At 44.0% G+C, this 72,089-nt stretch overlaps 2 protein-coding genes, 3 long non-coding RNA genes and 2 pseudogenes across 5 annotated transcripts; all 7 read right to left on the bottom strand.

Moving 5' to 3' along the window:
- Positions 1-547: 547 nt before the first annotated feature.
- LOC141020637 (two-component response regulator ORR29-like) lies at positions 548-8,989 on the bottom strand (annotated as a pseudogene).
- A 2,963-nt stretch (positions 8,990-11,952) lies between these two features.
- On the bottom strand, positions 11,953-13,365 carry LOC141026308 (uncharacterized). Its single transcript, XR_012188211.1, has 2 exons — positions 13,082-13,365; positions 11,953-12,354 (listed from the first exon to the last, which is right to left on the bottom strand). It is a non-coding gene; the product is annotated as an uncharacterized lncRNA (long non-coding RNA).
- A 4,093-nt stretch (positions 13,366-17,458) lies between these two features.
- LOC141026309 (two-component response regulator ORR29-like) lies at positions 17,459-23,313 on the bottom strand. The gene is made up of 8 exons (XM_073502557.1): positions 22,771-23,313; positions 20,437-20,652; positions 20,139-20,294; positions 19,895-20,056; positions 18,779-18,922; positions 18,605-18,681; positions 18,154-18,306; positions 17,459-18,059 (listed from the first exon to the last, which is right to left on the bottom strand). Exons 2-8 carry the CDS (start codon positions 20,618-20,620, stop codon positions 17,715-17,717), a joined length of 1,221 nt encoding a protein of 406 aa, XP_073358658.1. The 5' UTR covers positions 20,621-20,652; positions 22,771-23,313; the 3' UTR covers positions 17,459-17,714.
- Positions 23,314-27,891: 4,578 nt separating this feature from the next.
- LOC141026310 (two-component response regulator ORR29-like) lies at positions 27,892-36,340 on the bottom strand (annotated as a pseudogene).
- A 2,965-nt stretch (positions 36,341-39,305) lies between these two features.
- Positions 39,306-40,715, bottom strand: LOC141026311 (uncharacterized). Its single transcript, XR_012188212.1, has 2 exons — positions 40,435-40,715; positions 39,306-39,707 (listed from the first exon to the last, which is right to left on the bottom strand). It is a non-coding gene; the product is annotated as an uncharacterized lncRNA (long non-coding RNA).
- A 4,093-nt stretch (positions 40,716-44,808) lies between these two features.
- On the bottom strand, positions 44,809-50,675 carry LOC141026312 (two-component response regulator ORR29-like). Its single transcript, XM_073502558.1, has 8 exons — positions 50,132-50,675; positions 47,790-48,005; positions 47,492-47,647; positions 47,247-47,408; positions 46,129-46,272; positions 45,955-46,031; positions 45,504-45,656; positions 44,809-45,409 (listed from the first exon to the last, which is right to left on the bottom strand). The coding sequence occupies exons 2-8, from the start codon at positions 47,971-47,973 to the stop codon at positions 45,065-45,067; spliced, it is 1,221 nt and encodes a 406-aa protein (XP_073358659.1). The 5' UTR covers positions 47,974-48,005; positions 50,132-50,675; the 3' UTR covers positions 44,809-45,064.
- Positions 50,676-55,252: 4,577 nt separating this feature from the next.
- Positions 55,253-62,473, bottom strand: LOC120966663 (uncharacterized). The gene is made up of 5 exons (XR_012188213.1): positions 62,327-62,473; positions 61,323-62,235; positions 60,747-60,917; positions 60,477-60,658; positions 55,253-55,583 (listed from the first exon to the last, which is right to left on the bottom strand). It is a non-coding gene; the product is annotated as an uncharacterized lncRNA (long non-coding RNA).
- Between the last annotated feature and the right edge of the window lie 9,616 nt (positions 62,474-72,089).

The following is a 72,089-nucleotide window of genomic DNA, read 5'->3' on the forward strand; positions in this document are numbered from 1 at the left end:
CATTGTGGCGAGAAAGAGCGGAGTGACTGGGAAGAGCATTAATGAGATGGTAGGTTTTCGATGGGTGTTTGATGGTTGTCTATCCTTGAGCAGTGTGTTTTTTCAACAAAGAGAGTAATGGAAATTATATACAGACTAACAAACAACCTAGAAAGACACATGTATTTTTTTCAAAAAGGAGGCTTGACCCTCGGCCTCTGCATCATTAGGATCCACACATACATGTGCTAGAACATTGCACAAACAACCGAGGAAAATAAAAATACAGAGAAGCCCCTAGAGGTCCCTGAGCGACGGCCATCTCGCCATCAGCCTTCACCGCTGCCAGAGAAGAGAAGCAAACCACGAACTGAAAAGCACATTTGCAGAAGGCTCCTTTCATGGACCTCAAGAATGTGAAGCTAGAGGCGGTGACAATGACGTTGGGGAACATCGGCTGGAAAAGACCCCCGTACTTCTCAAGCCCAAGATCCACCTCGACTGGAAATCGTAACTTGTATTCTCGAGCACGAACACACTCAATGAACATGGCATGTTTAGAAAGAAGCAGACAATCACATGTTGCATATTACTTACCACAATCCAGAACAACACTAGACAGGTGCATGAAACATCTTACCACAATTACATAACCGGTTCAGGCCTGGCACTAAGTTCATGAGATGAGCAAAAGTGCACTAGGACTACCACGGCACTTCAAACCTCGACATGTTATGATTTATGACAACATCCAAGCAACAAGCTACACAGAAATACATAAGAGTTCATATGAATAGGACACTAGTAGACGAAACACCACAACTTCATGGCACTAGATCCGAGGGCCTCAAGTTTGAATAACGGGGATGATCTGATCATATATAGATCGAAATTGAACCCTGCATAAACAACAAAGGACACAATGAGCACATGAAGTCTCGTACCGGAAGGAATGCAGGGAATATTATGAGAAATTTTGTTGGTTGATCTAGCTATCAGAATGTTGGAGTTAAACACGTCTCCGTCTTCTAGCCGGCTCGGACTAGGAGTCAGTCACCTAATAGGTTTATGTATAGGCTAGCTATACTAGTATATATATGGAACCACCCCTTATAATCTTTGTACCGATCAAGATCAAATCAATACAAAGAAAGTTTAGGACCGATACGGTCCTGTGGCCATCCAAATCGATCAAATGTTCGTGTACGTAGCCTGCGCCGAGTCGATCAAAGTACAGATCGATCAAGTGTGCGTACGTGCTCGTATTGTGTCCCGGCTAGAGGTGCTAGTGCTTAGTACTAGTACACGTCAGGAAGGATCGATTGGAGATAAACTAGCAGGAGGATAGCTTTGTGTTGCGGTGCACCTCGACGTAAAAGCACTTCGTCGAGTTCGTCAGTGAGCTTCGTTCGTCATCGTCGTTCGTCGTCAGTCATATTGCCGTCACCGGAAGTACTCGGCGTCGGGACTGGGCCAACAATTGGTATCAGAGCAAGGTTGATCTTCTAGTAACGGAGGATCATGGCGGACGACGAGAAGAACAAGCAGCTGGCGGAGTACTCCGGCGCGGCTAAAGTATTTGCTGCTCCGGCGAGTTCGTCGTACCCATGATTTGATCGCGAGAACTTCGGGGTGTGGAAGGCCCTCATGGAGTGTGGCCTCCGCGCCAACGAGCTATGGGACGCGGTCGACCCAGGAGGCGACACCTTCAAGAAGGAGGGAGCCGAGCACCGGAAGGATCGGCAGGCGGCGTCGGCGATTTACTCGGTGATGCCGATGGATGTCCTCCAGCACCTAATCGCCAAAGCAACGGCGAAGGAGGTGTGGGATACGCTGAAGCTCATGTTTGAGGGACACACCCGCGTCAAGCAAGCCAATCTCCAAACTCTCCTAAGGAACTACGAGACTTTGGTCATGGGCGACGATGAGTCCGTGGATGCGCTTGCTTCACGGGTGGCTACTCTCGTCAATCGGATCCGCGCGCTTGGAGAAAACCTCACGGAGGCCTCGGTTGTCTGGCGGTTCTTGCGTGCAGCCCCTCCCCGGTACCTGCAAATTGTCACGGCGATCGAGCAGTGCGTCGATCTCGCGACTCTCTCCATCGACGATCTTGTCGGACGGTACAAGGCTCACGACGAGCGGATGCGGTACAGTCTTGGGGACGGGAGGAACGACGAGCTTGTGATGCTCACAAGGGCGCAGTGGATCGCTTTGTCAAAGGAAAAGCAAGGCGGATCCACGAGCAGCAGCAAGAAGAAGGGGAAGCAGCGTTCGGTGAGAAAGAACTTCGCCGACTCGGACGCGGACTCGGACGACGACTCGGAGGATGAGGCTGCACCACCACCGAGGAGAAAGTTTGACATCAGAAAAGTGAGGTGTTATAACTGTGGCCTCCTCGGCCACTTCAAGGCTGACTGCGAGAAAGCACCGAAGCAGAAGGCGCTCATAGCCCAGCAAGGAGATGATAGTGACATGATGTTGATGTGTGAACTCGTGGACAAGCAGGATCCAGTTCTTCAAGAGCCGGCTAAAGAAATTGTTGTGCTCGTGAAAGAAAAAGTTCACCTTCATAATCATGGTTCGGAAACTCGTGTCGATGCTACTGATGCGGGAGGTGACTCCGAAACTTACGTCGATGCTACAGACGTAAGTGCTAACTTTGCTGGATCGGATACAGCGAAAGCAGCGTGTGCTCGACCATGGAGAAGCAGTCTTTGTGTTGGTCAACTGGAGGAGAGGCCCGTAGGCGGCCGCAAAAGCGACACAAAAGACAATGACGTAATGGCGTACATGGCGCCAGATGTCCACGAAAACAACTCGGCAAAGAGCGTTGCAGGCGGTCGCCAAGTAGCGAGTCGGGGCGAGCGAGGCACACGCGTTCTGTTGCAAAGCCCAGCCATGTGTGTCGGAGGGCGCAGCCTAGCAAAGGACGGGTACCCAGAAGAAGCCAATCACTCCAGCGAGTTGGGCGGTGGTGGCCACTGCAAGCTAGCAGCTCAAGCATCACCACGTGGAGGCATGGTGCATGGGCCAGAACGTGGGCAACATCCAGAGGAAGGAAAAGACCCACTTGGGGAAGTGTCTCATGGTTCATACGTGGTGGCACCTGAAACTTTACTACGTGTAAATGATGCAGCACCAATCTCATGCGCAGGGGGTGCAGTAGCATCACTTGGTGGTGGCCAGTCAGCAAGTATGTCCAGTACTCTATTTGTCAGCCTAGAAGCGAGCATCGGTGGTGGCTCGCAGTTGCTAGCAGAATTGTACGCAGAAGATGACGTCACTTCGGCACCTATGTCGCCTCCGAAAGTACTGGAGAAAACGACACGTCCATCTACAACCGAACATCTACAGCCGGAGTTACACCCATATCCGGAGAAATTTCTTCGGATGATTAACCCGATAATGGTGAACGGGAGTGGGCGACGGTGTCTAGTAAGCCCCGAGGAACCGGTGGAATTTGTGGACGCAAATACAAAGGAGTGTTGGCGTCATGCTATGATAGAAGAGTTGGGGTCGATCCATGACAATAATTCATGGGAGCTTGTGGATCTTCCCAACAATGAAAAGGCTATGGAGCTCAAGTGGGAATTCAAGGTCAAGAAGGATGTTGAAGGGTGCATGAAGCACAAAGCGAGGCTACTAACCAAAGAGTATGTGCAAGAGGAAGGTGTGGACTTCGAAGAAGTGTTCATTCCCATTGCAAAGACGGAGTCGGTGAGATTACTCATCACTCTCGCGGCTCAGGACTCATGGAAGGTACATCACATGGATGTAAACTCTGCGGTTTTGGATGGCGAGATAAAAGGAGATGCGTATGTGAATCAACCATCAGATTTCATCAAAGAGGGAGAAGAGCACAAGGTACTGAAGTCACACAAAATCTTGTATGGGCTATGGCAAGGACCTCGGGAGTGGAACATCAAACTTGGTCGGACATTGATTTCTCTTGGATTTGAGAAAGCCCCACTAGAGCATGCAATGTACAAGCGAGGTGAAGGAAGGGATCGTCTACTAGTTGGCATCTACATCGACGACCTATTGATTACTGGAGCAGATGAAGAGGTGATTGCAAAGTTCAAGTTACAAATGAAGGAGATTTTCAAGAGGGATGATCTAGGTCTTTTGAGCTTCTACCCCAGGATAGAGGTACATCAAAAGACAGAGGAGATCACACTATGCCAGGAGGCATACACAAGGAAGATACTTGAAAACTGTGGCATGAAAGATTGCAATCTAATTGAAGCTTCAATGAAACCTCGTCTTGAACTGAGCAAGAAGAGTAAAGCACCCGCAGTTGATGCAATAGAGTATATTGCAGCTGCCACTGCGATGTGTCAAGGTGTGTGGCTAGGGAGGCTGCACGGTGATCTCATGGATCGAGATCCGGAACAATTGGTGCTCAATGTTGACAGTGAGTCTTCAACATTTCTACGCGAGGATCCAGTGCATCATGATAGGGGCAAGCACATTGATACGGTGTATCGGTACATAAAGGACAGCGTGAAAGAAGGTAAGATGAAGGTCAACTACATTTGCACCAATGATCAACTGGCGGATATGCTAACCAAGACTTTGGACCAAGAGAAGTTCTTGAAGATGCGAAGAAGGATCGGCGTCGGAGCTGTGACGTGACGACGTCGTGTTTAGGGGGGTGATTGTTGGAGTTAAACACGTCTCCGTCTCCTAGCCGGCTCGGACTAGGAGTCAGTCACCTAATAGGTTTATGTATAGGCTAGCTATACTAGTATATATATGGAACCACCCCTTATAATCTTTGTACCGATCAAGATCAAATCAATACAAAGAAAGTTCAGGACCGATACGGTCCTGTGGCCATCCAAATCGATCAAGTGTTCGTGTACGTAGCCTGCGCCGAGTCGATCAAAGTACAGATCGATCAAGTGTGCGTACGTGCTCGTATTGTGTCCCGGCTAGAGGTGCTAGTGCTTAGTACTAGTACACGTCAGGAAGGATTGATTGGAGATAAACTAGCAGGAGGCTAGCTTTGTGTTGCGGTGCACCTCGACGTAAAAGCACTTCGTCGAGTTCGTCAGTGAGCTTCGTTCGTCATCGTCGTTCGTCGTCAGTCATATTGCCGTCACCGGAAGTACTCGGCGTCGGGACTGGGCCAACACAGAATGCTTGAATTCATACGAACTCTTCAGTTTTAGTCTAGCTAGCCATCAGGGCTTATTCTGAGAACTTCTTGTAATGGGACAGTAATGGAACATGAAACTAAGCAGAAGTTTTAACTTAAATTTGGTAGGAAACATTTTGGGTAGCGCTTACACGAAACAGCTATAGAGCAGGGTGTCAAACTGTCCCATTCGAATAAAATAATGTACACTTCAGATTTCTGCCTTCGGTACTACCTACATTAGTCAAGACCACCTTACATTACCTAATCAAGCATTCAGTTGAGGAAATTAATGCTTTCTGTTGCTGCGCTAACTGATAATTAAGCTCCCTACTCTTGTGCGTTGCTAACATGGGCATTCTGCTGCATGTAGCTACCAAGCACATGTTGCAGCTCTAGTTGTTTAGCCAGTGTTACCGTTGGGTTCCATCCACACCTATGGTGATGACAAGAAGCATCAATGCCACCATTAAACGTGCAACATTGTGGTTCCCAAGTATAGTACGGTGTCATGGTGGGCTATAAGAACGTAAAAAGTGGTGTGGATATATCGTCCTACTCTGCTTGGGGCTAAGATTTTTTTATCCAAGTATGTTAATGTATTGGTTGGCGACTGAAAGATAATAATGATGAAGAATGATGATGGCAACTTACATGCGAACTTCAACCTCAATTTTTTCGTAAGGCACTCCATGGGCACATAGAATCTTTAAAATACGGCGAACTATCACATCTTCCGGCGTGCAACATATAATTTTGACTACCTTGAGATGTGGTGATAGCAATGACTGTTCCTTTAAGTTACAACTTTCATCAGTTTTGCTCAAATGATAATCCTGTAGTAAACAAAATATTTTGCTTAGGTCAACAAATGGTAAATGGTAACTTCAAAGACAAGCTATCTTACTCTGAGAATATATATACCTCAGAACTTTCAAGATCAAGCTGAAGCTTAAGTGTCTCTAGAATTGGTGAGTGCTGGAGAAAGTAAATCAATCCAGTAAAATCATCACCGACACACCATTCATTGAGCAACAATGTTTTTAACTTCCTAAACACAGGGCGCCATTTCAAATCCATTCTGAAAATAGATAACTGGAGATAAAATGGAGAAGGTTAAACCACAATTCAAGATCTGAATTCAGAAGTACAAGCTCCTTTTTTAGATACGGAAGTACATGCTTTGAAAGCTTTCTGATGGCTCTCTTTTTGTATAGCAATTAACAGTTAGCATATACCACGATTTGTAACCCAAGCTGTACTATAATCTCAATCCTACATCTATGAATAGTACACATGACTAAATTATCCAGTAGCGGTATGCATAGCAACAAATGTGTTCAAGAAACATCAAGATTCAAGCATGTGAATTCTGGAAAACATGCAACACATGTAAGGAACAGGCTTGATAAGATTATATTGACAAATATCTTCATGCAGACATACATGGAATCTAGTGGATGTCAAACAACAATAGGAGGTGGCGAAAAGGGAGCATACCCGTGTCGGATCATATATTTTCAACTTCAAATTTGTAGCACCCGACAAACTTTGCAGAGCCACGGGATAGTTGGTTCCACCAGGTTGAGCATCACATCCCTCACATGTTTGACACTTTGGCTTATTTCAGTCAAATTACATGTTTGACTTAGCTCATTTGAAATGACTCCATACATGCTCCAAAGTACAAATAAATGTATATTGGGAACACACCTGTAGATGCGCAGAAATTTGTTTCGTCGTAACAGTGTCCATGTTCATGATTATCTTTATCTTGCTGGGCGATGCATCTGAAATGAATTAACAGATATAATTTCATATTATCGATTTTAAATCCAGAAGGCTAATCCCGAAGTGAAAGTGCTTGGGCCTAAGATGGGTAGTTACTTGCTCCAAGTATTTGAAGAGCATATAAAAACTTGCTCTCTAGGAAAGGTATCCATTTGAGTTGAGTGGTCGTTTTAGTTCCATCCTTTTGCTGTGCTACGGACTCTCCAACTTCTTTTCCATGTTGGGCTTTATCTCCAACACCTGCGTGTGCACAACATAATACTTTAATATTAGCAGTTTCATGTTTTCGTGCAATAACAAAGGAAGACAAGACTTATTTTACTTGACACAATTCATGTTACTACAACATTGAGAAAATTAATATAATGTTCTGGAAAGCATGCACCAAAACCAACGTCTCTAACTTTTACTACTATTACATATAGCTGATTTCCCGTGCATTACAACGGAGGCATACATATTCTAGTGATTAAACACCAATCGTATCCGACATATACCTTATACCCACCATATTCTAATGCATGAAGTGATTTGATCTGATTTGACCGAGTTAATGCAAAATATTTGATTTGATTTGATTGACTTAATGCAAAAGATTTGCTTTGATTTTCTTTTATTGCCCGTGTCCAACATATAGCTAGAACGACCGATTTGATTTGCTTGAGTTAAAGCAAACCTTACACCCACCAAGAGGGGCACTGCAAAATATTTAGTTTGATTTGATTGGATTAATGCATGATGTGAGCGAGGGGAGGCTTTACCAATGAACATACGACCACCTCACCTTAATAGTAGAGATTCATCAAAGCACCTATCTTTTGAACCTCTTAAACTTTTGCCAAAATAATGGCCGTTCTACATTGGGGGGGGGGGGTTCAAACTCATGGCGAAAGTTTGACACAAAATTTGTGCTCTTGTAAACATGGAAGGAGAGAGTAATTATTTTCCTTGGTGAAGAAAAATAGATAGACATGAGAAATAATTCAAGGGAAGCAATGATATTTACTCTTACTCTCACTTTTTGTGCCAATCTATAAAAAGAAATCTACTTTGAAAGATGTATTGTACTCCAAAGATTATTTGGATTGGCCAAGTGAAAAGTTGTACGTCAATAGATTTTCAATGAACCATTAGATTATAGTGTTAAGTTATTTCGTACAAACTATAAGCATAAATACTTGGTCATAAGATGTTAATTTTGACCTTGAAATAGATACTTCATCCTGTTCAGCCTAAGAACTTTTACATCAAGATGTTGCCACATATTGTGAATGGTATTAGCATCAAGAGGCTTCTTCGCCAAAAAAGAGCACCAAGTTGAATAGATCTCTTCATTGTGTAGATTGTTGTTTCTGTTGACATCACTACTTAAAAAAAATAAAAGACTTCTCAATGTCACATAAAAGAAGATGCATGTGCATGCAGTTGGAGACAAATAATTCATGAACATACTAATCACTTGAAGGTTTCTATGCATATCTTTGGCAGCTTCCAAGAACTGAAAGCCATTCAACTCTTCCATGTCCACTGCTGCCATGATGAAATCAACATCATGTGCTTTCTTTTCAAGAATACCGAGTGCTTCTATGGGACTTGTATATACTGCCACTGGAAAGACAAGATCAACTTCACTATCTAAATGTAACGACATCTCGGAACATGAGAATAAATGGTTTCCACGAAACATGAAAAGGTGTATATTTTCATAAAGATGAATATAGTTCCTCTTTCATGGGATGTAGAAAACCTTACCATAATAGTTCAATTCAGAGAGCATGGATTTTGCAGAGTTGGCATGAAACTCATCTTCATCAATGACCATCACGCTAAGTGCATCTGAGGGTCGTCCTTTTGCTCTTTCTGCCATGGGGTTTCTCAAAACTAGAGCTCTATTTGCTTCTATTTTTGTGTATGTGTGAATGTGGCAACTGGGCATTGGTGGCTATTTATAGCTCAACAGGGTTTCTTCCGTTTCGCATAGTCATATGTATAATATATATAAAAATAACATAATACATTACTATCGTTTTGCAAAAGAGCTAATAGCACAAAGTGGGCAGGTGTGGTCCAGGCATCCTACATGGTGACACACATGGTGGGATAGAATCCGACACAACAATAAATGAATCACAGCCCCCCCCCCCCCCCCCGAAAAAGAGTTACCACCAAATGTAGATTGTCCAATAACCACGAAAGTACTAGCTACATAATATGTTTCAAATATATACAAACCAAGCACACATATATGATCTGTTACACTTAAAGTAATAGAGAAAATCTATGTGTGCACTTGTATTTATATTTGTGTATAGTAGACATCGAATTCGAAAACGACAAAGCGTAATGACATAACACATTGTCGCACGGATGCGACGACAACGTAAAAACAAAACCACAATTATAACCACATTTTTCGGAGGAGCATCACTCAGCGGCGATTCTACGTGTAAGTTGTGGGGTCAGCTGACCGCAAAACCTTTTTTTGTATTGCAAGTTTAGTTATGTTTGTATTTGTGTAAAAAAGGACATTTAAAAGTGATTAGTGCACTTGAAACCACAACTTTTTGGTGCTGGCACCGTCACTGGCTGAACTAATCAAAATGACAAAGTGATGTCGCATGGATGTGAACATAATGTAATGGCGAGATCAAAGTTATAACCGCATTCTCCTAAGGAGTTGTAATATTGTTAAACAATGAACTTAGAGTCAGTGTTTACGTGTGACCCTAAAATTTTAGAATTAAATAACATTGCTTTGAGTGGTGATTTCCTCCGTGAGGTCCATAAGTCTGCACGAGAAACAAAGTTTCAAACATAATAGAGTACTCTACTTTAAGTACTGGTTTATCATAGCCAAGCAGTCTAATTAACATGGTCTCCTAAATTGTGAATAGTGAAATTTTGTATGGACCGCTAGAAACTAGAATATTTACAAAATGTGTAGCGCCATTTGGATGGTCTGATGTCATTGGTCCGCGGATATCTGATATGGGTGGTCAGAAGTTAGAATGGATACAAAGTGGGTTGCAACCTTTGGACGATCAGATGTCATCGGTCAACCGATATCTAGTATGGATGGTCAAAAGTTAGAATGATTACAAAGTGGGCTGCATCCTTTGGATGGTCTGATGTCACCGGTCAGCAGATATCCGATATGGATGGTCAAAAGTTAGACTAGATACAAGTGGGCTGCACTCTTTGAATGTTTGTGATATCAGTTACACTACATTAACTATAAGGTTTATGTTCTCGCACCCCTCAACCACTAATGGTCTCAAATAAATGAATCTAGCTCTTGTTTTTAATCAAATCAGGTTGTGTAGATTCATGATTTCACATTTACGCATGAGATTAACTATAATGTTTATGTTCTCGCACCCCTCAACCACTAACGGTCTCAAATAAATGAACCTAGCTCTTGTTTTTAATCAAATCAGGTTGTGTAGATTCATGGTTTCACATTTACACATGGTGGTCTCTTTATGACGTGTGTCCAGTCATATTTCTCCATGCATGCAGCCTAAACAAGTGAATGTTTGTCACACTGGCTTTTGGTGTATATGCATACCACTTCCCAATGTACATTTTTCTTTTGAATTACTGATCAAACACCCTTATACAACTTCAAAGATATCACAGACGGAGACTCTATTATGTTTTCTTCTTTGAGAAACATAGTACAAAGGCAGACATTCACATACATGCATGAACACTCACCCCTATGAACGCACACACTCATAGCCCATCTCATGAGAACCTCCGAGAGACAAGACCGGCAAATCTTGGGACGGAATTTCTCCGACGAGCCAAAAAATAGATAATTATCATAATATTTCTTTCACAGATAAGGTAAGCATCATCACTGTCAGAAAAAAATGAGCTGAAACAATTCATTCGATAAATGCACAGTGACTCGTGTCTGTTGTATATTATAGTGTCGGATAGGAAACTATGGCACATATGTGTACTGCAGCTATGAATATATAAATGATGAGATGCTTTAATAAATATATATTTTTGTAAACACATGACCACCATTATAGTTCGGTACATTTAGAATCATGCAAAAACATCACAATGGCTGGGGCACCTGTCACCGTAATGAGGTAGGGTCATCGTCGGCATCCATGTCTGACGTGTACATGCTCAACCAAAAAAAGCAGTGCGGCTCGCCTCCACCATTGCTGACGGCGAGCTCGTCTACGTCTAGGTCACACCCATTCATGAACTCATAAGAGGCTATTCCTTATTTGGTCATAGTGGGGATGTAACAGGGGGGAAATTGTATTTTCTTGCCTCACTCAACACCATTAGTAACCAAAATTGACGGAATTTCATATAAGGAACAAAACTTCAACCATGTGTCAAATATGGAAGATTTTTTCAAGGACAAATATGAAACCACATTTTTATTCAGGGTCAAATAAGGAATTCTCTAAAGAAGGAAAAGAGTGAAACCTTAATGAATTTATCACTGCAAGTCCACAACCACCGTTTCACCTCCCCAACGAGAGTTGTGGTGAGAAAGAGTGGACTGACTGGGAAGAGCATTAATGAGATGGTAGGTATATTATGGTTGTCTATCCTTGAGAGTGTTCTTTTTCAAGAGGGAAGAGAGTAATGGAGATTGTATATAGACTAAACAATCTAGAAACACACATGTATTTTGTTCAAAAAGGAGGCTTGACCCTCGGCATCTGCATCATTAGGATGCACACAACCTATAGACATACATGTGCTACAACATTGCACAAACAATCAAGGAAAATAAAAATACAAAGAAGCCCCTAGGGGTCCCTGAGCGACAACCATCTCGCCATCAGTCTTCACCGTTGCGAGAGAAGAGAAGCAAACCATGAACTAAAAAGCACCTTCACAGACTCCTTTCATGGACCTCAAGAGTGCGCAGCTACAGGCGTGCCAATGATGTTGTGGAACATCGGCAGGAAAAGACCCCCATACTTCTCGAGCGCAAGATCCACCTCCATTGGAAATTGTAACTTGTATTTTTTAGCATGGACACACTCAATCAACATGGCATGTTTAGAAAGAAGCAGACAATCACATGTTGCATATTACTTAGCACAATCTAGAAACGACACTAGACAGGTGCCTAAAACATCTTACCACAATTACATAATCGGTTCAGGCCTGACACTAAGTTCATGAGATGAGCAAAAGTGCACTAGGACTACCGCGGCACTCCAAACCTCAACATGATATGATTTATGACAACATCCAAGCAACAAGCTACACAACAATACATAAGAGTTCATTTGAATAGGACACTAGTAGACGAAACACAACAAATCACATAAGAGTTCATAACTTCATATGAATAGCACACTAGTAGACTAAACACAACAACTTCATGGCACCAGATCCGAGGGCCTCAAGTTTGAAGAACGAGGATGATCTGATCATATATAGATCGAAATTGAACCCTGCATAAACAACAAAGGATCCATTGAGCACATGAAAGTCTCATACGAACTCTTCGGTTTTAGTCTAACTAGCTATCAGGGCATAATCTGAGAAATTCTTGTAATGGGATAGTAATGGAACATGAAAGTGAGCAGATGTTTTAACTTAAATTTGGTAGGAAGCATTTTGGGTAACGCTTACACGAAACAACCATAGAGGAGGGTGTCAAACTGTCCTAGTCCAATAAAAAAATGTACACTTCAGATTTGTGCCTTCGATACTACCTAAATTAGTCCAAACCACCTTACATTACCTAATCAAGCATTCAGTTGAGGAAATTAATAGTTTCTGTTGCTGCGCTAAGACCCCTACTCTTGTGCGAAGGTGAAGCAACTCGTTCACAAATCTGCTGGGGCCACTAATGGCGTCATAACTATTGGGGTCATCGCTGCGCAGTGCGGGCATAGACTTCCAAAGCATGCTCCATCGCTTAGCAAGAACACACGTCCGCACAGAGTCGTGGGAAGGTAGGAACGACATAAGATAGCAGAGAAGATCATTCGGGAGGGCCCCGCCCCCTGGCCAGAGTCGTTTCCATGGTTTCCTCGCCATTAAGCCTCTCTGACATTATGTCAAAAAGGTTGCCTACGCCGAAGCTATAGAGGTGTTGGATGTGGTGAGTCAGTGAGTGAGACCAGCCAAATGGAGAAGATACACAATAATCATGAGCTGACCAGATTAGCTCACCTGCAGCCGCCGCTAGTCATGCTCCTCCACCACCACCTCCTCCTCCTCCTTGACAGTGCTCAGTTCTCCAAGCAACGCAAGAGGGGACTCTTCTCTCATGCCTTCTCACCTATAACTTGGTGGGGCAGGAAAACAGAGAATGTCGAAGGAAGGGATAAAGAGAAAGTGATGGGTGTTTGATGGATGTTGGTTGTTCTTATAGAAAAGAACTTGTATTTAATACCAGGAGGGTCTCGAAGGACCCAGAAAAGCTGCTTTAGTAATAATGTTGGCACAATATGAGAGCGGGCGAACCGAAAGCAGCGAGAAATGGTCCAAATTATCTTGTCATTCACTATATCATGGGATATGTGTCATCCTCTCTTCCGGAGAGAGCCAAATGAGAAAATACAACACTGAATACACGTCATGGTTTATAATTGACAAGATGGGTGGGACCATCGCATTATGTCATAGGCGTGTTAATGAATGCTGAGGTGAAGGACAAAGGCTCCATGGTTGGATGGTACTTATCAATTTAACCATGTGAGCATAACGACAACACTGCACCAACCTTGTTCTATCTCATGTGACCGGGTGCGTATCGCCTGAGATGGAGGAAGGTGGAGCAACTACTCCATGGAGGGGTTACATATTTACTTATTCTGGGCCGGATGCGATTGGATCCACATTTGTTTGAGGTGTGTGTGTGTGTGCGTGTGCGTGTGATGGACCGAAGGAGTGCTGACACATGATAGGGCAAATGGCGTGGTTTGTGAGTAAAACTTCCATACATGTACACCATCACACAAACCGTAGCCTTCAATGGCGAGCTTGCCCGTGTAGTTGTCCAAATTAGGAAATATGAATATAGAGTAACACATCGTGGAAGATGAACTTACCTACATTGATTAGGTTGAGGGTGGCTAGGAGTTCAGGTTGTGTTGGTGCATGGGTTCAGTGTGGCGTTTGAATATCCGAGTCTTGTGTGCACAGTTCCTTGGTCCTCACAATCTTATATGTTTACTAGCTGACCCGTTGTGCCAATTAGCGCAGAGACCAACAGAAACCTAGAAGTTAAGCAAACTATTTAAAGGATTTTTTTCTCAACTGTGTGCTAACGATTACGCTTGTGAAGTGTTTCTATTTGCCTTAATGGCGATAATTTCCCATAGCTTTCTTTGCAGATTTGTTTTTGATGCTCCGACCTTCCCTTGTATGGTAAATGTGACAGAAAAACAACAATTGGGAAATTAGGTGTACCATTTGAAGGAATTTTCTCGTGAATATCCTATAAGTAATTATATTTGTATTACCTTTGTAGGTGCCTTGTATATTTAGCAAAGACGGACAACGGAGATTGTTGCCTAAGTGTTTCGCTGGCCAGGCAGGGCAACCCAATGACCTGATTGACAGAAAGTCCAACCGCAATCCCCACCCCCCCCCCCACCCCAACCGACCTCAGCCATCAGAACCATGTTCCCCTCCCAACCAACCCTCTAACTGGCAAGGCCGCATCATCCAAAGGCCGGGCAGAGATCATAAAACACGCCTACAATACCATAAAGTTAAGCAATCTATGGGAGGCATGTATAGTAGACATTCTTTTAATGAATACCTTTTGCTCGTGATGAAAACTTGAGCATCTCTGATTGGCGCAGAGACCTAATCCTCTGGCAGTATCAACTCCTATGGCAATATGGCACAATTCTCGAGTTATTTTACCCTCTCCTTCGTTTGCATTCAAACAGTATCAGGAACCATCCTGGTTTAATGATCGTTGCTCATGTCCTTCTTTAGCCGGCCAGGGCAACCCAACCGTCGGGTCAATAGAGGACGATCACACCCTTCCCCCCTATGGTACATGAATTGAACCATCGGAACCAGGACTCCTATTCTCAAAAACCGAGGTGACTCGAAACCATCCGGGCAGATCACAAAGTCCAAATATCGGGTAGTCAACTAAAAACAAGGCATCCGACCAACATGACGTGAGGGAAATAGGCCGTGGCAACCCCTGACATCCACCTAACAATGAACAAAACAGACCGGCAGGATGCGACCGATGCGCACACTGAGCCGGGCGATCGTGCATGCCCAATGTGTTTTTGAATGTGAGCCGGTCTTTCTTTAACACCGCTAACTTGAAAACAAAAATACTGAGCGGACGTGACATTTTGGAACGTATTCCCAGACTCTCAAAACCAACTTTGCGAAGTCATCAATACTAACGGACCAAAGATGAAATCTACTCTCGCTCGTACCAAACGTCGTCTTTTGCTCGGTATCAATTGTTGCGTCTCCTACTTCGTTACTTTCTTCTCCATTTTGCTTGATTCCTTATAACCGATATTTTTTCTTCATGTATGGCCTCTTTTCCTATGGAAATAAAATAAACAAAGGATTTTGCGATCTCTCGCATTCATTAGTCATTAGTGACAATATTGCAGTGATTTTCTCAGAATTTCTAAGGTTATCCTATTCAAACAACGGTGTGATGAGCGTAGAAATATCACTCATCAACCTCCACAAGCTTAAACCTTGATCGTCCTCAAGCAACAAAGACAACAACCCAATCGTAAGAAATTCAGTTGTTTAGAGAGTTGAATAACAATTGGTTGTTTGCATGAATTATATGTTTGTACCGAGAGTAATAGGTATAAACTGGTGGTAAGATATAAGCTTGCATGGCCTTGTAGATCACTGAACTTGATAAATGGATTCTTGCAATTGTCGAGCTAGAGATGTATAAGAGGATCTCGTTCTTTAGTATTTGGACGCACTCTTAACATGTCTCTTACGTATCTATAATTCTTGATTTTTTATACTATTATATTATCAATCTTGTATGTTCTATAAGCCATTTTACATAATTTTTCGGAACTAACCTATTAACTCAGTGCCTAGTGCCAGTTTCTATTTTCTACTTGTTTTTGGTTTTTCAGAAAATCCATACCAAACGAAGTCCAAACACGATGAAATATTTTGATGATTTTTTCTAAACAAAAAGAGACATTGGAAGCTTTCAGTAGGAGGCTAGAAGACATACAAGGGAGCCACAAGGCAAGGGGCACGCCCTGGGGGTAGGGCGCACAATCAACTTTCCCTAGCATGCCCTGGTGTATTAGTAGGCCAGGAATACAACCATAAAGCCACAGAGCATCAAAATCTCACCGATTCGTTATTTCGATGGCGCCAAAGGCCGAAACTCGGCCCTTCGGTCCATGATTCGACCATTTTGTGTTACCCAACCAACAATGTATTTATTTAGTTTCATATAGTTAGCGTCACTTCTTGGCTGCGTTTGGTTTTTTCGCCATGGTCGCAACGAGTCATCTATTTGTATAAAGTAAGATACAGTCAGCCCCATGCCATATATGTATATTGTTTTAGCCACTATTCCATGTTACTAGGTATGTGCCTAGGGGCGTGTGACCTGTGCGATGGCACAAGGGCTTCAATTTTTAGGGGCCCCGAATTTCCTTTTTTTAGCTGTGGGGCTCCAAATTTCTGACCCGTCAATTCACCCACATGCTAGCCCATGCGGTTGCGCATGTCAATTCCTATTCATCGCTTATTTGTGGCAGATTGTTGAAGTTTCGCACATGCAACACACTCATGGGCCGACCCAATTCACGCTAAGTTTCCTGGTTTTAGGAACCTTCTAGAAGGTTCCGGTCCAGTTCAGGTAGGTTTTTTCTCTTCCTTCTGGTTGTTTTACCGATTTTCTTCTGTTTTAATAAATGTTCGGAAAGGAATGTTCGAAATTTCAAAAATTGTTCGCTATTTCATTTTTTTTGGAAATTTCAAAAAGCGTTTGCGTTTTCAATAAATATTGACAAACTTGAAAGAATTTTGTGTTTTCAAAATATGTTCACTGTTTTCAAAACAATTTGAAATGCACTATAGTAAAACCGCGTGCTTCGCTATGTGGGCCGCACCCTCTACGTGCTCCCGTTGGGCACGGTCACGGTCACGATCAGGCAAAGGCCCTGGATTCTCTAAAAATAAAAGGCAAGGGCCCTAGAATCTCGAAGCAGGCCTGCCTCAACTCGACGAGTGACAGGGCCACTCCATGTCAGACCGAGTGAGCAGTGGGACAGAAGGCCGTTGAGCGCACCACAGCCGGTATGATAGCCGGACAACATCGTGAGCTATAGGAACAGGCAGCAGGCGCTTACCATTGCTGGTGGCCGAGGGCGGCTACACGCGAACAGAGCCCTGGCTGGTACTTTCCCCATATAGAGGTAGATCGAGGTGGCGTGCTCGAAGCAGCCAAACGGTAGCGCCCAGCTGACTCTACGGGTGGAGCTGGGTTCGTCGGCGACCTGGATGTTCATGAGGGACGCCTAAGCGTCTTTTTCGTCCAAACTGGTACGATGTCGTTCTCACACATGATTAGTTTACAAGAATAGTGAACTAGTATATCTAGTATAAATCGGAGAGTAAGCTATCTTGCCTCTTAGTTTCTAGCACTCACGATTCAATCTTATTGGAATGTCTTTGTCAATCTTGCAAAGAAAATAACGACACTTTGATTAGGCCCCTAACATCACCGACTCGGCTCTGCATGTTAATCTTCAACTCACCATAGAGTCTAGTGAGATTTTAGGTCCATACTCAATAATATCTAGTTGAATTAAGGCATCTCCTCTTAATCAGAATCCTCGGAATCTGGATAGTCTACAAGGCCCTCAACTGGAACCTTACTTATGTTGGAGACTTGGTCATGATGATAATTGTTCCTGAATGTGATTGCTTGTGCAGCTCTTGAATTGTATGTTTGAGCAGCAACTTGATCATGACTAGATGAATTTGAGCCGTTAGCGTCATCAACGATGCCATCTTCTCCTGTTTTATGTCCTATACCTTCACATGGTTCGTCACTAGAAGGACCATTGGAATACTGGAACTCGTCAAAAACAGCCCCAAGTTGTAAGGCTCTTCGCATTGCTGCAGATACATCAACGCCTTGAGTGTCTCCAAACAAGCTTGGCATCTGAGATGAATTAGAAAGACTAATTAATCACTGAAGTGTTAACTTTATTTTCTGAGTAATATAATATATAAATAACTTTCCATTGTTAGCTCACCATTGTTCTTTGGACATCGTCTTCTGAATGATAGCCCGACATGTAAGGGATTGTATGACGAGTCTTCACGGATTTAGAACTTGAGGCACAATTCCCGTAGCTATCCATAAACATTGCCATGTTTTGTTCCCTTTCCATACGCTTTCGATGTTTCTTGAAAATATAAAATACACAATTATTAGTAGACAATCATTCAAAGATGAAAACTTTAGTTCATAAATTAGGTACTAGAAAACACTATATAATATCAGGCCTTTCGTTTTTTTTCAAGTCAAAAATTTGGGTTCACTGTTCATCTGTATTGTTAACTTATAAACAAAAGCATTTTATAATAATTTTTCTAATACAAGACACTTTGGCTTATTTCAGTCAAATTACATGTTTGACTTAGCTCATTTGAAATGACTCCATACATGCTCCAGAGTTCAATAAATGTGTATTGGGAACACACCTGCAGATGCGCAGAAATTTGTTTCCTCGTAACAGTATCCACGTTCATGATTATCTTTATCTTGCTGGGCGATGCATCTGAAATGAATTAACAGGTAAAATTTCATATTATCGATTTTAAATCGAGAAGGCTAATCCTGAAGTGAAAGTGCTTGGGCCTAAGATGGGTAGTTACTTGCTCCAAGTATTTGAAGAGCATATAAAAACTTGCTCTCCAGGAAAGGTATCCATTTGAAATGAGTGGTCGTTTTAGTTCCATCCTTTTGCTGTGCTACAGACTCTCCAACTTCTTCTCCATCTTGCGCTTTATCTCCAACACCTGTGTGTGCACAACATAATACTTTAATATTTGCAGTTTCATGTTTTCGTGCAATCCAAAGGAAGACAAGACTTATTTTACTTGACACAATTCAGGTTACTACCACATTGAGAAGATTAATATAATGTTCTGGAAAGCATGCACTAAAACAGACGTCTCTAACTTGTACTACTATTACATATAGCTAATTGCGCGTTCATAAACGGAGGCATACATATTCTAGTGACTCAACACTCATATCCGACATATACCTTACACCCAACATATTCTAATGTAGGAAGTGATTTGATTTGATTTGACTGAGTTAATGCAAAATATTTGATTTGATTTGATTGAGTTAATGTAAAAGATTTGCTTTGATTTTCGATTTTCCCATGTCCGACGTATAGCTAGAATGACCGATTTAATTTGATTGAGTTAATGCAATTATCTTACACCCACCAAGAGAGGCATATCAAAATATTTAATTTGATTTGATTGAGTTAATGCATGTCGTGGGCGAGGGGAGGCTTCACCAATGAACATGCGCCACCAACTCACCTTATTGGTAGAGACTCATTCCATTTCAAAGCACCTATCTTTTGAACCTCTTAAACTTTTGCCAAAAAATAATGGCCCTTCTACAGTTGGGGGGGGGGGGTCAAATTGATGGCTAAAGTTTGACACAAAATGTGTGTTCTTGAAAACATGGAAGGAGATAGTAATTATTTGCCTTGGTGAAGAAAAAGAGATAGAGATGAAAATAATTCAAGAGAAGCAATGATATTTTACTCTTACTCTTATGTTTCGTGCCAATCTATAAAAAGAAATCTACTTTGAAATGGATGTATTGTACTCCAAAGAATGATTGGATTGGCCATGTGAAAAATTGTACATTAAAATAGATTTTCAATGAACCATTAGATTATAGTGTTAAGATATTTTCTAGAAACTATAAGCATAAATACTTTGTCATAAGATGTTAATTTCAACCTTGAAACAGATACTTCATCCTGTTCAGCCTAAGAACTTTTACATCAAGATGTTGCCACATATTGTGAATGGTAGTAGCATCAAGAGGCTTCTTCGCCAAAAAACGAGCACCAAGTTCAACAGATCTCTTCATTGTGTACATTGTTGTATCTGCTGACATCACTGCTTAAAAAAAAGACTTATCAATGTCACATAAAAGAAGATGCGTGTGCATGCAGTTGGAGACAATTATTAGTGAACATACTGATCACTTGAAGGTTTCGATGCATATCTTTGGCTGCTTCCAGGAACTGAAAGCCATTCAACTCTTCCATGTCCACCGCTGCTATGACAAAATCAACATCATGTGCTTTCTTTTCAAGAATACCGAGCGCTTCTATGGGACTTGTATAGACTGCCACTGGAAAACAAGATCAACTTCACTATCTGAATGTAATGACATCTCAAAACATGAGAAGAAATGGTTTCCATGAAACGTTGAAAATGTATATTTTCATAAAGATGAAGATAGTTCCTCTTTCATGGGATGTAGAAAACCTTACCATAATAGTTCAATTCAGAGAGCATGGATTTTGCAGAGTTGGCATGGAACTCATCTTCATCAATGACCATCACGATGAGCGCATCTGAGGGCCTTCCTTCTGCTCTTTCTGCCATGGGGTTTCTCAAAGCGAGAGCTCTATTTGCTTCTATTTTTCTGTATGCGTGAATGTGGCAATTGGGCATTTGTGGCTATTTATAGCTCAACAACGTTTCTTCTGTTTCACACAGTCATGTTTATATAATATAAAAATTTAATACATTACTGTTAAAAAATGCAAAAGAGCTAATAGCACAAAGTGGCCAGGTGTGGCCCATGCATCCTATAAGGTGACACACATGGTGGGATAGAATCTGACACAACAATAAATGAATCACCCCCCCTCTCTTCCAAAAAAAGAGTTACCACCAAATGTAGATTGTTCAATAACCACGAAAGTACTAGCTACATAATATATACAAACCAAGCAAACATATATGTACGGAAATGATATGTTTCACCTAAAGTAGTGGAGAAAATCTATGTGTACACTTGTATTTATATTTGTTATAGAAGGCGTCGAATTCCAAAACGACAAAGCGTAATGACATAACACATCACATGGATGCGACGACAACGTAAAAACAAAACCACAATTATAACACCATTTTTCGGAGGAGCTGCACTCAGCGGCGATTCTACATGTAAGCTGTGGGGTCAGCTAACCGCAAAACTTTTTTGTATTGCAAGATTATTCTATTTGTATTTGTGCAAAAAAAAGGATGTTTCAAAGTGATCAGTGCACTTGAAACCACAACTCTTTGGTGATGTCGCAGTCACTGGCGGCACAAATCAAAATGAAAAAGTGATGTCGCATGGATGTGAACACAATGTAGTGGCGAGGTCAAAGTTATAATCACATTCTCCTAAAGAGTTGTAATATTGTTGAAACAATGGACATAGAGTCAGTGTTCTGTGTGACCCTCAAATTTTAGAATTAAAGAACATTACTTTCAGAGGTGATTTCCTACGTGAGGTCCATAAGTCTGCACTAGAAACAAAGTTTCAAACATAATAGAGTACTCTACTTTAAGTACTAGTTGATCATGAGCAAGGAGTCTAACATGGTCTCCTAAATTGTGAATAGTGAAATTTGCTATGGATGGCTGGAGACTAGAATGGGTACACAATGGGCGGTGCCGTTTGGATGGTCTGATGTCATTGGTCACCCGATATCCAATATGGGTGGCCAAAAGTTAGAATGGATCCAAAGTGGGTTGCATCCTTTGGACGATCAGATGTCACCAGTCAGCAGATATCGGCTATGGCTAGTCAAAAGTTAGAATGGCGACAATGTGAGCTGCACCCTTTGGATGGTCTGATGTCACCGGTCAGCAGATATCTGGTATGGGTGGTTAGAAGTTAGAATGGATACAAAATGGGCTGCACTCTTTAAATGTTTGTGACATCATTTGCACTACATTAACTATAGTGTATATGTTCTCACACCCCTCAACCACCAATGGATCTCAAATAAATGAATCTAGCTCTTGTTTTTAACCAAATCAGGTTGTGTAGATTCATGGTTTCACATTTACACATGGTTATCTCTTTATGACATGTGTCCAGTCGTATTTCTCCATGCACGAACAAGTGAATGTTTGTCACACTGGCTTTTGGTGTATATGCATACCACCTTCTTTTTAGAAAAAAGGCCGAGGCCCGGCATTAAATCAATGACGCCCTTACAGACCGATATGCCACGAAAGCAACACAAAACAGAAAAAGAACAGAGCAACACAACAGCTCAAGATACAAGACACACAAGAAACAACTAATCCGCCGCCGCCGCGAACGTGCCGAAGAGGAGGGAAACCATGGAGGATGATCCAACACCGGAGTCCGGAGGAAGCCCGTTTGCCGTCAAGACCCTGAGAACACACACGGCTGGCACACCCTCTAGTTCTGCCTCCGAAGAGGGCACACCCTGCCCTCTCGCCCTAGCTCGTAGGGCGCTGCGCCGTCGGAAGGCGGAGATGCTCTACCCGAGCACGTGTGGACATGGCACATCCGGTGGCCTAAAGGGATGAAGACAGGAATGAAAGACCCACGTTGTCGAACTAGAGGCAAAGAAGAGGCCGGGAAAAAATGGCATCCACCCCTGCCACTAGAGTGTTGCCCCATGAAGAACACCGGCCGCCATGGCGGCCAAACTTCAGCGCAAGAGCCGAGCCTGCCACCCCGCTGTCCAAAGGCGACGCCTTCAAGAAGGTGACGACGCCGGAGCGTCGCCGCCGCCCAAATGGAGGATTTCAGGTTTTCACGAGGGACACATGGGGGAGGGAAAGGGATGTACCTCGGTGTGGCCCAGAAGAGGGAAAACGCGCCCGCTGCGCCGTCGACGTCGTGGCCGTCACCGCGGGCCAAGGGTTTCCCCCAATCCGCTCCCTCGACCCTAAGCACGCCACCCAGCCTGCAGGCCCGACGAACCAGAGGACGCCGGAGTCCTGAGCAGATGGGGCTCGCCGGGCCGCGCGCGGAGATGCCGCCCTCTTTAGATCTGGCGCAGGGAACCGGTGGAGTCGGCTCCCGCACCGAGCCCCCGACCACCGCCTCCTCGTTTCCCGCGCAACCAAGGATGCGTCTCCGTGTGCTAGTGACCGCCGCCTACTGCCATGCACGCGCCGCCCTCGCCGCTAGGGCCGCCGCCCCAGATCCAACGCCCTACACGAACCATGGGGCGGAGAGGAGCCGCGCCGCCACCTTCCTTGGTGGTCGCACGTCCCAGCCGGCGACCCCTCAGGTAGCGGCGAGAAGGGGGAAGGGGAGGGGGAGGTGGTGCACGACGCTAGGGTTTCGCCCCCGGGTCGCCACCGAGGGGCGACACCAGGGAGAGGAGAAGCCGATCACCTCATATGTGTACCACTTCCCAATGTACATTTTGCTTTTAAATTACTGATCAAACACCCTTATACTACTACGAAGATATCACATATGGAGACTCTATTATATTTTCTTCTTTGAGAAACACAGTACAAAGGCAAACGTTCACATACATGCACGAACACTCGCCCCTATGAACACACACACACTCATAGCCCATCCCTATGATCACCTTCAAGAGACAAGACCAGCAAATCTTAAGACTAAATTTCTCGGACGAGCCAAAAAATAGATAATTATCATAATATTTCTTCCGCAGATAAGGTAAGCATCATTACTATCAGGAAAAATGAGGTGCAACATTTCCTTCGATAAATGCACAGTGACTCGTGTTTGTTGTATATAGTGTCGGATAGGAAACTTTATATTGCACATATGTGTACTGTAGCTATGAGCATGTAACTGATGAGATGATTTAATAAATATTTTTTCGTAAATGCATGACCACTATTACAGTTTGGTACATTAGAAACATGCAAAAACGTACACCACAATGGCTGGGGCACTTGTGGCCGTAATGAGGTATCGTCGGTACCCATGTCTGACGTGTATGCCAAACCAAAAAAAAAAAAACAGCGCGGCTCGCCTCCACCATTGCTCACGGCGAGCTCGTGTTCGTTTGGCCACACCCACCGGTGGAGTTGGAGTCCTCAGCTTCCTGTGTAGAGAGCGGAGAGGATAATGGGTTATGTTGGACACCATGGACCACCTGTAGAGGAAGGAGGCTCACCTATGTCACTCCATCGGCACCCTCGTCTAGAGAGTCCTTCAGCCTATTGAGAGACAACAAGCTACTGATCACACCGTTATAGGATCTCAAGTGGCTCGCCGAGGAGGCCACCTCCCTGACCTCAAGAAGCTCGCCCTGAGGAATTGAGAGAGATATAGAGAGAAATGGTGGTGGCGGTGCAGGATCTGGTCAGCGGTGAGGTGTGGGTCATTCTGCGAAATATATACCATCCTTGAAATGGGTCTATTGGGTCGATATATTTGCACAGTGGTCTATCTATCATCAATTTTTATGCGAATGACCACATTGCAAATGGTGAACAAGTACATACTTTGTCTATCATATGCCACACACAAGCGTTTCTAAACAACCGTGTGCAATGTTTCTTGCACACATTTCTGATGCCTTAAGTGTGCGACACGCGGTGCTAATAGGTATATTCTGTAGTAGTAGCCATTGTAGGCATAGACTGATAGACCTAGTCATCCATGTACAACTTCGGTTGTTCATCTTTATGTAAATATGCTAGTTAAAATTTAAGAAATGATGACGTTGATATAAAAAATTATTCATGAAAGTTCAGATACTATTTTCATGTGACTAAATATTTATTTTTTTAAATATGTGAATCAACGATTGATGACTTTGATTGCATGCATATTTTTGGACAACGATTTATAACAAGTATAGGCTGGGAGCTCAATCAATTTTATTGCCAACTTGCCATGTTTTAATTCCAATACTCTGAAATCATGAACCAACAAAAATAATATCCAATTAAAGGCGAGTAAAAGAATTCCTCAACAACAACTAAAACATTGAAAAACTGGAGATTACATATGTTTTCAATTAATAAAAAAATAACCAACATTTTCCTAAAAAAGTGTACATAATAGACATTGCCTGCCCATCTGCGCGGGCAATTCTACTAGTTGCCTGCCCATACATGAACTTTAGATGAACACTCTCAGGAGCCAATGGTGGAAGTTGCTGCCCTGTCACCGTGATGGTTCTAGAATTTGAAAACTGCACAAAACATGGCAAGGTACAATAAATTTGTTCCAAGTTGTCCTTAGTTGATATATATTGGTGAATACCTTTACGCAATTTCTATTATTCGCTTTTGTGGGAAAAAATAATTAGCTTCAGTCGATTCTCCGGCTCTGGCTGGCCGAAATTCTTTGACCCGGAGACACGCAAGATTCTTTTCAGCAATATCCTTGCCAAATCTCTTTGTCAACGAGGAGTTTGGTGGTGCGAGGCCAACGGACATTATACATATGACCGCTGAGACTAAGGAGGGCTACAGATTTCAGACAGTTGTGGAATGCATGGTATTCGGCATCAGTCTCTGATGATCAAACTTACAACAGGCTATGAAGAATAGTGAAAACAATGAAGGGAAATCAACTTAGTCCATGATGGACGGATGGATGCACTCTATCCACTACCTGTTAGAGATTCTTAATAAAATGGAATCTACCAACTGGAAGATGAGAGAAGAAATAAACTGCATTTCCACAACATGATGAACAACCAGATAAGAGAATCAAACCCCAAGTGAGCTTGCATTGACGATACAAACGTCGTGTGGTAACTATTGTATTGTCACCATCAGTTACATGGTTATTAGTTTTGGTGGAACAACAGTCATTCTGAACTACACCGGAGTGCAATCCAATTTAACACAAACTGAATACTTACAGATTAAAAAAGGGTGGCATACTCTGGCAGTCAAACAGGGCACATAGGCTCAATTTCCATTGTACATAGTCATGTCCTCACCCAATTTCTATTTTCCAATAATGGAAAGACGACAATGTTCTGACCAACCATGACGCATTTTAAGACTTCGACCAATTGGAAACTGTTTTCGTGAGTTGCACTGATCAACCAACGCAACCAGAACATGATGAAATGCAAGAAACTAAATCTAGCGATAATGGCCAACACAGGACCACCATTACAGACTAACAAAAGGCTTAACACCTACATGACGACCGAGGACACATCTTTGTAGCCATTAATGGTGGAAGCTCCAGGGCCTCGTGCGTTAGGAGGATCCTTCTGGAAACTGAGATCTGCAGAAAACATGAAAGTGTACGATAAGTTTGGTACCAAGATGTTTTTGTTCAATCGTGCCAAAGATCAGCAGCCAGTATCATAACAACCCCTGCCGTTATGTATCTGCAGATATCAAATTTGAGATGTAAATTCAGTGGCTGTATCTGCGGACACATCTAACTTTTTTTAAATATGTACCTACAGACTGAGACTGACAAGGATCGGAACAAAGACGGGAAGTTTCTGACTTTACAGAAGCAAAGACGTACAGAACCAGTTTCAAGACCAAGAAGAGATCAAATGAACATGTTCAAAGCAAAGAATATGAAGTGAAATTTAGGCATACACCGAACATTCAAGCAGCAACATGACTATTTCTTCAGACCTAAATGACCACAATCCTTACATGGTCAGAATACAATCCAATGCTAAATACAAGAGATCACCATCGTTATATCAAACAAGGCAACCTAGGATGAGGTGAACTAAGTGACTGCCTTGGTGTCCTTGGACACGTGCGTGGTTGGCGACTTCGTCGGGGATGACGAGGCAGATGGGTGTCCGAATCTCGCAGGATTTGAGGGTGGACTCGCGGCGAGTTCATGAATTACAATGTCAGGCCATGCATGGCCAGATTGTAATGGTCCGGTAGAGGCTACTAGACAAATATCCAAGTCCAGTATTATCCATTCATAACTTGCAATCTGAGTGCGACTACGACAGTTGATGCTAATATGCTCACGAAGATCCATTTATGAACTCCTACGAGTTTATTCCTTGTTTGGTCATAGTGGGGATGTAAACCGGGTCCCCACTTATCGGTCTAGTAGTTCAATAAAGCTCTTTTTGTGGGAAAATGAACTATCGAGTTAAGTAAATCTAACTAAACGGGCCTTGCAGCGTCATTTGTCGCGCCATTGACATGCCTAGGTCATAAATATTATACCAGGGGGAAATTGTATTTTTCTTGTCTGAGTTAACACCATTAGTAACCAAAATTGATGGAATTTCATATTAGGAACAAAACTTCGACCATGTGTCAAATAGGGAGGATTTTATTTTTTCAGGGCCAAATAGGAAACCACATTTTTATTCAGGGTCAAATAAAGAATACTCTAAAGAAGGAAAATATAGAATCCTTAATGAATTTATCACCGCAAGTCCACAACCACCATTTCACCTCCTCAAAGACTCATTGTGGCGAGAAAGAGCGGAGTGACTGGGAAGAGCATTAATGAGATGGTAGGTTTTCGATGGGTGTTTGATGGTTGTCTATCCTTGAGCAGTGTGTTTTTTCAACAAAGAGAGTAATGGAAATTATATACAGACTAACAAACAACCTAGAAAGACACATGTATTTTTTTCAAAAAGGAGGCTTGACCCTCGGCCTCTGCATCATTAGGATCCACACATACATGTGCTAGAACATTGCACAAACAACCGAGGAAAATAAAAATACAGAGAAGCCCCTAGAGGTCCCTGAGCGACGGCCATCTCGCCATCAGCCTTCACCGCTGCCAGAGAAGAGAAGCAAACCACGAACTGAAAAGCACATTTGCAGAAGGCTCCTTTCATGGACCTCAAGAATGTGAAGCTAGAGGCGGTGACAATGACGTTGGGGAACATCGGCTGGAAAAGACCCCCGTACTTCTCGAGCCCAAGATCCACCTCGACTGGAAATCGTAACTTGTATTCTCGAGCACGAACACACTCAATGAACATGGCATGTTTAGAAAGAAGCAGACAATCACATGTTGCATATTACTTACCACAATCCAGAACAACACTAGACAGGTGCATGAAACATCTTACCACAATTACATAACCGGTTCAGGCCTGGCACTAAGTTCATGAGATGAGCAAAAGTGCACTAGGACTACCACGGCACTTCAAACCTCGACATGTTATGATTTATGACAACATCCAAGCAACAAGCTACACAGAAATACATAAGAGTTCATATGAATAGGACACTAGTAGACGAAACACCACAACTTCATGGCACTAGATCCGAGGGCCTCAAGTTTGAATAACGGGGATGATCTGATCATATATAGATCGAAATTGAACCCTGCATAAACAACAAAGGACACAATGAGCACATGAAGTCTCGTACCGGAAGGAATGCAGGGAATATTATGAGAAATTTTGTTGGTTGATCTAGCTATCAGAATGTTGGAGTTAAACACGTCTCCGTCTTCTAGCCGGCTCGGACTAGGAGTCAGTCACCTAATAGGTTTATGTATAGGCTAGCTATACTAGTATATATATGGAACCACCCCTTATAATCTTTGTACCGATCAAGATCAAATCAATACAAAGAAAGTTTAGGACCGATACGGTCCTGTGGCCATCCAAATCGATCAAATGTTCGTGTACGTAGCCTGCGCCGAGTCGATCAAAGTACAGATCGATCAAGTGTGCGTACGTGCTCGTATTGTGTCCCGGCTAGAGGTGCTAGTGCTTAGTACTAGTACACGTCAGGAAGGATCGATTGGAGATAAACTAGCAGGAGGATAGCTTTGTGTTGCGGTGCACCTCGACGTAAAAGCACTTCGTCGAGTTCGTCAGTGAGCTTCGTTCGTCATCGTCGTTCGTCGTCAGTCATATTGCCGTCACCGGAAGTACTCGGCGTCGGGACTGGGCCAACAATTGGTATCAGAGCAAGGTTGATCTTCTAGTAACGGAGGATCATGGCGGACGACGAGAAGAACAAGCAGCTGGCGGAGTACTCCGGCGCGGCTAAAGTATTTGCTGCTCCGGCGAGTTCGTCGTACCCATGATTTGATCGCGAGAACTTCGGGGTGTGGAAGGCCCTCATGGAGTGTGGCCTCCGCGCCAACGAGCTATGGGACGCGGTCGACCCAGGAGGCGACACCTTCAAGAAGGAGGGAGCCGAGCACCGGAAGGATCGGCAGGCGGCGTCGGCGATTTACTCGGTGATGCCGATGGATGTCCTCCAGCACCTAATCGCCAAAGCAACGGCGAAGGAGGTGTGGGATACGCTGAAGCTCATGTTTGAGGGACACACCCGCGTCAAGCAAGCCAATCTCCAAACTCTCCTAAGGAACTACGAGACTTTGGTCATGGGCGACGATGAGTCCGTGGATGCGCTTGCTTCACGGGTGGCTACTCTCGTCAATCGGATCCGCGCGCTTGGAGAAAACCTCACGGAGGCCTCGGTTGTCTGGCGGTTCTTGCGTGCAGCCCCTCCCCGGTACCTGCAAATTGTCACGGCGATCGAGCAGTGCGTCGATCTCGCGACTCTCTCCATCGACGATCTTGTCGGACGGTACAAGGCTCACGACGAGCGGATGCGGTACAGTCTTGGGGACGGGAGGAACGACGAGCTTGTGATGCTCACAAGGGCGCAGTGGATCGCTTTGTCAAAGGAAAAGCAAGGCGGATCCACGAGCAGCAGCAAGAAGAAGGGGAAGCAGCGTTCGGTGAGAAAGAACTTCGCCAACTCGGACGCGGACTCGGACGACGACTCGGAGGATGAGGCTGCACCACCACCGAGGAGAAAGTTTGACATCAGAAAAGTGAGGTGTTATAACTGTGGCCTCCTCGGCCACTTCAAGGCTGACTGCGAGAAAGCACCGAAGCAGAAGGCGCTCATAGCCCAGCAAGGAGATGATAGTGACATGATGTTGATGTGTGAACTCGTGGACAAGCAGGATCCAGTTCTTCAAGAGCCGGCTAAAGAAATTGTTGTGCTCGTGAAAGAAAAAGTTCACCTTCATAATCATGGTTCGGAAACTCGTGTCGATGCTACTGATGCGGGAGGTGACTCCGAAACTTACGTCGATGCTACAGACGTAAGTGCTAACTTTGCTGGATCGGATACAGCGAAAGCAGCGTGTGCTCGACCATGGAGAAGCAGTCTTTGTGTTGGTCAACTGGAGGAGAGGCCCGTAGGCGGCCGCAAAAGCGACACAAAAGACAATGACGTAATGGCGTACATGGCGCCAGATGTCCACGAAAACAACTCGGCAAAGAGCGTTGCAGGCGGTCGCCAAGTAGCGAGTCGGGGCGAGCGAGGCACACGCGTTCTGTTGCAAAGCCCAGCCATGTGTGTCGGAGGGCGCAGCCTAGCAAAGGACGGGTACCCAGAAGAAGCCAATCACTCCAGCGAGTTGGGCGGTGGTGGCCACTGCAAGCTAGCAGCTCAAGCATCACCACGTGGAGGCATGGTGCATGGGCCAGAACGTGGGCAACATCCAGAGGAAGGAAAAGACCCACTTGGGGAAGTGTCTCATGGTTCATACGTGGTGGCACCTGAAACTTTACTACGTGTAAATGATGCAGCACCAATCTCATGCGCAGGGGGTGCAGTAGCATCACTTGGTGGTGGCCAGTCAGCAAGTATGTCCAGTACTCTATTTGTCAGCCTAGAAGCGAGCATCGGTGGTGGCTCGCAGTTGCTAGCAGAATTGTACGCAGAAGATGACGTCACTTCGGCACCTATGTCGCCTCCGAAAGTACTGGAGAAAACGACACGTCCATCTACAACCGAACATCTACAGCCGGAGTTACACCCATATCCGGAGAAATTTCTTCGGATGATTAACCCGATAATGGTGAACGGGAGTGGGCGACGGTGTCTAGTAAGCCCCGAGGAACCGGTGGAATTTGTGGACGCAAATACAAAGGAGTGTTGGCGTCATGCTATGATAGAAGAGTTGGGGTCGATCCATGACAATAATTCATGGGAGCTTGTGGATCTTCCCAACAATGAAAAGGCTATGGAGCTCAAGTGGGAATTCAAGGTCAAGAAGGATGTTGAAGGGTGCATGAAGCACAAAGCGAGGCTACTAACCAAAGAGTATGTGCAAGAGGAAGGTGTGGACTTCGAAGAAGTGTTCATTCCCATTGCAAAGACGGAGTCGGTGAGATTACTCATCACTCTCGCGGCTCAGGACTCATGGAAGGTACATCACATGGATGTAAACTCTGCGGTTTTGGATGGCGAGATAAAAGGAGATGCGTATGTGAATCAACCATCAGATTTCATCAAAGAGGGAGAAGAGCACAAGGTACTGAAGTCACACAAAATCTTGTATGGGCTATGGCAAGGACCTCGGGAGTGGAACATCAAACTTGGTCGGACATTGATTTCTCTTGGATTTGAGAAAGCCCCACTAGAGCATGCAATGTACAAGCGAGGTGAAGGAAGGGATCGTCTACTAGTTGGCATCTACATCGACGACCTATTGATTACTGGAGCAGATGAAGAGGTGATTGCAAAGTTCAAGTTACAAATGAAGGAGATTTTCAAGAGGGATGATCTAGGTCTTTTGAGCTTCTACCCCAGGATAGAGGTACATCAAAAGACAGAGGAGATCACACTATGCCAGGAGGCATACACAAGGAAGATACTTGAAAACCGTGGCATGAAAGATTGCAATCTAATTGAAGCTTCAATGAAACCTCGTCTTGAACTGAGCAAGAAGAGTAAAGCACCCGCAGTTGATGCAATAGAGTATATTGCAGCTGCCACTGCGATGTGTCAAGGTGTGTGGCTAGGGAGGCTGCACGGTGATCTCATGGATCGAGATCCGGAACAATTGGTGCTCAATGTTGACAGTGAGTCTTCAACATTTCTACGCGAGGATCCAGTGCATCATGATAGGGGCAAGCACATTGATACGGTGTATCGGTACATAAAGGACAGCGTGAAAGAAGGTAAGATGAAGGTCAACTACATTTGCACCAATGATCAACTGGCGGATATGCTAACCAAGACTTTGGACCAAGAGAAGTTCTTGAAGATGCGAAGAAGGATCGGCGTCGGAGCTGTGACGTGACGACGTCGTGTTTAGGGGGGTGATTGTTGGAGTTAAACACGTCTCCGTCTCCTAGCCGGCTCGGACTAGGAGTCAGTCACCTAATAGGTTTATGTATAGGCTAGCTATACTAGTATATATATGGAACCACCCCTTATAATCTTTGTACCGATCAAGATCAAATCAATACAAAGAAAGTTCAGGACCGATACGGTCCTGTGGCCATCCAAATCGATCAAGTGTTCGTGTACGTAGCCTGCGCCGAGTCGATCAAAGTACAGATCGATCAAGTGTGCGTACGTGCTCGTATTGTGTCCCGGCTAGAGGTGCTAGTGCTTAGTACTAGTACACGTCAGGAAGGATTGATTGGAGATAAACTAGCAGGAGGCTAGCTTTGTGTTGCGGTGCACCTCGACGTAAAAGCACTTCGTCGAGTACGTCAGTGAGCTTCGTTCGTCATCGTCGTTCGTCGTCAGTCATATTGCCGTCACCGGAAGTACTCGGCGTCGGGACTGGGCCAACACAGAATGCTTGAATTCATACGAACTCTTCAGTTTTAGTCTAGCTAGCCATCAGGGCTTATTCTGAGAACTTCTTGTAATGGGACAGTAATGGAACATGAAACTAAGCAGAAGTTTTAACTTAAATTTGGTAGGAAACATTTTGGGTAGCGCTTACACGAAACAGCTATAGAGCAGGGTGTCAAACTGTCCCATTCGAATAAAATAATGTACACTTCAGATTTCTGCCTTCGGTACTACCTACATTAGTCAAGACCACCTTACATTACCTAATCAAGCATTCAGTTGAGGAAATTAATGCTTTCTGTTGCTGCGCTAACTGATAATTAAGCTCCCTACTCTTGTGCGTTGCTAACATGGGCATTCTGCTGCATGTAGCTACCAAGCACATGTTGCAGCTCTAGTTGTTTAGCCAGTGTTACCGTTGGGTTCCATCCACACCTATGGTGATGACAAGAAGCATCAATGCCACCATTAAACGTGCAACATTGTGGTTCCCAAGTATAGTACGGTGTCATGGTGGGCTATAAGGACGTAAAAAGTGGTGTGGATATATCGTCCTACTCTGCTTGGGGCTAAGATTTTTTTATCCAAGTATGTTAATGTATTGGTTGGCGACTGAAAGATAATAATGATGAAGAATGATGATGGCAACTTACATGCGAACTTCAACCTCAATTTTTTCGTAAGGCACTCCATGGGCACATAGAATCTTTAAAATACGGCGAACTATCACATCTTCCGGCGTGCAACATATAATTTTGACTACCTTGAGATGTGGTGATAGCAATGACTGTTCCTTTAAGTTACAACTTTCATCAGTTTTGCTCAAATGATAATCCTGTAGTAAACAAAATATTTTGCTTAGGTCAACAAATGGTAAATGGTAACTTCAAAGACAAGCTATCTTACTCTGAGAATATATATACCTCAGAACTTTCAAGATCAAGCTGAAGCTTAAGTGTCTCTAGAATTGGTGAGTGCTGGAGAAAGTAAATCAATCCAGTAAAATCATCACCGACACACCATTCATTGAGCAACAATGTTTTTAACTTCCTAAACACAGGGCGCCATTTCAAATCCATTCTGAAAATAGATAACTGGAAATAAAATGGAGAAGGTTAAACCACAATTCAAGATCTGAATTCAGAAGTACAAGCTCCTTTTTTAGATACGGAAGTACATGCTTTGAAAGCTTTCTGATGGCTCTCTTTTTGTATAGCAATTAACAGTTAGCATATACCACGATTTGTAACCCAAGCTGTACTATAATCTCAATCCTACATCTATGAATAGTACACATGACTAAATTATCCAGTAGCGGTATGCATAGCAACAAATGTGTTCAAGAAACATCAAGATTCAAGCATGTGAATTCTGGAAAACATGCAACACATGTAAGGAACAGGCTTGATAAGATTATATTGACAAATATCTTCATGCAGACATACATGGAATCTAGTGGATGTCAAACAACAATAGGAGGTGGCGAAAAGGGAGCATACCCGTGTCGGATCATATATTTTCAACTTCAAATTTGTAGCACCCGACAAACTTTGCAGAGCCACGGGATAGTTGGTTCCACCAGGTTGAGCATCACATCCCTCACATGTTTGACACTTTGGCTTATTTCAGTCAAATTACATGTTTGACTTAGCTCATTTGAAATGACTCCATACATGCTCCAAAGTACAAATAAATGTATATTGGGAACACACCTGTAGATGCGCAGAAATTTGTTTCGTCGTAACAGTGTCCATGTTCATGATTATCTTTATCTTGCTGGGCGATGCATCTGAAATGAATTAACAGATATAATTTCATATTATCGATTTTAAATCCAGAAGGCTAATCCCGAAGTGAAAGTGCTTGGGCCTAAGATGGGTAGTTACTTGCTCCAAGTATTTGAAGAGCATATAAAAACTTGCTCTCTAGGAAAGGTATCCATTTGAGTTGAGTGGTCGTTTTAGTTCCATCCTTTTGCTGTGCTACGGACTCTCCAACTTCTTTTCCATGTTGGGCTTTATCTCCAACACCTGCGTGTGCACAACATAATACTTTAATATTAGCAGTTTCATGTTTTCGTGCAATAACAAAGGAAGACAAGACTTATTTTACTTGACACAATTCATGTTACTACAACATTGAGAAAATTAATATAATGTTCTGGAAAGCATGCACCAAAACCAACGTCTCTAACTTTTACTACTATTACATATAGCTGATTTCCCGTGCATTACAACGGAGGCATACATATTCTAGTGATTAAACACCAATCGTATCCGACATATACCTTATACCCACCATATTCTAATGCATGAAGTGATTTGATCTGATTTGACCGAGTTAATGCAAAATATTTGATTTGATTTGATTGACTTAATGCAAAAGATTTGCTTTGATTTTCTTTTATTGCCCGTGTCCAACATATAGCTAGAACGACCGATTTGATTTGCTTGAGTTAAAGCAAACCTTACACCCACCAAGAGGGGCACTGCAAAATATTTAGTTTGATTTGATTGGATTAATGCATGATGTGAGCGAGGGGAGGCTTTACCAATGAACATACGACCACCTCACCTTAATAGTAGAGATTCATCAAAGCACCTATCTTTTGAACCTCTTAAACTTTTGCCAAAATAATGGCCGTTCTACATTGGGGGGGGGGGGGGGGGGTTCAAACTCATGGCGAAAGTTTGACACAAAATTTGTGCTCTTGTAAACATGGAAGGAGAGAGTAATTATTTTCCTTGGTGAAGAAAAATAGATAGACATGAGAAATAATTCAAGGGAAGCAATGATATTTACTCTTACTCTCACTTTTTGTGCCAATCTATAAAAAGAAATCTACTTTGAAAGATGTATTGTACTCCAAAGATTATTTGGATTGGCCAAGTGAAAAGTTGTACGTCAATAGATTTTCAATGAACCATTAGATTATAGTGTTAAGTTATTTCGTACAAACTATAAGCATAAATACTTGGTCATAAGATGTTAATTTTGACCTTGAAATAGATACTTCATCCTGTTCAGCCTAAGAACTTTTACATCAAGATGTTGCCACATATTGTGAATGGTATTAGCATCAAGAGGCTTCTTCGCCAAAAAAGAGCACCAAGTTGAATAGATCTCTTCATTGTGTAGATTGTTGTTTCTGTTGACATCACTACTTAAAAAAAAATAAAAGACTTCTCAATGTCACATAAAAGAAGATGCATGTGCATGCAGTTGGAGACAAATAATTCATGAACATACTAATCACTTGAAGGTTTCTATGCATATCTTTGGCAGCTTCCAAGAACTGAAAGCCATTCAACTCTTCCATGTCCACTGCTGCCATGATGAAATCAACATCATGTGCTTTCTTTTCAAGAATACCGAGTGCTTCTATGGGACTTGTATATACTGCCACTGGAAAGACAAGATCAACTTCACTATCTAAATGTAACGACATCTCGGAACATGAGAATAAATGGTTTCCACGAAACATGAAAAGGTGTATATTTTCATAAAGATGAATATAGTTCCTCTTTCATGGGATGTAGAAAACCTTACCATAATAGTTCAATTCAGAGAGCATGGATTTTGCAGAGTTGGCATGAAACTCATCTTCATCAATGACCATCACGCTAAGTGCATCTGAGGGTCGTCCTTTTGCTCTTTCTGCCATGGGGTTTCTCAAAACTAGAGCTCTATTTGCTTCTATTTTTGTGTATGTGTGAATGTGGCAACTGGGCATTGGTGGCTATTTATAGCTCAACAGGGTTTCTTCCGTTTCGCATAGTCATATGTATAATATATATAAAAATAACATAATACATTACTATCGTTTTGCAAAAGAGCTAATAGCACAAAGTGGGCAGGTGTGGTCCAGGCATCCTACATGGTGACACACATGGTGGGATAGAATCCGACACAACAATAAATGAATCACAGCCCCCCCCCCCCCCCCCCCGAAAAAGAGTTACCACCAAATGTAGATTGGCCAATAACCACGAAAGTACTAGCTACATAATATGTTTCAAATATATACAAACCAAGCACACATATATGATCTGTTACACTTAAAGTAATAGAGAAAATCTATGTGTGCACTTGTATTTATATTTGTGTATAGTAGACATCGAATTCGAAAACGACAAAGCGTAATGACATAACACATTGTCGCACGGATGCGACGACAACGTAAAAACAAAACCACAATTATAACCACATTTTTCGGAGGAGCATCACTCAGCGGCGATTCTACGTGTAAGTTGTGGGGTCAGCTGACCGCAAAACCTTTTTTTGTATTGCAAGTTTAGTTATGTTTGTATTTGTGTAAAAAAGGACATTTAAAAGTGATTAGTGCACTTGAAACCACAACTTTTTGGTGCTGGCACCATCACTGGCTGAACTAATCAAAATGACAAAGTGATGTCGCATGGATGTGAACATAATGTAATGGCGAGATCAAAGTTATAACCGCATTCTCCTAAGGAGTTGTAATATTGTTAAACAATGAACTTAGAGTCAGTGTTTACGTGTGACCCTAAAATTTTAGAATTAAATAACATTGCTTTGAGTGGTGATTTCCTCCGTGAGGTCCATAAGTCTGCACGAGAAACAAAGTTTCAAACATAATAGAGTACTCTACTTTAAGTACTGGTTTATCATAGCCAAGCAGTCTAATTAACATGGTCTCCTAAATTGTGAATAGTGAAATTTTGTATGGACCGCTAGAAACTAGAATATTTACAAAATGTGTAGCGCCATTTGGATGGTCTGATGTCATTGGTCCGCGGATATCTGATATGGGTGGTCAGAAGTTAGAATGGATACAAAGTGGGTTGCAACCTTTGGACGATCAGATGTCATCGGTCAACCGATATCTAGTATGGATGGTCAAAAGTTAGAATGATTACAAAGTGGGCTGCATCCTTTGGATGGTCTGATGTCACCGGTCAGCAGATATCCGATATGGATGGTCAAAAGTTAGACTAGATACAAGTGGGCTGCACTCTTTGAATGTTTGTGATATCAGTTACACTACATTAACTATAAGGTTTATGTTCTCGCACCCCTCAACCACTAATGGTCTCAAATAAATGAATCTAGCTCTTGTTTTTAATCAAATCAGGTTGTGTAGATTCATGATTTCACATTTACGCATGAGATTAACTATAATGTTTATGTTCTCGCACCCCTCAACCACTAACGGTCTCAAATAAATGAACCTAGCTCTTGTTTTTAATCAAATCAGGTTGTGTAGATTCATGGTTTCACATTTACACATGGTGGTCTCTTTATGACGTGTGTCCAGTCATATTTCTCCATGCATGCAGCCTAAACAAGTGAATGTTTGTCACACTGGCTTTTGGTGTATATGCATACCACTTCCCAATGTACATTTTTCTTTTGAATTACTGATCAAACACCCTTATACAACTTCAAAGATATCACAGACGGAGACTCTATTATGTTTTCTTCTTTGAGAAACATAGTACAAAGGCAGACATTCACATACATGCATGAACACTCACCCCTATGAACGCACACACTCATAGCCCATCTCATGAGAACCTCCGAGAGACAAGACCGGAAAATCTTGGGACGGAATTTCTCCGACGAGCCAAAAAATAGATAATTATCATAATATTTCTTTCACAGATAAGGTAAGCATCATCACTGTCAGAAAAAAATGAGCTGAAACAATTCATTCGATAAATGCACAGTGACTCGTGTCTGTTGTATATTATAGTGTCGGATAGGAAACTATGGCACATATGTGTACTGCAGCTATGAATATATAAATGATGAGATGCTTTAATAAATATATATTTTTGTAAACACATGACCACCATTATAGTTCGGTACATTTAGAATCATGCAAAAACATCACAATGGCTGGGGCACCTGTCACCGTAATGAGGTAGGGTCATCGTCGGCATCCATGTCTGACGTGTACATGCTCAACCAAAAAAAGCAGTGCGGCTCGCCTCCACCATTGCTGACGGCGAGCTCGTCTACGTCTAGGTCACACCCATTCATGAACTCATAAGAGGCTATTCCTTATTTGGTCATAGTGGGGATGTAACAGGGGGGAAATTGTATTTTCTTGCCTCACTCAACACCATTAGTAACCAAAATTGACGGAATTTCATATAAGGAACAAAACTTCAACCATGTGTCAAATATGGAAGATTTTTTCAAGGACAAATATGAAACCACATTTTTATTCAGGGTCAAATAAGGAATTCTCTAAAGAAGGAAAAGAGTGAAACCTTAATGAATTTATCACTGCAAGTCCACAACCACCGTTTCACCTCCCCAACGAGAGTTGTGGTGAGAAAGAGTGGACTGACTGGGAAGAGCATTAATGAGATGGTAGGTATATTATGGTTGTCTATCCTTGAGAGTGTTCTTTTTCAAGAGGGAAGAGAGTAATGGAGATTGTATATAGACTAAACAATCTAGAAACACACATGTATTTTGTTCAAAAAGGAGGCTTGACCCTCGGCATCTGCATCATTAGGATGCACACAACCTATAGACATACATGTGCTACAACATTGCACAAACAATCAAGGAAAATAAAAATACAAAGAAGCCCCTAGGGGTCCCTGAGCGACAACCATCTCGCCATCAGTCTTCACCGTTGCGAGAGAAGAGAAGCAAACCATGAACTAAAAAGCACCTTCACAGACTCCTTTCATGGACCTCAAGAGTGCGCAGCTACAGGCGTGCCAATGATGTTGTGGAACATCGGCAGGAAAAGACCCCCATACTTCTCGAGCGCAAGATCCACCTCCATTGGAAATTGTAACTTGTATTTTTTAGCATGGACACACTCAATCAACATGGCATGTTTAGAAAGAAGCAGACAATCACATGTTGCATATTACTTAGCACAATCTAGAAACGACACTAGACAGGTGCCTAAAACATCTTACCACAATTACATAATCGGTTCAGGCCTGACACTAAGTTCATGAGATGAGCAAAAGTGCACTAGGACTACCGCGGCACTCCAAACCTCAACATGATATGATTTATGACAACATCCAAGCAACAAGCTACACAACAATACATAAGAGTTCATTTGAATAGGACACTAGTAGACGAAACACAACAAATCACATAAGAGTTCATAACTTCATATGAATAGCACACTAGTAGACTAAACACAACAACTTCATGGCACCAGATCCGAGGGCCTCAAGTTTGAAGAACGAGGATGATCTGATCATATATAGATCGAAATTGAACCCTGCATAAACAACAAAGGATCCATTGAGCACATGAAAGTCTCATACGAACTCTTCGGTTTTAGTCTAACTAGCTATCAGGGCATAATCTGAGAAATTCTTGTAATGGGATAGTAATGGAACATGAAAGTGAGCAGATGTTTTAACTTAAATTTGGTAGGAAGCATTTTGGGTAACGCTTACACGAAACAACCATAGAGGAGGGTGTCAAACTGTCCTAGTCCAATAAAAAAATGTACACTTCAGATTTGTGCCTTCGATACTACCTAAATTAGTCCAAACCACCTTACATTACCTAATCAAGCATTCAGTTGAGGAAATTAATAGTTTCTGTTGCTGCGCTAAGACCCCTACTCTTGTGCGAAGGTGAAGCAACTCGTTCACAAATCTGCTGGGGCCACTAATGGCGTCATAACTATTGGGGTCATCGCTGCGCAGTGCGGGCATAGACTTCCAAAGCATGCTCCATCGCTTAGCAAGAACACACGTCCGCACAGAGTCGTGGGAAGGTAGGAACGACATAAGATAGCAGAGAAGATCATTCGGGAGGGCCCCGCCCCCTGGCCAGAGTCGTTTCCATGGTTTCCTCGCCATTAAGCCTCTCTGACATTATGTCAAAAAGGTTGCCTACGCCGAAGCTATAGAGGTGTTGGATGTGGTGAGTCAGTGAGTGAGACCAGCCAAATGGAGAAGATACACAATAATCATGAGCTGACCAGATTAGCTCACCTGCAGCCGCTAGTCATGCTCCTCCACCACCACCTCCTCCTCCTCCTTGACAGTGCTCAGTTCTCCAAGCAACGCAAGAGGGGACTCTTCTCTCATGCCTTCTCACCTATAACTTGGTGGGGCAGGAAAACAGAGAATGTCGAAGGAAGGGATAAAGAGAAAGTGATGGGTGTTTGATGGATGTTGGTTGTTCTTATAGAAAAGAACTTGTATTTAATACCAGGAGGGTCTCGAAGGACCCAGAAAAGCTGCTTTAGTAATAATGTTGGCACAATATGAGAGCGGGCGAACCGAAAGCAGCGAGAAATGGTCCAAATTATCTTGTCATTCACTATATCATGGGATATGTGTCATCCTCTCTTCCGGAGAGAGCCAAATGAGAAAATACAACACTGAATACACGTCATGGTTTATAATTGACAAGATGGGTGGGACCATCGCATTATGTCATAGGCGTGTTAATGAATGCTGAGGTGAAGGACAAAGGCTCCATGGTTGGATGGTACTTATCAATTTAACCATGTGAGCATAACGACAACACTGCACCAACCTTGTTCTATCTCATGTGACCGGGTGCGTATCGCCTGAGATGGAGGAAGGTGGAGCAACTACTCCATGGAGGGGTTACATATTTACTTATTCTGGGCCGGATGCGATTGGATCCACATTTGTTTGAGGTGTGTGTGTGTGCGTGTGCGTGTGATGGACCGAAGGAGTGCTGACACATGATAGGGCAAATGGCGTGGTTTGTGAGTAAAACTTCCATACATGTACACCATCACACAAACCGTAGCCTTCAATGGCGAGCTTGCCCGTGTAGTTGTCCAAATTAGGAAATATGAATATAGAGTAACACATCGTGGAAGATGAACTTACCTACATTGATTAGGTTGAGGGTGGCTAGGAGTTCAGGTTGTGTTGGTGCATGGGTTCAGTGTGGCGTTTGAATATCCGAGTCTTGTGTGCACAGTTCCTTGGTCCTCACAATCTTATATGTTTACTAGCTGACCCGTTGTGCCAATTAGCGCAGAGACCAACAGAAACCTAGAAGTTAAGCAAACTATTTAAAGGATTTTTTTCTCAACTGTGTGCTAACGATTACGCTTGTGAAGTGTTTCTATTTGCCTTAATGGCGATAATTTCCCATAGCTTTCTTTGCAGATTTGTTTTTGATGCTCCGACCTTCCCTTGTATGGTAAATGTGACAGAAAAACAACAATTGGGAAATTAGGTGTACCATTTGAAGGAATTTTCTCGTGAATATCCTATAAGTAATTATATTTGTATTACCTTTGTAGGTGCCTTGTATATTTAGCAAAGACGGACAACGGAGATTGTTGCCTAAGTGTTTCGCTGGCCAGGCAGGGCAACCCAATGACCTGATTGACAGAAAGTCCAACCGCAATCCCCACCCCCCCCCCCCCACCCCAACCGACCTCAGCCATCAGAACCATGTTCCCCTCCCAACCAACCCTCTAACTGGCAAGGCCGCATCATCCAAAGGCCGGGCAGAGATCATAAAACACGCCTACAATACCATAAAGTTAAGCAATCTATGGGAGGCATGTATAGTAGACATTCTTTTAATGAATACCTTTTGCTCGTGATGAAAACTTGAGCATCTCTGATTGGCGCAGAGACCTAATCCTCTGGCAGTATCAACTCCTATGGCAATATGGCACAATTCTCGAGTTATTTTACCCTCTCCTTCGTTTGCATTCAAACAGTATCAGGAACCATCCTGGTTTAATGATCGTTGCTCATGTCCTTCTTTAGCCGGCCAGGGCAACCCAACCGTCGGGTCAATAGAGGACGATCACACCCTTCCCCCCTATGGTACATGAATTGAACCATCGGAACCAGGACTCCTATTCTCAAAAACCGAGGTGACTCGAAACCATCCGGGCAGATCACAAAGTCCAAATATCGGGTAGTCAACTAAAAACAAGGCATCCGACCAACATGACGTGAGGGAAATAGGCCGTGGCAACCCCTGACATCCACCTAACAATGAACAAAACAGACCGGCAGGATGCGACCGATGCGCACACTGAGCCGGGCGATCGTGCATGCCCAATGTGTTTTTGAATGTGAGCCGGTCTTTCTTTAACACCGCTAACTTGAAAACAAAAATACTGAGCGGACGTGACATTTTGGAACGTATTCCCAGACTCTCAAAACCAACTTTGCGAAGTCATCAATACTAACGGACCAAAGATGAAATCTACTCTCGCTCGTACCAAACGTCGTCTTTTGCTCGGTATCAATTGTTGCGTCTCCTACTTCGTTACTTTCTTCTCCATTTTGCTTGATTCCTTATAACCGATATTTTTTCTTCATGTATGGCCTCTTTACCTATGGAAATAAAATAAACAAAGGATTTTGCGATCTCTCGCATTCATTAGTCATTAGTGACAATATTGCAGTGATTTTCTCAGAATTTCTAAGGTTATCCTATTCAAACAACGGTGTGATGAGCGTAGAAATATCACTCATCAACCTCCACAAGCTTAAACCTTGATCGTCCTCAAGCAACAAAGACAACAACCCAATCGTAAGAAATTCAGTTGTTTAGAGAGTTGAATAACAATTGGTTGTTTGCATGAATTATATGTTTGTACCGAGAGTAATAGGTATAAACTGGTGGTAAGATATAAGCTTGCATGGCCTTGTAGATCACTGAACTTGATAAATGGATTCTTGCAATTGTCGAGCTAGAGATGTATAAGAGGATCTCGTTCTTTAGTATTTGGACGCACTCTTAACATGTCTCTTACGTATCTATAATTCTTGATTTTTTATACTATTATATTATCAATCTTGTATGTTCTATAAGCCATTTTACATAATTTTTCGGAACTAACCTATTAACTCAGTGCCTAGTGCCAGTTTCTATTTTCTACTTGTTTTTGGTTTTTCAGAAAATCCATACCAAACGAAGTCCAAACACGATGAAATATTTTGATGATTTTTTCTAAACAAAAAGAGACCTTGGAAGCTTTCAGTAGGAGGCTAGAAGACATACAAGGGAGCCACAAGGCAAGGGGCACGCCCTGGGGGTAGGGCGCACAATCAACTTTCCCTAGCATGCCCTGGTGTATTAGTAGGCCAGGAATACAACCATAAAGCCACAGAGCATCAAAATCTCACCGATTCGTTATTTCGATGGCGCCAAAGGCCGAAACTCGGCCCTTCGGTCCATGATTCGACCATTTTGTGTTACCCAACCAACAATGTATTTATTTAGTTTCATATAGTTAGCGTCACTTCTTGGCTGCGTTTGGTTTTTTCGCCATGGTCGCAACGAGTCATCTATTTGTATAAAGTAAGATACAGTCAGCCCCATGCCATATATGTATATTGTTTTAGCCACTATTCCATGTTACTAGGTATGTGCCTAGGGGCGTGTGACCTGTGCGATGGCACAAGGGCTTCAATTTTTAGGGGCCCCGAATTTCCTTTTTTTAGCTGTGGGGCTCCAAATTTCTGACCCGTCAATTCACCCACATGCTAGCCCATGCGGTTGCGCATGTCAATTCCTATTCATCGCTTATTTGTGGCAGATTGTTGAAGTTTCGCACATGCAACACACTCATGGGCCGACCCAATTCACGCTAAGTTTCCTGGTTTTAGGAACCTTCTAGAAGGTTCCGGTCCAGTTCAGGTAGGTTTTTTCTCTTCCTTCTGGTTGTTTTACCGATTTTCTTCTGTTTTAATAAATGTTCGGAAAGGAATGTTCGAAATTTCAAAAATTGTTCGCTATTTCATTTTTTTTGGAAATTTCAAAAAGCGTTTGCGTTTTCAATAAATATTGACAAACTTGAAAGAATTTTGTGTTTTCAAAATATGTTCACTGTTTTCAAAACAATTTGAAATGCACTATAGTAAAACCGCGTGCTTCGCTATGTGGGCCGCACCCTCTACGTGCTCCCGTTGGGCACGGTCACGGTCACGATCAGGCAAAGGCCCTGGATTCTCTAAAAATAAAAGGCAAGGGCCCTAGAATCTCGAAGCAGGCCTGCCTCAACTCGACGAGTGACAGGGCCACTCCATGTCAGACCGAGTGAGCAGTGGGACAGAAGGCCGTTGAGCGCACCACAGCCGGTATGATAGCCGGACAACATCGTGAGCTATAGGAACAGGCAGCAGGCGCTTACCATTGCTGGTGGCCGAGGGCGGCTACACGCGAACAGAGCCCTGGCTGGTACTTTCCCCATATAGAGGTAGATCGAGGTGGCGTGCTCGAAGCAGCCAAACGGTAGCGCCCAGCTGACTCTACGGGTGGAGCTGGGTTCGTCGGCGACCTGGATGTTCATGAGGGACGCCTAAGCGTCTTTTTCGTCCAAACTGGTACGATGTCGTTCTCACACATGATTAGTTTACAAGAATAGTGAACTAGTATATCTAGTATAAATCGGAGAGTAAGCTATCTTGCCTCTTAGTTTCTAGCACTCACGATTCAATCTTATTGGAATGTCTTTGTCAATCTTGCAAAGAAAATAACGACACTTTGATTAGGCCCCTAACATCACCGACTCGGCTCTGCATGTTAATCTTCAACTCACCATAGAGTCTAGTGAGATTTTAGGTCCATACTCAATAATATCTAGTTGAATTAAGGCATCTCCTCTTAATCAGAATCCTCGGAATCTGGATAGTCTACAAGGCCCTCAACTGGAACCTTACTTATGTTGGAGACTTGGTCATGATGATAATTGTTCCTGAATGTGATTGCTTGTGCAGCTCTTGAATTGTATGTTTGAGCAGCAACTTGATCATGACTAGATGAATTTGAGCCGTTAGCGTCATCAACGATGCCATCTTCTCCTGTTTTATGTCCTATACCTTCACATGGTTCGTCACTAGAAGGACCATTGGAATACTGGAACTCGTCAAAAACAGCCCCAAGTTGTAAGGCTCTTCGCATTGCTGCAGATACATCAACGCCTTGAGTGTCTCCAAACAAGCTTGGCATCTGAGATGAATTAGAAAGACTAATTAATCACTGAAGTGTTAACTTTATTTTCTGAGTAATATAATATATAAATAACTTTCCATTGTTAGCTCACCATTGTTCTTTGGACATCGTCTTCTGAATGATAGCCCGACATGTAAGGGATTGTATGACGAGTCTTCACGGATTTAGAACTTGAGGCACAATTCCCGTAGCTATCCATAAACATTGCCATGTTTTGTTCCCTTTCCATACGCTTTCGATGTTTCTTGAAAATATAAAATACACAATTATTAGTAGACAATCATTCAAAGATGAAAACTTTAGTTCATAAATTAGGTACTAGAAAACACTATATAATATCAGGCCTTTCGTTTTTTTTCAAGTCAAAAATTTGGGTTCACTGTTCATCTGTATTGTTAACTTATAAACAAAAGCATTTTATAATAATTTTTCTAATACAAGACACTTTGGCTTATTTCAGTCAAATTACATGTTTGACTTAGCTCATTTGAAATGACTCCATACATGCTCCAGAGTTCAATAAATGTGTATTGGGAACACACCTGCAGATGCGCAGAAATTTGTTTCCTCGTAACAGTATCCACGTTCATGATTATCTTTATCTTGCTGGGCGATGCATCTGAAATGAATTAACAGGTAAAATTTCATATTATCGATTTTAAATCGAGAAGGCTAATCCTGAAGTGAAAGTGCTTGGGCCTAAGATGGGTAGTTACTTGCTCCAAGTATTTGAAGAGCATATAAAAACTTGCTCTCCAGGAAAGGTATCCATTTGAAATGAGTGGTCGTTTTAGTTCCATCCTTTTGCTGTGCTACAGACTCTCCAACTTCTTCTCCATCTTGCGCTTTATCTCCAACACCTGTGTGTGCACAACATAATACTTTAATATTTGCAGTTTCATGTTTTCGTGCAATCCAAAGGAAGACAAGACTTATTTTACTTGACACAATTCAGGTTACTACCACATTGAGAAGATTAATATAATGTTCTGGAAAGCATGCACTAAAACAGACGTCTCTAACTTGTACTACTATTACATATAGCTAATTGCGCGTTCATAAACGGAGGCATACATATTCTAGTGACTCAACACTCATATCCGACATATACCTTACACCCAACATATTCTAATGTAGGAAGTGATTTGATTTGATTTGACTGAGTTAATGCAAAATATTTGATTTGATTTGATTGAGTTAATGTAAAAGATTTGCTTTGATTTTCGATTTTCCCATGTCCGACGTATAGCTAGAATGACCGATTTAATTTGATTGAGTTAATGCAATTATCTTACACCCACCAAGAGAGGCATATCAAAATATTTAATTTGATTTGATTGAGTTAATGCATGTCGTGGGCGAGGGGAGGCTTCACCAATGAACATGCGCCACCAACTCACCTTATTGGTAGAGACTCATTCCATTTCAAAGCACCTATCTTTTGAACCTCTTAAACTTTTGCCAAAAAATAATGGCCCTTCTACAGTTGGGGGGGGGGGGGGTCAAATTGATGGCTAAAGTTTGACACAAAATGTGTGTTCTTGAAAACATGGAAGGAGATAGTAATTATTTGCCTTGGTGAAGAAAAAGAGATAGAGATGAAAATAATTCAAGAGAAGCAACGATATTTTACTCTTACTCTTATGTTTCGTGCCAATCTATAAAAAGAAATCTACTTTGAAATGGATGTATTGTACTCCAAAGAATGATTGGATTGGCCATGTGAAAAATTGTACATTAAAATAGATTTTCAATGAACCATTAGATTATAGTGTTAAGATATTTTCTAGAAACTATAAGCATAAATACTTTGTCATAAGATGTTAATTTCAACCTTGAAACAGATACTTCATCCTGTTCAGCCTAAGAACTTTTACATCAAGATGTTGCCACATATTGTGAATGGTAGTAGCATCAAGAGGCTTCTTCGCCAAAAAACGAGCACCAAGTTCAACAGATCTCTTCATTGTGTACATTGTTGTATCTGCTGACATCACTGCTTAAAAAAAAAGACTTATCAACGTCACATAAAAGAAGATGCGTGTGCATGCAGTTGGAGACAATTATTAGTGAACATACTGATCACTTGAAGGTTTCGATGCATATCTTTGGCTGCTTCCAGGAACTGAAAGCCATTCAACTCTTCCATGTCCACCGCTGCTATGACAAAATCAACATCATGTGCTTTCTTTTCAAGAATACCGAGCGCTTCTATGGGACTTGTATAGACTGCCACTGGAAAACAAGATCAACTTCACTATCTGAATGTAATGACATCTCAAAACATGAGAAGAAATGGTTTCCATGAAACGTTGAAAATGTATATTTTCATAAAGATGAAGATAGTTCCTCTTTCATGGGATGTAGAAAACCTTACCATAATAGTTCAATTCAGAGAGCATGGATTTTGCAGAGTTGGCATGGAACTCATCTTCATCAATGACCATCACGATGAGCGCATCTGAGGGCCTTCCTTCTGCTCTTTCTGCCATGGGGTTTCTCAAACCGAGAGCTCTATTTGCTTCTATTTTTCTGTATGCGTGAATGTGGCAATTGGACATTGGTGGCTATTTATAGCTCAACAACGTTTCTTCTGTTTCACACAGTCATGTTTATATAATATAAAAATTTAATACATTACTGTTAAAAAATGCAAAAGAGCTAATAGCACAAAGTGGCCAGGTGTGGCCCATGCATCCTATAAGGTGACACACATGGTGGGATAGAATCTGACACAACAATAAATGAATCACCCCCCCCCCCCCCCTCTCTTCCAAAAAAAGAGTTACCACCAAATGTAGATTGCTCAATAACCACGAAAGTACTAGCTACATAATATATACAAACCAAGCAAACATGTATGTACGGAAATGATATGTTTCACCTAAAGTAGTGGAGAAAATCTATGTGTACACTTGTATTTATATTTGTTATAGAAGGCGTCGAATTCCAAAACGACAAAGCGTAATGACATAACACATCACATGGATGCGACGACAACGTAAAAACAAAACCACAATTAGAACACCATTTTTCGGAGGAGCTGCACTCAGCGGCGATTCTACATGTAAGCTGTGGGGTCAGCTAACCGCCAAACTTTTTTGTATTGCAAGATTATTCTATTTGTATTTGTGCAAAAAAAAGGATGTTTCAAAGTGATCAGTGCACTTGAAACCACAACTCTTTGGTGCTGTCGCAGTCACTGGCGGCACAAATCAAAATGAAAAAGTGATGTCGCATGGATGTGAACACAATGTAGTGGCGAGGTCAAAGTTATAATCACATTCTCCTAAAGAGTTGTAATATTGTTGAAACAATGGACATAGAGTCAGTGTTCTGTGTGACCCTCAAATTTTAGAATTAAAGAACATTACTTTCAGAGGTGATTTCCTACGTGAGGTCCATAAGTCTGCACTAGAAACAAAGTTTCAAACATAATAGAGTACTCTACTTTAAGTACTAGTTGATCATGAGCAAGGAGTCTAACATGGTCTCCTAAATTGTGAATAGTGAAATTTGCTATGGATGGCTGGAGACTAGAATGGGTACACAATGGGCGGTGCCGTTTGGATGGTCTGATGTCATTGGTCACCCGATATCCAATATGGGTGGCCAAAAGTTAGAATGGATCCAAAGTGGGTTGCATCCTTTGGACGATCAGATGTCACCAGTCAGCAGATATCGGCTATGGCTAGTCAAAAGTTAGAATGGCGACAATGTGAGCTGCACCCTTTGGATGGTCTGATGTCACCGGTCAGCAGATATCTGGTATGGGTGGTTAGAAGTTAGAATGGATACAAAATGGGCTGCACTCTTTAAATGTTTGTGACATCATTTGCACTACATTAACTATAGTGTATATGTTCTCACACCCCTCAACCACCAATGGATCTCAAATAAATGAATCTAGCTCTTGTTTTTAACCAAATCAGGTTGTGTAGATTCATGGTTTCACATTTACACATGGTTATCTCTTTATGACATGTGTCCAGTCGTATTTCTCCATGCACGAACAAGTGAATGTTTGTCACACTGGCTTTTGGTGTATATGCATACCACCTTCTTTTTAGAAAAAAGGCCGAGGCCCGGCATTAAATCAATGACGCCCTTACAGACCGATATGCCACGAAAGCAACACAAAACAGAAAAAGAACAGAGCAACACAACAGCTCAAGATACAAGACACACAAGAAACAACTAATCCGCCGCCGCCGCGAACGTGCCGAAGAGGAGGGAAACCATGGAGGGTGATCCAACACCGGAGTCCGGAGGAAGCCCGTTTGCCGTCAAGACCCTGAGAACACACACGGCTGGCACACCCTCTAGTTCTGCCTCCGAAGAGGGCACACCCTGCCCTCTCGCCCTAGCTCGTAGGGCGCTGCGCCGTCGGAAGGCGGAGATGCTCTACCCGAGCACGTGTGGACATGGCACATCCGGTGGCCTAAAGGGATGAAGACAGGAATGAAAGACCCACGTTGTCGAACTAGAGGCAAAGAAGAGGCCGGGAAAAAATGGCATCCACCCCTGCCACTAGAGTGTTGCCCCATGAAGAACACCGGCCGCCATGGCGGCCAAACTTCAGCGCAAGAGCCGAGCCTGCCACCCCGCTGTCCAAAGGCGACGCCTTCAAGAAGGTGACGACGCCGGAGCGTCGCCGCCGCCCAAATGGAGGATTTCAGGTTTTCACGAGGGACACATGGGGGAGGGAAAGGGATGTACCTCGGTGTGGCCCAGAAGAGGGAAAACGCGCCCGCTGCGTCGTCGACGTCGTGGCCGTCACCGCGGGCCAAGGGTTTCCCCCAATCCGCTCCCTCGACCCTAAGCACGCCACCCAGCCTGCAGGCCCGACGAACCAGAGGACGCCGGAGTCCTGAGCAGATGGGGCTCGCCGGGCCGCGCGCGGAGATGCCGCCCTCTTTAGATCTGGCGCAGGGAACCGGTGGAGTCGGCTCCCGCACCGAGCCCCCGACCACCGCCTCCTCGTTTCCCGCGCAACCAAGGATGCGTCTCCGTGTGCTAGTGACCGCCGCCTACTGCCATGCACGCGCCGCCCTCGCCGCTAGGGCCGCCGCCCCAGATCCAACGCCCTACACGAACCATGGGGCGGAGAGGAGCCGCGCCGCCACCTTCCTTGGTGGTCGCACGTCCCAGCCGGCGACCCCTCAGGTAGCGGCGAGAAGGGGGAAGGGGAGGGGGAGGTGGTGCACGACGCTAGGGTTTCGCCCCCGGGTCGCCACCGAGGGGCGACACCAGGGAGAGGAGAAGCCGATCACCTCATATGTGTACCACTTCCCAATGTACATTTTGCTTTTAAATTACTGATCAAACACCCTTATACTACTACGAAGATATCACATATGGAGACTCTATTATATTTTCTTCTTTGAGAAACACAGTACAAAGGCAAACGTTCACATACATGCACGAACACTCGCCCCTATGAACACACACACACTCATAGCCCATCCCTATGATCACCTTCAAGAGACAAGACCAGCAAATCTTAAGACTAAATTTCTCGGACGAGCCAAAAAATAGATAATTATCATAATATTTCTTCCGCAGATAAGGTAAGCATCATTACTATCAGGAAAAATGAGGTGCAACATTTCCTTCGATAAATGCACAGTGACTCGTGTTTGTTGTATATAGTGTCGGATAGGAAACTTTATATTGCACATATGTGTACTGTAGCTATGAGCATGTAACTGATGAGATGATTTAATAAATATTTTTTCGTAAATGCATGACCACTATTACAGTTTGGTACATTAGAAACATGCAAAAACGTACACCACAATGGCTGGGGCACTTGTGGCCGTAATGAGGTATCGTCGGTACCCATGTCTGACGTGTATGCCAAACCAAAAAAAAAAAAACAGCGCGGCTCGCCTCCACCATTGCTCACGGCGAGCTCGTGTTCGTTTGGCCACACCCACCGGTGGAGTTGGAGTCCTCAGCTTCCTGTGTAGAGAGCGGAGAGGATAATGGGTTATGTTGGACACCATGGACCACCTGTAGAGGAAGGAGGCTCACCTATGTCACTCCATCGGCACCCTCGTCTAGAGAGTCCTTCAGCCTATTGAGAGACAACAAGCTACTGATCACACCGTTATAGGATCTCAAGTGGCTCGCCGAGGAGGCCACCTCCCTGACCTCAAGAAGCTCGCCCTGAGGAATTGAGAGAGATATAGAGAGAAATGGTGGTGGCGGTGCAGGATCTGGTCAGCGGTGAGGTGTGGGTCATTCTGCGAAATATATACCATCCTTGAAATGGGTCTATTGGGTCGATATATTTGCACAGTGGTCTATCTATCATCAATTTTTATGCGAATGACCACATTGCAAATGGTGAACAAGTACATACTTTGTCTATCATATGCCACACACAAGCGTTTCTAAACAACCGTGTGCAATGTTTCTTGCACACATTTCTGATGCCTTAAGTGTGCGACACGCGGTGCTAATAGGTATATTCTGTAGTAGTAGCCATTGTAGGCATAGACTGATAGACCTAGTCATCCATGTACAACTTCGGTTGTTCATCTTTATGTAAATATGCTAGTTAAAATTTAAGAAATGATGACGTTGATATAAAAAATTATTCATGAAAGTTCAGATACTATTTTCATGTGACTAAATATTTATTTTTTTAAATATGTGAATCAACGATTGATGACTTTGATTGCATGCATATTTTTGGACAACGATTTATAACAAGTATAGGCTGGGAGCTCAATCAATTTTATTGCCAACTTGCCATGTTTTAATTCCAATACTCTGAAATCATGAACCAACAAAAATAATATCCAATTAAAGGCGAGTAAAAGAATTCCTCAACAACAACTAAAACATTGAAAAACTGGAGATTACATATGTTTTCAATTAATAAAAAAATAACCAACATTTTCCTAAAAAAGTGTACATAATAGACATTGCCTGCCCATCTGCGCGGGCAATTCTACTAGTTGCCTGCCCATACATGAACTTTAGATGAACACTCTCAGGAGCCAATGGTGGAAGTTGCTGCCCTGTCACCGTGATGGTTCTAGAATTTGAAAACTGCACAAAACATGGCAAGGTACAATAAATTTGTTCCAAGTTGTCCTTAGTTGATATATATTGGTGAATACCTTTACGCAATTTCTATTATTCGCTTTTGTGGGAAAAAATAATTAGCTTCAGTCGATTCTCCGGCTCTGGCTGGCCGAAATTCTTTGACCCGGAGACACGCAAGATTCTTTTCAGCAATATCCTTGCCAAATCTCTTTGTCAACGAGGAGTTTGGTGGTGCGAGGCCAACGGACATTATACATATGACCGCTGAGACTAAGGAGGGCTACAGATTTCAGACAGTTGTGGAATGCATGGTATTCGGCATCAGTCTCTGATGATCAAACTTACAACAGGCTATGAAGAATAGTGAAAACAATGAAGGGAAATCAACTTAGTCCATGATGGACGGATGGATGCACTCTATCCACTACCTGTTAGAGATTCTTAATAAAATGGAATCTACCAACTGGAAGATGAGAGAAGAAATAAACTGCATTTCCACAACATGATGAACAACCAGATAAGAGAATCAAACCCCAAGTGAGCTTGCATTGACGATACAAACGTCGTGTGGTAACTATTGTATTGTCACCATCAGTTACATGGTTATTAGTTTTGGTGGAACAACAGTCATTCTGAACTACACCGGAGTGCAATCCAATTTAACACAAACTGAATACTTACAGATTAAAAAAGGGTGGCATACTCTGGCAGTCAAACAGGGCACATAGGCTCAATTTCCATTGTACATAGTCATGTCCTCACCCAATTTCTATTTTCCAATAATGGAAAGACGACAATGTTCTGACCAACCATGACGCATTTTAAGACTTCGACCAATTGGAAACTGTTTTCGTGAGTTGCACTGATCAACCAACGCAACCAGAACATGATGAAATGCAAGAAACTAAATCTAGCGATAATGGCCAACACAGGACCACCATTACAGACTAACAAAAGGCTTAACACCTACATGACGACCGAGGACACATCTTTGTAGCCATTAATGGTGGAAGCTCCAGGGCCTCGTGCGTTAGGAGGATCCTTCTGGAAACTGAGATCTGCAGAAAACATGAAAGTGTATGATAAGTTTGGTACCAAGATGTTTTTGTTCAATCGTGCCAAAGATCAGCAGCCAGTATCATAACAACCCCTGCCGTTATGTATCTGCAGATATCAAATTTGAGATGTAAATTCAGTGGCTGTATCTGCGGACACATCTAACTTTTTTTAAATATGTACCTACAGACTGAGACTGACAAGGATCGGAACAAAGACGGGAAGTTTCTGACTTTACAGAAGCAAAGACGTACAGAACCAGTTTCAAGACCAAGAAGAGATCAAATGAACATGTTCAAAGCAAAGAATATGAAGTGAAATTTAGGCATACACCGAACATTCAAGCAGCAACATGACTATTTCTTCAGACCTAAATGACCACAATCCTTACATGGTCAGAATACAATCCAATGCTAAATACAAGAGATCACCATCGTTATATCAAACAAGGCAACCTAGGATGAGGTGAACTAAGTGACTGCCTTGGTGTCCTTGGACACGTGCGTGGTTGGCGACTTCGTCGGGGATGACGAGGCAGATGGGTGTCTGAATCTCGCAGGATTTGAGGGTGGACTCGCGGCGAGTTCATGAATTACAATGTCAGGCCATGCATGGCCAGATTGTAATGGTCCGGTAGAGGCTACTAGACAAATATCCAAGTCCAGTATTATCCATTCATAACTTACAATCTGAGTGCGACTACGACAGTTGATGCTAATATGCTCACGAAGATCCATTTATGAACTCCTACGAGTTTATTCCTTGTTTGGTCATAGTGGGGATGTAAACCGGGTCCCCACTTATGGGTCTAGTAGTTCAATAAAGCTCTTTTTGTGGGAAAATGAACTATCGAGTTAAGTAAATCTAACTAAACGGGCCTTGCAGCGTCATTTGTCGCGCCATTGACATGCCTAGGTCATAAATATTATACCAGGGGGAAATTGTATTTTTCTTGTCTGAGTTAACACCATTAGTAACCAAAATTGATGGAATTTCATATTAGGAACAAAACTTCGACCATGTGTCAAATAGGGAGGATTTTATTTTTTCAGGGCCAAATAGGAAACCACATTTTTATTCAGGGTCAAATAAAGAATACTCTAAAGAAGGAAAATATAGAATCCTTAATGAATTTATCACCGCAAGTCCACAACCACCATTTCACCTCCTCAAAGACTCATTGTGGCGAGAAAGAGCGGAGTGACTGGGAAGAGCATTAATGAGATGGTAGGTTTTCGATGGGTGTTTGATGGTTGTCTATCCTTGAGCAGTGTGTTTTTTCAACAAAGAGAGTAATGGAAATTATATACAGACTAACAAACAACCTAGAAAGACACATGTATTTTTTTCAAAAAGGAGGCTTGACCCTCGGCCTCTGCATCATTAGGATCCACACATACATGTGCTAGAACATTGCACAAACAACCGAGGAAAATAAAAATACAGAGAAGCCCCTAGAGGTCCCTGAGCGACGGCCATCTCGCCATCAGCCTTCACCGCTGCCAGAGAAGAGAAGCAAACCACGAACTGAAAAGCACATTTGCAGAAGGCTCCTTTCATGGACCTCAAGAATGTGAAGCTAGAGGCGGTGACAATGACGTTGGGGAACATCGGCTGGAAAAGACCCCCGTACTTCTCGAGCCCAAGATCCACCTCGACTGGAAATCGTAACTTGTATTCTCGAGCACGAACACACTCAATGAACATGGCATGTTTAGAAAGAAGCAGACAATCACATGTTGCATATTACTTACCACAATCCAGAACAACACTAGACAGGTGCATGAAACATCTTACCACAATTACATAACCGGTTCAGGCCTGGCACTAAGTTCATGAGATGAGCAAAAGTGCACTAGGACTACCACGGCACTTCAAACCTCGACATGTTATGATTTATGACAACATCCAAGCAACAAGCTACACAGAAATACATAAGAGTTCATATGAATAGGACACTAGTAGACGAAACACCACAACTTCATGGCACTAGATCCGAGGGCCTCAAGTTTGAATAACGGGGATGATCTGATCATATATAGATCGAAATTGAACCCTGCATAAACAACAAAGGACACAATGAGCACATGAAGTCTCGTACCGGAAGGAATGCAGGGAATATTATGAGAAATTTTGTTGGTTGATCTAGCTATCAGAATGTTGGAGTTAAACACGTCTCCGTCTTCTAGCCGGCTCGGACTAGGAGTCAGTCACCTAATAGGTTTATGTATAGGCTAGCTATACTAGTATATATATGGAACCACCCCTTATAATCTTTGTACCGATCAAGATCAAATCAATACAAAGAAAGTTCAGGACCGATACGGTCCTGTGGCCATCCAAATCGATCAAATGTTCGTGTACGTAGCCTGCGCCGAGTCGATCAAATTACAGATCGATCAAGTGTGCGTACGTGCTCGTATTGTGTCCCGGCTAGAGGTGCTAGTGCTTAGTACTAGTACACGTCAGGAAGGATCGATTGGAGATAAACTAGCAGGAGGATAGCTTTGTGTTGCGGTGCACCTCGACGTAAAAGCACTTCGTCGAGTTCGTCAGTGAGCTTCGTTCGTCATCGTCGTTCGTCGTCAGTCATATTGCCGTCACCGGAAGTACTCGGCGTCGGGACTAGGCCAACAATTGGTATCAGAGCAAGGTTGATCTTCTAGTAACGGAGGATCATGGCGGACGACGAGAAGAACAAGCAGCTGGCGGAGTACTCCGGCGCGGCTAAAGTATTTGCTGCTCCGGCGAGTTCGTCGTACCCATGATTTGATCACGAGAACTTCGGGGTGTGGAAGGCCCTCATGGAGTGTGGCCTCCGCGCCAACGAGCTATGGGACGCGGTCGACCCAGGAGGCGACACCTTCAAGAAGGAGGGGCCGAGCACCGGAAGGATCGGCAGGCGGCGTCGGCGATTTACTCGGTGATGCCGATGGATGTCCTCCAGCACCTAATCACCAAAGCAACGGCGAAGGAGGTGTGGGATACGCTGAAGCTCATGTTTGAGGGACACACCCGCGTCAAGCAAGCCAATCTCCAAACTCTCCTAAGGAACTACGAGACTTTGGTCATGGGCGACGATGAGTCCGTGGATGCGTTTGCTTCACGGGTGGCTACTCTCGTCAATCGGATCCGCGCGCTTGGAGAAAACCTCACGGAGGCCTCGGTTGTCTGGCGGTTCTTGCGTGCAGCCCCTCCCCGGTACCTGCAAATTGTCACGGCGATCGAGCAGTGCGTCGATCTCGCGACTCTCTCCATCGACGATCTTGTCGGACGGTACAAGGCTCACGACGAGCGGATGCGGTACAGTCTTGGGGACGGGAGGAACGACGAGCTTGTGATGCTCACAAGGGCGCAGTGGATCGCTTTGTCAAAGGAAAAGCAAGGCGGATCCACGAGCAGCAGCAAGAAGAAGGGGAAGCAGCGTTCGGTGAGAAAGAACTTCGCCGACTCGGACGCGGACTCGGACGACGACTCGGAGGATGAGGCTGCACCACCACCGAGGAGAAAGTTTGACATCAGAAAAGTGAGGTGTTATAACTGTGGCCTCCTCGGCCACTTCAAGGCTGACTGCGAGAAAGCACCGAAGCAGAAGGCGCTCATAGCCCAGCAAGGAGATGATAGTGACATGATGTTGATGTGTGAACTCGTGGACAAGCAGGATCCAGTTCTTCAAGAGCCGGCTAAAGAAATTGTTGTGCTCGTGAAAGAAAAAGTTCACCTTCATAATCATGGTTCGGAAACTCGTGTCGATGCTACTGATGCGGGAGGTGACTCCGAAACTTACGTCGATGCTACAGACGTAAGTGCTAACTTTGCTGGATCGGATACAGCGAAAGCAGCGTGTGCTCAACCATGGAGAAGCAGTCTTTGTGTTGGTCAACTGGAGGAGAGGCCCGTAGGCGGCCGCAAAAGCGACACAAAAGACAATGACGTAATGGCGTACGTGGCGCCAGATGTCCACGAAAACAACTCGGCAAAGAGCGTTGCAGGCGGTCGCCAAGTAGCGAGTCGGGGCGAGCGAGGCACACGCGTTCTGTTGCAAAGCCCAGCCATGTGCGTCGGAGGGCGCAGCCTAGCAAAGGACGGGTACCCAGAAGAAGCCAATCACTCCAGCGAGTTGGGCGGTGGTGTCCACTGCAAGCTAGCAGCTCAAGCATCACCACGTGGAGGCATGGTGCATGGGCCAGAACGTGGGCAACATCCAGAGGAAGGAAAAGACCCATTTGGGGAAGTGTCTCATGGTTCATACGTGGTGGCACCTGAAACTTTACTACGTGTAAATGATGCAGCACCAATCTCATGCGCAGGGGGTGCAGTAGCATCACTTGGTGGTGGCCAGTCAGCAAGTATGTCCAGTACTCTATTTGTCAGCCTAGAAGCGAGCATCGGTGGTGGCTCGCAGTTGCTAGCAGAATTGTACGCAGAAGATGACGTCACTTCGGCACCTATGTCGCCTCTGACAGTACTGGAGAAAACGACACGTCCATCTACAACCGAACATCTACAGCCGGAGTTACACCCATATCCGGAGAAATTTCTTCGGATGATTAACCCGATAATGGTGAACGGGAGTGGGCGACGGTGTCTAGTAAGCCCCGAGGAACCGGTGGAATTTGTGGACGCAAATACAAAGGAGTGTTGGCATCATGCTATGATAGAAGAGTTGGGGTCGATCCATGACAATAATTATGGGAGCTTGTGGATCTTCCCAACAATGAAAAGGCTATGGAGCTCAAGTGGGAATTCAAGGTCAAGAAGGATGTTGAAGGGTGCATGAAGCACAAAGCGAGGCTACTAACCAAAGAGTATGTGCAAGAGGAAGGTGTGGACTTCGAAGAAGTGTTCATTCCCATTGCAAAGACGGAGTCGGTGAGATTACTCATCACTCTCGCGGCTCAGGACTCATGGAAGGTACATCACATGGATGTAAACTCTGCGGTTTTGGATGGCGAGATAAAAGGAGATGCGTATGTGAATCAACCATCAGATTTCATCAAAGAGGGAGAAGAGCACAAGGTACTGAAGTCACACAAAATCTTGTATGGGCTATGGCAAGGACCTCGGGAGTGGAACATCAAACTTGGTCGGACATTGATTTCTCTTGGATTTGAGAAAGCCCCACTAGAGCATGCAATGTACAAGCGAGGTGAAGGAAGGGATCGTCTACTAGTTGGCATCTACATCGACGACCTATTGATTACTGGAGCAGATGAAGAGGTGATTGCAAAGTTCAAGTTACAAATGAAGGAGATTTTCAAGAGGGATGATCTAGGTCTTTTGAGCTTCTACCCCAGGATAGAGGTACATCAAAAGACAGAGGAGATCACACTATGCCAGGAGGCATACACAAGGAAGATACTTGAAAACTGTGGCATGAAAGATTGCAATCTAATTGAAGCTTCAATGAAACCTCGTCTTGAACTGAGCAAGAAGAGTAAAGCACCCGCAGTTGATGCAATAGAGTATATTGCAGCTGCCACTGCGATGTGTCAAGGTGTGTGGCTAGGGAGGCTGCACGGTGATCTCATGGATCGAGATCCGGAACAATTGGTGCTCAATGTTGACAGTGAGTCTTCAACATTTCTACGCGAGGATCCAGTGCGTCATGATAGGGGCAAGCACATTGATACGGTGTATCGGTACATAAAGGACAGCGTGAAAGAAGGTAAGATGAAGGTCAACTACATTTGCACCAATGATCAACTGGAGGATATGCTAACCAAGACTTTGGACCAAAAGAAGTTCTTGAAGATGCGAAGAAGGATCGGCGTCGGAGCTGTGACGTGACGACGTCGTGTTTAGGGGGGTGATTGTTGGAGTTAAACACGTCTCCGTCTCCTAGCCGGCTCGGACTAGGAGTCAGTCACCTAATAGGTTTATGTATAGGCTAGCTATACTAGTATATATATGGAACCACCCCTTATAATCTTTGTACCGATCAAGATCAAATCAATACAAAGAAAGTTCAGGACCGATACGGTCCTGTGGCCATCCAAATCGATCAAGTGTTCGTGTACGTAGCCTGCGCCGAGTCGATCAAAGTACAGATCGATCAAGTGTGCGTACGTGCTCGTATTGTGTCCCGGCTAGAGGTGCTAGTGCTTAGTACTAGTACACGTCAGGAAGGATTGATTGGAGATAAACTAGCAGGAGGCTAGCTTTGTGTTGCGGTGCACCTCGACGTAAAAGCACTTCGTCGAGTTCGTCAGTGAGCTTCGTTCGTCATCGTCGTTCGTCGTCAGTCATATTGCCGTCACCGGAAGTACTCGGCGTCGGGACTGGGCCAACACAGAATGCTTGAATTCATACGAACTCTTCAGTTTTAGTCTAGCTAGCCATCAGGGCTTATTCTGAGAACTTCTTGTAATGGGACAGTAATGGAACATGAAACTAAGCAGAAGTTTTAACTTAAATTTGGTAGGAAACATTTTGGGTAGCGCATACACGAAACAGCTATAGAGCAGGGTGTCAAACTGTCCCATTCGAATAAAATAATGTACACTTCAGATTTCTGCCTTCGGTACTACCTACATTAGTCCAGACCACCTTACATTACCTAATCAAGCATTCAGTTGAGGAAATTAATGCTTTCTGTTGCTGCGCTAACTGATAATTAAGCTCCCTACTCTTGTGCGTTGCTAACATGGGCATTCTGCTGCATGTAGCTACCAAGCACATGTTGCAGCTCTAGTTGTTTAGCCAGTGTTACCGTTGGGTTCCATCCACACCTATGGTGATGACAAGAAGCATCAATGACACCATTAAACGTGCAACATTGTGGTTCCCAAGTATAGTACGGTGTCATGGTGGGCTATAAGGACGTAAAAAGTGGTGTGGATATATCGTCCTACTCTGCTTGGGGCTAAGATTTTTTTATCCAAGTATGTTAATGTATTGGTTGGCGACTGAAAGATAATAATGATGAAGAATGATGATGGCAACTTACATGCGAACTTCAACCTCAATTTTTTCGTAAGGCACTCCATGGGCACATAGAATCTTTAAAATACGGCGAACTATCACATCTTCCGGCGTGCAACATATAATTTTGACTACCTTGAGATGTGGTGATAGCAATGACTGTTCCTTTAAGTTACAACTTTCATCAGTTTTGCTCAAATGATAATCCTGTAGTAAACAAAATATTTTGCTTAGGTCAACAAATGGTAAATGGTAACTTCAAAGACAAGCTATCTTACTCTGAGAATATATATACCTCAGAACTTTCAAGATCAAGCTGAAGCTTAAGTGTCTCTAGAATTGGTGAGTGCTGGAGAAAGTAAATCAATCCAGTAAAATCATCACCGACACACCATTCATTGAGCAACAATGTTTTTAACTTCCTAAACACAGGGCGCCATTTCAAATCCATTCTGAAAATAGATAACTGGAGATAAAATGGAGAAGGTTAAACCACAATTCAAGATCTGAATTCAGAAGTACAAGCTCCTTTTTTAGATACGGAAGTACATGCTTTGAAAGCTTTCTGATGGCTCTCTTTTTGTATAGCAATTAACAGTTAGCATATACCACGATTTGTAACCCAAGCTGTACTATAATCTCAATCCTACATCTATGAATAGTACACATGACTAAATTATCCAGTAGCGGTATGCATAGCAACAAATGTGTTCAAGAAACATCAAGATTCAAGCATGTGAATTCTGGAAAACATGCAACACATGTAAGGAACAGGCTTGATAAGATTCTATTGACAAATATCTTCATGCAGACATACATGGAATCTAGTGGATGTCAAACAACAATAGGAGGTGGCGAAAAGGGAGCATACCCGTGTCGGATCATATATTTTCAACTTCAAATTTGTAGCACCCGACAAACTTTGCAGAGCCACGGGATAGTTGGTTCCACCAGGTTGAGCATCACATCCCTCACATGATGGATTACTACAGTAACACAGTTCCTCCTCACACCCTTCTCCAAGCTTTACAGATGTTGTTACAAGTGATGGCATGCTATCAAGCAAAGGAGCCCAACCCCAAAGTGGAGCTAGTCTGAAGCCAATGAGATTTGGGGTGGAAATACGAATGCGGTCATCAATACAAAAACCCCCACCATTAATTTTAAGATGTCGTAATGTTTGGGACATGATATTCGCATAGATGTCACAACTTATCATCTCTAACACCTCTAGCACCTTACAACTCAAAAAATCGAGCGAGCATCCCTCAAAGTGCATGCCATCGAGATGTCACCTCTTCAAGTGCGACGAGATGAGAGTAGTGTCGATTACCCGCCAGGGAAAACAAATTTTAAGCACTTGAACTTGACACGATAGAGCATACCAGAGCCACGGCTTCATTTGTTGGAATGCCTCGTCGGCCCATTCGGGGTAATCAGCCGTAGTCTCCACGCAATCCGAACTGATGTCACATACATTTAGAGGAGTTGGGTCGCGAAGGCGAAGAAACTCGTTCACAAATGTGTTGGAGCCACTAACGGCGTCGTAGCTATCGGGGTCATCGATGCGTAGGGCGGGCACAGACTTCCAGAGCGTGCTCCAACGCTTACCGAGAACGCATGTCCGCACAAAGTCGCGGGAAGGCAGGAACGACATAAGATAGATGAGAAGATCATTTGGGAGGGCCTTGAGGCGGTCCTCTCCGCTGGCGAGAGTCGTTTCCATGGTTTCCTCATCATCAAGCCTCTCAGAAATTATGTCGAACAGGTTGCCTACGCCGAAGCTGTAGAGTTGTTAGACGTGGTGAGCCGGTCAGTGAGACCAGTCACATGGAGAAGATAGACAATAATCACGATCTCACTGGATTAGCTCACCTGCAACCGCCGCTAGATGACTTGTGTGCTCCTCTACCTCCTCCTCCTCCTAGACGGTGCTCAGTTCTCCATGCAGCACAAGAGGGGACTCTTCTCTCACGCCTTCTCGCCCGTAACTTGGTGGGACAGGAAAACAAAGAATGTCGAAGGAAGGGAGAAAGAGAAAGTGATGGGTGTTTGATGGATGTGGGTGGGTCTTATAGAAAAGAACTTCTATTTAATACCGGAAGGGTCTCGAAGGACCCAGAAAAGCCACTTTAATAATAACTTTGGCACAATGTGAGAGCAGGCGAACCGAAAGTGGTGACAAACAGTCTAGATTATCTTTGCATTCACTGTATCACGGGATATGTGCCATCCTCTCTTCTAGAGAGAGCCATTAGAAAATACAACACCGAATACACGTCATGGTTTATAACTGATAGATGGGTGGGACCATCACATTATGTCATAGGCGTGTTAATGAATGTCGAGGTGAAGGACAGAGGCTCCAAGGTTTGATGGTGCTTATCAGTTTTACCATGTGAGCATAATGGCGGCACTGCACCAACCTGGTTCTATCTCATGTGACCGAGCGCGTATCGGCTGAGATGGAGGATGGTGGAGCAACTACTCCATGGAGGGGTTACATATTTCCTTATTCTGGAGGCGGATGCGATTGGATCCACGTTTTTTTGAGGGGTGTGTGTGTGTGTGCGCGCGCGTGCCCGCACGTGCGCGTGTGTGTGTGTGTGTGATGAAACAACCGTGCCATCGAAGGAGTCACTACTGCAGGAATGACTAACAGCGGCTAGCGAAAAAGCCCAGCAGTAACAGGCAAGGCTATCAGGGGCGCCCACCAGTGACCTCCAACCACTGCTGACATGGCATCATGGTGGGCGCTCATCGGCCACTGGTAGATAAGTTTGAGTGACCGGCATTCTTTACTACCCGCCACAGGTGTCGGTTTTTGCACGCCAATGGCGCCCTAGCGGTTTCGTTGTAGCGCCCACCATTGGCGGGCGAGGCTCAAGAGAGAACCTCATTTGTTGGCATTGCATGTTGCCACACATTACTTCCAAAATGTTAATTAACATTGTCATGTGATTCTCAATATAACTAAACCACACTCAATCCATTTTGGAAACAAACGACAAACTAATTAAGTAACACTTTAAATTTGTTCCACTCAACAAACAAACATCAATGTATCACATCCATCTTAACATACTAATTACAATTCATCGGATAATATATTCATGACATGGACCTTATTTCTAAACATGTTCAATGACAACCATCATCTACAAGTCTTTGCGGTTGCTATCCCTTATGGTGATTATCACTGGTGTGTCGACCCTTAGTTATCTCTTTCCGGTCATGAACTCCCGCCAGCCGGCCTCATAGAAGGATATGTGTCCGTCTGGTTCCGTCTTGTACTGAACCGTGGTGACACGCCCTGTTGGTCCATGGCGTACTCCAGCTTTGCCGATGATGGGGATGTCCACTCTGTCAAACATCTTCATAGGTAATTTCTAAACTTCCCCATCATTAAGAGCAACTAGAGAGCACGCAATGTTAGACATCTCACCATATATGGTTATGAACTAAAAAATATATGAAATAATACAAAACATCTCACGTTGATGTTTCTGACGACGTTGGTCTTAGTTAAACGATGCACAAAGGGCTCCCCCAAGAAGGCCACACTAGATGGTAGCATCGCAATGAATCATGGTCTCATCTTGAGTAAGCTTCTTCATTCTTTGAGAGAAAATTACAGAATTAAAAGGGACCATAATTCTAATCATCTTTGATATCCTGATCATATTGCTCATCCTCATCATTCTGGCTGTCGTCATCATCCTGGCTGTCCGGATCTTCCTCGTCGTCCTCGTCATCTTGGTTGTCCCCATCATCATGGTCATCCTGGGCTATTGCTTGATCCTGGTCATCCTCATCATCTTCGTCAACCTCATCATCTTGGCCGGAGAAATATAGTGTCCTTAACCCGTTGACCGTTTCTTTCAAGGAAAATGTTATGTACTCTCCTCTGATGAGGTCATCATGTGAAATGTACTTCTTCCATCCAGGGACGCCTATGATGGTTCTATCCCTTTGTTTACGCACATCTAGTTTGACTATGCACCTCTTATCATCCTCAAGTCCATAATGTTATGACATAAATTGTTGAAGTCAACCCTTATGTTGCACGGGATACACTATGCAAGAGTTGATAATTAGCAATAAAGTTAGTAAAAGAATTAAACAAATGGTTAGAATTGAAAACTAATTGAAGTCGAAGACCGTTACCACTGATTTTTGAAACCCCTTCTTCAAGAAGATCCAAAATTATACTGTAGTTAGCAAACTGTCCATACATGGACTTTTGCAGATATGGCAGTTCTTACGCCTCATGATCCCTAATAATCAATATGAAGCACTTATCAATTTTAAATAGTTGACATGAAAACTAGCTTATGGAAGTAATATTGAGAAGAGGAACCGTCTAAGAAGGGTAAAAAAATCAACATGACCTTTGCTGGATATTTAACATATTGAATACCAGAAATTTGACGAATCAGAAGTTAATTAACGTTTCACCAAAACGTTGGCACTCATTTTTAAATCCCTGTGAATAACATGCTAAGCCCATGCACTTGTCATATGTAAGTAAAATCGACTCAATTCCACTCATAGGTAAGCAACTTAAACATGCTAATCCCATGCACTTGCACAATGTGAGATATTACAATGCCACTCATATTGAGTGACATAAATGAAATTCGGCATGACCTTTGCTTAAAAAGTGAACATATTGAGTGACAGAAATTTGGCGAAACGGAAATGAATCAAAGTTTCACCAAAATGTTGGCACTCATTGTTGAATCCCTGCAAATAAAATGGTACATGTACAACATGACAGATGGGTAACATTGCCACTTTATATTGGAATGCAAAAATAATAATCAAACCACATTGCCACTGTCCATTGCAGTGCAAAAACATTTATCTGGAGGCTAATTAACCTACCTAAATTAAGGTAGTAGATGAATATTACATCAATCACACAGGAAGATGAAACCCTAAAGCATAATTTAATCTACAAAATATCTAGAAGCAGACCCTAACTCTACCTAATTAGAGCCAATCTATAATGTATCTAGAGCAACAGTGGATGGGAGGGGAGATACTATACCGTGGGTGGTTCCGATGGCGGACAGAAGTGCGGAGGGACGGTTGTTCCGGCGGTTGTGGCGGCAGACGGCGTGGAAGGCAGATGCGGCAGCGGGCGGCGTGGAAGGCAGATGCGGCAGCGGACGGCGTGGAAGGAGCCTCCGGCGGATAGGAGGGACGACGGAGTGATACGGGTGCACACAGAAGGGGGGAGCCAACAAGACTACTGAAAATGGATTAGTCTAGGTCAGGCGGGCGTGGGGGGTAAGTTTGCAGAGTGAGAAGTGGCGGGTGGGCACAGACGCCAGCTACTGCACACTGTCATATTTTGGAATTTTTGGCGTGGCTTGCCGAAACGTAGTTGTGGCGAACATGTTTCCACACACCGCCACTGGTTTATGTAGTGCCCACCACTGCTCTTCCCATCTCGCGGGCTAATTTGTAAGAGTTTACTTGTAACGGGTATTAGTTGACGCCCGTCACTGGAATGGATGTAGCTATGGGGGGTTTGTTTTCCTAACCGCCACTACTACTTTCTCAAATTCGATTTATGTCTCACATGCCCCCACCCGACCGACCCTCTAACTGGCATGTCCATAGCATCCCAAGGTTAGGCAAAGATCACAAAACACACCTACTACACCAGAACGTCAAGCAATCTATGAGAGGCACATATAGTAGACCTTCTTTTTATGAATACCTTTTTCTCGTGATGACAACTTGAGCATCTCTGATTAGCGCAGGGACCAACTCCTCTGGCAGTACCAACTCCTATGGCAACTTCTCTAGCAGTATGGCGCAATCCTCGACTTACTTCACCCTCTCCTTCATTTGCATTCAAACCGTATCGGGAACCGTCCTGGTTAAGTAATCGTTGCTCATGTCCTTCTTTAGCCGGCCAGGGCAACCCAATAGTCGGATCAATAGAGAGGCCGGTCACACCCCCTCCCTACGGTACATGACTTGAACCATCGGAACTAGGACTCCTATTCACAACAACCAAGGCGACTCGGAACCATTCACCTGACAATCACAAAGTCCAAATATCGGGCTGACACTACAAAAAAAGGCACATCTGTGACATTATGGCCCGAACGAATTTTTTTATGTCATGGTTATGACACTTCTATGACGATAATTGTGATAAAAACATGTATCATCATAGATGTGGTGGGCTCCTACTTCTATGACAAAAAATCAGAACAAAAGATGGGCTTTTCATCCTCGGCGGGCCGGGGACGCACTTGCATGACATTCTTTGGGCCGTCCATGACATAAACAATCGTGGTAGAAGTGAGGGCGAGGAAATTTTCACGGGGTTCCCGGTTACGGTGGGTGGTCGGGGCCGAGCGATGCAGTGTGGTTTGCACGTTTCTCTCTCGCACGCGCACGTGGTGCGAGCCGTGTCGCTATAACTGAACCCGAGCGAGAGGTGTTCGCTTACTGAACCCGAGCGATTGCACTACTATGTACTGAAGCCGATCGATCGATCCCTTCGCTGCAAACTAAACCTGATTGACTCCTTCGCTACTAACTGAACCCGATTGATCGCTGCTGCTGCTTACTGAAGCCGATCGAACCCCCGTGCGAGATGTAGCTAGCCGGTTGGGGGTTGCCTCTGGATGAACAAGTCTTTTGTTGCCCCGTGTGCGATACATAGAACGAGTCGAGACGTGGTGAGTCGACCTAGCCGGTTGGTTGGTTGTGGATGAATAGCCACCGGTGGAGGTTGGATGAACAGGACCCCGACCGTGTGTAGGAGGTTGCCACTGGATGAACAAGACCTCGAGGAGGCTACCACATAACCCAACCGATTGGGGGTGGATGAGCAGGACCCCAGTGGAGGTTGGATGAACAGTAGCCGGTGGAGGCTGGATAAACAATAGCCCGTGGATGAATAGTAGCTTGTGGAGGCTGGAGAAAGTGAACGGTGGATGAACAATAGCAGGTGGAGGCTGGAGGAAGTCGACGGTGGATGAACAATAGCCTGTGAAGGCAGTTGACGGTGGATGAACAGTAGCCCGTGGAGTCCGGTTTTGCAGTACGCCACACCGCCCCCGATGAACAGGACCCCGTTTCGACCGTAGGCGCTCGAGCAGAAGTCCGTTTCCTCCGTTTTGCGGTACGCCACACCCCTCCCGATCAACACGACCCCTTTTTGACCATAGGCATTTGGCGACAAGTCTGTTTCCTTCGTTTTGCGGTACGCTAGACCCTTCCCGATGAACAGGACCCCGTTTCGACCATACGTGGTCGAACAGAAGGCCGTTTCCTTCGTTCTGCGATACGCCAGACCTCGTTTTGGCTCTTCTGTCCAAGCCGGTTGGCTCCCGATGAACAGGACGTATTCCGACCCAGTCGGTTGCCTCCCGATGAACACGGCGTTGTTTCCTCCGTTCTGACCCAGCCGGTTGGCTCCCGATAAACAGGACATAGTCGTTGTACGTGTTCGATACCCCACCCGTATGTATGTACGTAGCCGTATTTACTTTCTTGCAGCGTGGTTGTACGTATGTGTTTCTTCAACGCAAATATTGTTGCTTCAGCCGCCCAAACCACCGCCCGCGGTACCACCTGCTCCTGCCTTCCATGGCCGGTTGTGCTGCCGTGCAGGCCTCACCGGCCCACCCTACTGCCATCGCCGTCCAAGCCATTCCTCTACTCAGCAACACCTCCTATTATTCTCCGGCGATGGTAGCCTCACACCACAACCAAACCAGTGAACCCTCGTACTCCCCTCCGCGTGAGCACCACTACTGTGTCTTCGCCGGCTCCAGTTCGTTCCCTTCCTAGGCCTCGCCGTCGTCTATCGCGTTGGTTCTCTCGGCGCAGCATGGTCAACTTCGTCAACAAACGACAGTCATCATAAGAGGGATGTACGTGGAGTGGCTGACAGTAGGGACCCACATGGTCCATGGCCGCACGCAAACAAGTGCCTCCTTATTATGCGAAAACAAATGATTTCTCTCCCGAATAGGTTTGACCCACCAACTACATCTTCGCACGCAAGGAAGTGCCTCCTTATTATGCGGAAAAAAAGTTTTCATCCCTGACAGCTGGGACCCACTAGTTACATCTTTGCACGCAAGGAAGTGCCTCTTCATTACGTGCCATAAATGATTCCTCCCCCTGCTAGCTGGGATCCACCAGATTTGGAGGTTGACTTGTGGGCCTACTTAGTTGACACGTATGCAGGGCTTTGTCAACTTAGTCAATAAATGATTCTAGATGCAGTAACCATTGGATGTTAATCCAATGGCCTTGCTACATCTTCAACCATTCGTATTCTTGTCCAGCCGCCCGAACCAGCGCCCGTTGTACTGCCTGCTCCAGCCTCCCGTGGTCGGCTGTGCTACAGCGCAGGCCTCACCGCCCGACCATACTACCATCGCTGGCCAGGCCTTCCCTCTAGTCATCCACACCCCCCAATTAACGCTCGTACTCCCTTCCGCATGGGCATCCACCTGCCTCATCTTCCCTGTCTCCACACCGTTCCCTTCCTAGGCCTCGCCGTCGTCCACCGCCTTCATGCTCTTGGTGTGGCGTGGTCAATGAGGTCAAAGAATGACAGCCATCAGAAGAGGACTTTAGGCGGTGAGGCTGACAGCTGGACCCACCAGCTACATCTTCGAACACAAGGAAGTGCCTCCTTATTACTCGCAAAATAAAAAAGATTCCTCCCCTGACAGCTGGGACCCAGCAGCTATATCTTCGCACGCAAGGAAGTGCGTCCTTATCCTCCCTGACACCTGAGACCCACCCAGTCGAAGCGTATGTAGCGTTGTCTGTATGGTCGCGAGCGTGTACGTACGTACTGGTCGACCGGTCTCTCTGCAACGATGAACCATGGCCGAGTAAGTAGCGCACGTGTCATAGTAGAGCCCCTGACGTAGCAGTTTAGGTAGTCCCATCTAAACCGTGTACGCGTACGTATAGCCACATGCCAAAAAAATACGGCCACGTACGTACATACAGGCGGGGTCTCAAACGCGTATTCGCGCATATGTACGGCCAGGGCCCGTGTACATGAAGAGGCAACAGACGGTAGCAACCGCGTCCTGTTCATCAGCAGCCAATCGGCTGGGTCAGAATGGAGAAACAACGACGTGTTCATCGGGAGGCAACGGAATGTGTCTTGTTCATCGGGAGCCAATCGGCTTGGATGGAACAGCCGAAACAGGGTCTAGTGTACCGCAAAACAGAGGAAACAACCTTCTGTTCAACCGCGTACAGTTGAAACAGGGTCATGTTCATCGGGAGGAGTTTGGCGTACCGTAAAAAGGAGGAAATGGACTTTTGTTCGACCGTCTACTGTCGAACGGGGTCCTGTTGATTGGGAGGGGTCTGGCGTACCGCAAAACGAAGGAAACAGACTTCTGTTCAAGCGCCTACACTCAAAACGGGGTCATGTTCATTGGAAGGGGTGTGGCGTACCGCAAAATGGGACTCTATGGACTAGTATTCATCCACCGTCTACTGCCTCGCTCCATCCTCCACGGGCTACTGTTCATCCACCATCGACTCCCTCCAGCCTCCACCGGTTACTGTTCATCCAGCCTCCACGGGGTCCTGTTCATCCATTCCCAACCGGCTGGAGTGTGGTGGCCTCCTCGGGGTCCTTCTCATCTAGTGGCAACCGCCTACTACCACGACGTCCTGTTCATCCAACCCCTACCGGCTGGGGTGCGGGGCGTACCTACGAGCGGGCGGCAAGAACAACAGGAACTGTTCATCCACAGCCAACCAACCGACTGCTAGGTCACCACGCCTTGACTCGTTCTACATATCGCACACGCGGCAGCAACGGTAACTATTCATCGAGAGGCAACCCAGCACCGGCTAGCTACATCTCGCACGGAGGCTCGATCGGCTTCAGTAAGCAGCAGCAGCGATCGACCGCTCGGGTTCAGTTGGCAGCACCAGTGAAGGAATTGATCGAGTTTAGTTAGCGGCGAAGAAATCGATAGGGTTCAGTTAGCAGCGAAGGGATCGATCCCTCGGCTTCTATACATAGCACTGCGTTTGCTCGGGTTCAGTAAGCGAACGCCTTACTCGGGTTCAGTTAGCGAGCGCCCCGCACACGCGCGTACGAGAGAAACGCCCAAACCACACTGCATCGCTCGGCCCCGACCACTCACCGTAACCGGGAACTCCCCGAAATTTTCCTCCCCCTCACTTCTACCACCATTTTTTACGTCACGGACGGCCCACTCCAGCCCGCCCAGGACAAAAATCCTATTTTTTGTCATGGAAGTAGGAGCCCACCACATCTATCATGATACGCGTTTTTGTCACAATTATCGTCATAGAAGTGTCATAACCATGACAGAAAAAGTTATCGTTCGGGCCATAATGTCATGGATGTGTATTTTTTTTGTAGTGATGCCCTAGCCTGCGGTGGTTCCAAGGCCGAGAGTTCGCTCCACCGGGTAGGGGCATCAGATTCACATGCGACGGGTGTGGCCTGGCCCAAACATGGGTAGTTCGGCACATTGGCTCCAGGCATGAACACGCAGTCGGGAACCCCATATGTGATATCTCACCTAAATGGGCCTTTTAGACACCTACCTACTCAGATGCCCCGCCCGTGCTTGTTTCTGGTTACCTGGTTGCAAAGCAATCTCACGCAGTCTGCGTGGATACTCTGTTTGCCCGGGCATTCATCCGTCATGTCGGCTTTCCAACCAATCGACTGTGCATATACCCTAGTCGTCTGCACACATTTCCTTAACAGGCATTAACTACCTAGCTTCCTCTCTCAACATAAAAACAATGAGCTTAGACTCAGTGTCAATGTGTGACCCTTAAAATTTTGAAAACAACATTACTTTCATAAGCAATTTTCCCTGTGAGGTCCATAAGTCTACACTAGAAATAAAGGTTCAATATAATACAACACTCTCCTTTAACTACTAGTTGATCATGTCCAAATAGTCTAACCTTGTCTCCTAAAATGTGAATAGTGATCAGAAGCCTTTCCTTTAGCTGTTTATACAGGAATGAATCAATCAAGTTTCTACTAAAACAGAACTATAGAATCAGTCCGTCTGGTTAAGCATTGGGGAGCTGATAGGTCGAACGGCTTGTTAAACCTTTCTTTTTTCTTTTTGGATCATAACCAAATAAAAACTTCTCGAGTTATCAGAATCCATAGTCAAATTCAGTCCTTGGTTATTCAAGTTAGATGAAATAGTAATAGTTTGGATATGGATGGCTATAAACTAGAATGGGTACAAAATGGGTGATGCCCTTTGGATGGTCTGATGTCACGAGTCAGCAGATAGCCGATATGGGTGGTTAGAAGTTAGAATGGATACAAAGTAGGTTGCACCCTTTGGATGATCTAATGTCACAGGTCAGCAGATATACGATATGGATGGTGAAGATAGTATGGATACAAAGTGGACTGCACCCTTTGGATGGTCCGATGTCACCAATTAGCAGATATCCGGTATGGATGGTCAGAAGCTAGGATGGATACAAAGTTGGATGCACTCTTTGGATGTTTATGATATCACCTCCGTTGCATTAACTATAGTGTATCTGTTATCACACCCCTCAACCACCAATGGATCTCACATAAATGACCCTATCTCTTTGTTTTAAT

Source organism: Aegilops tauschii, chromosome 6 (genome assembly GCF_002575655.3).
Source record: "Aegilops tauschii subsp. strangulata cultivar AL8/78 chromosome 6, Aet v6.0, whole genome shotgun sequence".
NCBI lineage: Eukaryota > Viridiplantae > Streptophyta > Magnoliopsida > Poales > Poaceae > Aegilops > Aegilops tauschii.

What these genes read in the sequence shown, in the direction of transcription:
- LOC141026312 (XM_073502558.1), bottom strand. Translation starts at nt 47,973, where the DNA reads ATGTCCAATTGCCACATTCACGCATACAGAAAAATAGAAGCAAATAGA. An exon ending in TCGAAACCTTCAAGTGATCA is followed by an intron (nt 47,409 to 47,491) that starts GTATGTTCACTA and finishes TTTTTTAAGCAG; the next exon opens with TGATGTCAGCAGATACAACA. An exon ending in ACGATGTCCAAAGAACAATG is followed by an intron (nt 45,410 to 45,503) that starts GTGAGCTAACAA and finishes AATTCATCTCAG; the next exon opens with ATGCCAAGCTTGTTTGGAGA.
- LOC141026309 (XM_073502557.1), bottom strand. Translation starts at nt 20,620, where the DNA reads ATGCCCAATTGCCACATTCACGCATACAGAAAAATAGAAGCAAATAGA. An exon ending in GATGAAGTATCTGTTTCAAG is followed by an intron (nt 18,923 to 19,894) that starts GTTGAAATTAAC and finishes GTGCACACACAG; the next exon opens with GTGTTGGAGATAAAGCGCAA. An exon ending in AAATTTCTGCGCATCTGCAG is followed by an intron (nt 18,307 to 18,604) that starts GTGTGTTCCCAA and finishes TATATTTTCAAG; the next exon opens with AAACATCGAAAGCGTATGGA.